This window comes from Bos indicus, chromosome 28 (assembly GCF_029378745.1).
Source record: "Bos indicus isolate NIAB-ARS_2022 breed Sahiwal x Tharparkar chromosome 28, NIAB-ARS_B.indTharparkar_mat_pri_1.0, whole genome shotgun sequence".
Lineage (NCBI taxonomy): Eukaryota > Metazoa > Chordata > Mammalia > Artiodactyla > Bovidae > Bos > Bos indicus.
Window position 1 is genome coordinate 35564314 of NC_091787.1, and position 71658 is coordinate 35635971.

Consider the following 71658-nt stretch of genomic DNA (forward strand, 5'->3'; position numbering starts at 1 on the left):
TTTATGTGGGTGCAGATGAAATCTTTAAGTCCCTTATTCCTAATCCCTACAGGGCTGCAAACCCAAAACACCTGGGACATCCATACCAGTTTCAGTCCCAGAGCCACTTACAGTATGTTCCCTTGGGTAATCCTGTAGCAAGGGCAAAAGTTATTCTCCTGATTGTTAGCTGGTAATGATATTTGGCTGATCAGCAGTTGAACTCCGATGATGTTGAATAGTTTGCTCTGGTTTAATACAAGGTAGGTACGCCCTGTGCTGACTGCTCTTGGAATATTTAATGAAAAGCTCTGTGACTTAAGCTAGCCTCTTGGTTCACAGGTCAAGACAGTGGGTCCCTGTATCTGCTGTTGCTTACTCAGTCCACTCGTCCATTAGGCTGGCAGCAGTAGGGCTGTAGGACAGGCAGAAATGCCTGAGTATGGCATTCTTATCAGCCCATTCCTGAACTTCATGGCCACTAAAGCGGTGTTTTTTGCATTGCTCAGCAAGTTGAGTAGGCCCACTGTAGCAGCTTCCACCTGTTGTAAAGCATGTAGGCCGCATAGAGCCTTGTTCCTTGGCACTATATCCCTGCTCTACCCCCTCCCACACCTGGGACCAGAAGCCCAAGGGCACTCTTTTTCTTTCGCCATTGCCACAGGTCCTAACCAAACCCTTCATGGTAACCGACCATGGCCAATTCACAAGCTGTCCCACTTAGTGTCTCTAAAGCCTGTAATTGTTTAGGGGTGGTGGGTCAGGGGTATGTTTGTATTTTGTAGAAAACAATAAAACCAGAAAGGCTCTTGTGTTTTGCCAGTATCACAAGCCCTCCCCAGGCAGTCAGGTGAAGCACAAGCCCAGGCTGCTACTTTTAAACTGGAAAGAAACTGAGGTTAATAGGATGCCATCAGTTTAATGGAAGAGAAAGATATCTCTCACAGGAGCCCACTTGCTAGGGGAATGACACCCTGGTATTATCCCCACAACTTTCCCTTCCTGTCCTCATTCTCCAACATCTCTGCACTCACGGGATTTTCTGTAGCTTTCTGGCTGACTCACCAATTGTTGAGCTTCACCCTGCAGCTGTGCACGCGTGTTGATGCCCAGCCTTGAGACCGAAGCAAGAGTTGGGAGACAGGGACAAAGATGTCCATGGCTTATTAGATAGGAAATCTTACGTGTCCAGAAAAGAAGGGTCCTAGCTCAACAGCATACCATGTTCAGCAGAGAGCAGGAAGGACGTGGAGGCACTCTTCACCGCTTGAGGGAGGAGCCTACCAGTCTAACAGAGAGTTGATGTCAGTTTGTTCATCAGTTACCAGGGAAACCAGTGTCTGGGGCAGCAAGCATGTAGGCAGTTGCCATTACACCCTATAATTAAGAGAACTGGATAGTCATGTGCGTCTATGGGGTTACACAGACTCGGACATACTGAAGTGACTTAGCAGCAGCAGTGAGTGAAAAAGGGTTGGGTAGGAGATGAACAGAGAGCGTAGAAAGCCATCTTGAGGCAAGTGGAGAGTAGTCCTAGATCTACAGCATAAAGCAAAAGAGTGACCCCTGCCAGATGGCAACTCGCCGAGATGCTGTCTCCCACAGGCTGTTGCCTCAGCAGCCCTTCACCTGCCCCACTTCTGCTCAGATTGGCCAAGCAGCTCCCAGCTCTTTCTTAGCGTCTGAGCAGTAATGTTGAGATGAAGGTGGAAGAGAAGTGGCCGCAGGGTGCTAGCTCTTGGACTCTGCAGAGGAAGGCTGCTTTTGCAAGAGTTGTAGATCGCTGTACAACTTACTGTTCTTCTCTGGACCTTGGATCCCTGGACATCATGAAATACAGACACCGATGCTGCCATTTTACTTACAAGGCTGAAGTGGGGAATCCATGAGATCCTGGGCTGAGGGTGCTCTTTGGACTCTAATGTGTGTTTAGTCCTGTCAACGTTAGTGGCAGGTGTCCAGAACCCAGGTGGACACCTGAGCTCAGGTGGGGGTGTGACTGAGTGAGTCAATAATAAGGAAATTACCCTACTTCCCGAAGAGAATTCTCAGGAAACTGGGGCTTAGGGTCAAGTTACAGGGCAGATATAAAGAGCCAGTGCTTACCCAGGAACTCTAACTTGCCTGGACATTCTGGACCCTTACAGGAAGCAATTGTGAGTGTCTCTGTCCTTGCCTCTTAATTTGTTTTCCATATGCAGTGAATATCTCCTTGCCTATGTAGGTGGTTGAAGGCGGCAGGGTGTGTGTAGATCTTCCACTCTAGGAGGTTCAGTGCTGGTGGTGGGAGCAAATGAGGCAATAAGGGGTGCTCTTCTCTCTGCTCCCTTTGTTTGGTGGGAGATGTCTTTCCAGGACAGGGAGAGGGGGAGAGTTGAATGTGACATACAACCAGATGTCTGATGCCATTGTCTGGAAGTCCCCAGGGTAAATGCAATTCATCATCCTCTTGGAAGGAGGCACTTCTCTGCTTAGGAAACCCCTTCCCTCCCACTGCATCAGCCTGCTTGGCAATTCTCGGTCCTTTGCACAGGTCCCTCGGGCTTTCTTCCAGGTCTCTGCAACTCCCATGATTATTTTCCATGCTCTAAACATTACAGTTTCTCTCTGAGAGAAGAAAGAAGCCCAACACTGGGAGTGACCCACATCCTGCACCCTGATCTCACTTAGCTCCTGAGTCCCTTTCCGATGGTAACCAGAAGCTCTATTGGACACCGGCTTTCCTCCTTTGAAGCCAGCTTCCCCCTGATGGCACCCATCTCACACGTCCTCTCTACCAAGAGGCCCCCGTCCCAGGTCCTCTTAAGAGGTCTGAGCAGGACTCTAGGTATACGAGGAACTTTCCTGGTGGAGCACATGAATGACAAATCCTGGGAAAAAAAGCAGTCATGCACCTTTCTGTGCTCAGGACAGACCTTACCAAGCATTAGGACTCTGGCTTTCTTTTCAGATAGCACTGCAGACTCCAGTAGTAGCCTGTCTAGAGCAGCAAGTGAGAGGAAACAAGCCAGCATTGTAAGAGGTAAAGCAACCGACTTACTGGTATAAAAAGGGATAAAGAGGCCAGAGAGGGAAGGGTCCCACCCGAGGGCCCTCAGTGAGTCCCTCTTTGTGTGACAATGGCCTCAATGAGGATTTCTGCATCCTGGCCACAGTGCCCTTGGCAGGGATGACAAGCCCAAAAAGGGATGACACAGAGCATCTGGGAGTAGATTCATGCTGCTGGCAGAGCAGGTCATTTGCCCAGCTGGTCCACTCATGACCTCCCTGGCCAGACCTCATCCTAACTTTGCTTAAACTGCTTTTGAAGCCCTGCTACTCTTGGCCCCAGAGGGTGGGAGAAGAGATGGGGAAAGGGCTTCTCCTGACCTCCAGGAGCTGGGCCAGCCCTAATCCTCGTCCTTGGACCAAGAGCACCCCCCCTCCTCTCTTTTCCTCTGCCTAGGACATGCTTCTCCTCCCACTCTCCGTGCTGCTCCTGCTCACACAGCCCTGGAGATCCCTGGGAGCAGAAATGACGATCTATTCCCAGAAAACACTGGCCAACGCCTGTACCCTGGTTATGTGTAGCCCCGTGGAGGGTAGCTTGCCTGGTCGTGATGGACAAGATGGGAGAGAAGGCCCCCGGGGGGAGAAGGGAGATCCAGGTAGAGTTGGGACCATGGGCTTGCCCTGATAGGAAGGGGTGGGCAATGGAATTGTAACCAACCTCAACTCTGAATCTTCTTTAGTGGAAACCTTGAAGATGGTCTTCCCAAGAGGGGAGGTTTCCCCCAAATTTTCAGTCCACCTAAATCATGGCTTTACTGGTTGGCAAAGAATGACTTGCCCAAGTCCCCAGCTCCATAACCACCTGTCCTGGTTCCTCCCCTAGGATCTTCTGACCCTAACACCCCAAGAAGGTACAAAGAATGAGCGAGTGACTGGTATTTGGAGTCCCCTGCTCCAGAACTCATTGGGCGTCCCAGGTGGTACTAGTGGTAAAAAAAAAAAACCTGACTCCCAGTGAAGGAGATGTAAGAGATGTAGTTTCGATCCCTGGGTCAGAAAGATCCCCTGGAGGAGGGCATAGCAACCCTCTCCTGTATTCTTGCTTGGAGAATCCCATGGACACAGGAGCCTGGCGGGCTTTGGGCCACTGGGTTGCACACAACTGAAGTGACTTAGTACACTCATGTAGGAGACATAGGAGATGTGGGTTTCATCCCACGGTTGGGACAATCCCCTGGATAAAAATGGCAACTCACTCTGTTATTGCCTGGAGAATATCATAGACAGAGGAATCTGTCAGGAATCCACAAAGAGTCAGATGTGACTGAGTACACACCCTACAAAGCTTAACTGTTGATCATTCATATTAAATGTTGCCTCTGCAGAATGTCAAATATTTTTGAACTGATGACAGTGTTGTAAGTTTCAGTTTAATCATCTGTAGATGAGAATAATATCAACCAACTAGTGACAAAGAATTGAGCAAAGGCTTCATTTCTTTTTTGGGTCTTCAAGATAAAGTTTTATCCTTCTGCTGTCCCAACCAGCTGAATTAGCCTGAAGTTTCCAAATGTACTGATTATTAAGGCAATTTTCTGGAAACACTGTCCCACAGGAGAAGATCTGGTTTTTACTGGCAAGAAGTGAGAATTTGATGAACCAGCGACAAGGACAAGGGGACCACCATGGCCCTGGGCCAGGGAGATTGGGGATCAACTGAGGTCTTTTAACTTTCTGGAGTTTGTGTTTTGATTGGAGAGGAAAGAAATGAACAACATTAAAGCTGAAAAGAACACATAATATCCCCAGGATTTGTAGGGTAAGAGACAAGTATCTGTCTTTTAGAAAGAAAGTAGCTTCCAACATGAATGGGCTGGGGCTAGAGCAGGCCTCCTAGAAGTGATCTCAGAGGAGGGGTGGTATTCAAGATGCCAGCTCTCTCTAGCTCCCCGAGGGGCCTTGAATTGAAAAGTATCCCTTCCTCTACCTCCCTGCTCTCATGGCCACCATGGTTGTGCAAAGGATGGGCAACCTCTAATGCTCCCTTCTAAGGAGTGACTTGCTTCCCAGGTACCTGCTGCCCTCCCCAGCCAGGGGGGAGCCAAGGAGAGGCTCAACCAGGGACCAGGTGTCTCTGCCTGAGCACAGTGCACCAGAGGTCTGGGATGCGGGGCCCATCCTCCGGGCTCCCATTGATTGCCTAGCGAGATCTGGAGCTAAGAGCAGGACCCAATGTCCAGCACAGAGGCTCTCACCACCCACCAAATACCCCAGTCTCCCTCCACCTGCACATTCTTGGCCCAGGCAAGCCTGGCCCTTCTTACCCTGGGGGAGTGGTTTCCAGATCTGAAATGTCACCTCTCCTCTCCAGGGCTCTGAATCCTCTTCAGCCTTGAAGTCCTGTTCCCTATGAGTACGTGTGTGTCCATGGGTTGGGGGTGCTGGGACGGGATGAGGGATATCTCATAAGCTGTTTTCTTCACTCATTACCTGTGCCTCACAGTTTAAACTTCAGTGACAAGTTCCTTGTAGAGCAGGACCTGGTGCTGACATTTACTTCCTGCTCAGTGCTAGGCAGAGAGCCATGTTCCACAGAGAGATTCTCAGTGAACAGAGAAATGAAATAATGAGGAAATGAACAAATAAGTGAATGAATAAGTTAGTAGTAACTGACAGATTTCTTTTGTTGTCTTTTTGCACATGAATGCTTACTCACAACAGTCAAAAGGTAGAAACAACCCAAGTGTCTATCAACATTTATCCAGGGTGAATGAATAAAAAAAATGTATTGTGTTCATACTATAGAACATTACTCAGCCATAGACTGGAACGAAGTACTGAGATGTGCTACAAATTGTATGAGCCTCAAGAATGTCACTCCTGGTTTAAAGAGGCAGAGACGAAGGGTCATATACTGTATATATTTATATAAAATATCCAGAATAGGTAACAGAGACAGGCAGGTGCATAAAGGTAGCCAGGGCTTAGGAGGAGGCAGGGAGGGAGTATGGGTATGAGGTTTTCTTTGGGATTAATGAAATAGTCTTGAACTAAAGAGTAGTGGTAGTTGTACAACTATGTCAATGTTCTAAATGCCACTGATTTGTATACTTTAAATGATTAATTACAGGTAATTCCTGGAGGTCCAGTGGTTAGGATTCAGTGCTCTCACTGCCAGGCCTCAGGTTTAATCCCTGGTTGGGTAACTGAGAGCCTGCAAGCTACACAACACAGTAAAAGAAAATAAAGTTATTTTTATATTATGTGAATTTAATCTCAATGAAAAAAGAATAACCAAACTCACAGAATTGAGTGTATAATTCTTGAATCAATAGGCATTTCTCCCTTTAGTCTTTGAAGGCAAATCTCATAATTTCAGACTTAGGCAGCCTTCTTAAGGTAATGTGATGTTTTGAAATGTTTGGTCATTTTTCGAAAGCAAATTAGCATGTGGTCACTAAATACAAAAAGATGAAAATTTAAATTGCCTGAATTGTGCCCCTTAGAAAGAACAAATGATAACACTTGTCTATGCTCTTCTTGTGGTTTTTTCAATGTGTGTTACATGTGCACATGCCTGACACATGCATGGACATGGTGAAGAAACCGAATATTAAATAGTGTTTATAACTTACTTTTATCACTTAATAATGAACAATAATGTCATCTATCTTCCATAATGTTAAAAGCATGTTACATAGTTTGTTTTTTTGGGATTAAATACAATTGATCTATAATATATTAGAATCAGATGTACATCATAATGAATTCATATTTGCATATATTGTGAAATGATGTCACAATAAGTCATCAACACACATAGTTACGATTTGTGTGTGATGAGAGCTTTTAAGATCTGCTTGCTCTGCAATGTTCAAGCATGCAACCCAGGATTACTAACTATAGTAACTTCACTGTACATTATATTCCTGGGACTCAATTGTTTAACTGAACTCTTGTACCTTTTGAAGATTTCTATCCATTGTGCCGACTTCTCAACCCCACCTCTAGCAACCACAAATCTGTTCTCTGTATTGTGAGTAAGTTGTTTTTGTTCATCTGTTTTCTTAGATTTCACATGTAAGTGAGATCGTATGGTACCGCCCTTCCCTGTGACTTATTCCACTAAGCATAGTGCCTTCAAGGTTCACCGGTGTTGCTGCAAATAGCAAGATTTCATTCCCTTTTATGGCTGAATAATGTTCCTTTGTATACGCACCCTGCATTTTCTACATCCATTCATCCATCCACAGATACTTGGGCTCTAGGCTACATCCATGTCTGGGCTACCATGAATGACGCTGCAATTAACTTGGGGGTACATATATCTTTTCAGGTTAGTATTTTCATTTTGTTTAGTTATATGCTGAGAAGCGGAATTGATGGATTCTACGGTAGCTCTAGTTTTAACTTTCTGAGAAACCTCCATGCTGTCTCCATAGTGGCTGTTCCATTTGCATCCCTACTGCACAAAGCTTTCCTTTTCTCTACTTCTCCAGCACTTCCTATTTGCTGTCTGATAATAGCCATTCTGAGAGGTGTGAGGTGACAGCTCTTTGTGCTTTTGATTTCTATTTCTCTGGTGGTAAGTGTCAGGTGTCATTTCTGCCATAAACTTTGGTTCTGGGAAGGGGGGAGGGCAGGGAGTCCATGGTCCAGGGTAAAAGCTGACAGACTTAACTGCCATAAATACCATGGCCTTGGGGCAGGGGCAGGTGCATTGTATGCAAAGCCAGGTGAGTCTTGGTTTGGATCTGCCATCAATTCAGCAAGCCTGTTTCTTCACTTGTAAAATGGAGATGTGGACACGCATTTCTTGATAGCCACTGGACCAGTCACCTGGAAGGGCAGTGTCTACACCCTACAGAACCCTGAAAGAATGCCAAGGCCCTGACCCTGCAGGCAGCTGGCTCCTCCTGGGCCGGGATCAGCTTTATGTCCATCTCTTCTGCGGCCACAGGTTCACCAGGACCTGCAGGACGAGCAGGGAGGCCTGGACCAGCTGGCCCCATTGGGCTGAAAGGGGACAATGGCTCTGCTGGAGAACCCGGACCAAAGGGAGACCCTGGACCACCTGGTAAGCAGCTGGGCATGGAATGCAGGTGTCTGCAGATGGTGTGCTGCTGCTAGGCCATGGCAGTAGGCGTGCAGAGATTCTACCACAGGAAGAGGAAGGTCATTCTCAAGTTGGCACAGGGTTATCTCAGGGAAGACTGGAGCTCATGGGGAGGGTGGAGAGTGAGGGCAACATCTTTAGGAGGAGGCTGCCTGTCTGACTTCTATTACAGCCCCATCTTTTATGCACTCCGTTCCGAGGACATTCAGTGTCACTGACGGGGCTGGTTTTTTTTTCCCAGGGCCTCCAGGTATGCCTGGTCCAGCTGGAAGAGAGGGCCCCTCATGGAGGCAGGGAAGCATGGGACCTCCAGGCACACCAGGCCCCAAAGGAGAGACTGGGCCCAAAGGTAGGAGGGTGGTATGAGGTGGGTGAGGGAGGGAGAAGGGAGGGGTGACATTGGCAGCCCTGGTAGGGAGCAGGGTATGTGCACAGTGCCTGGAAAAGCCTGGAACGTCCGTGCCTGGTAGGCCTGGCCTGGGCCTCACCTCCCACATTCCCACACTGACTGAATCTCCTAGAGGAGACCTAGCAGTCAGGAGCAGTCTCCCAGGTCACTCTCTCACCTGGAGCTATGGGTGACAAGCTGCACTGATGAAGAAATGGTACCTGCTGAGCACCCTCTCAGCCATGTTTCTCCAATGTGTTTCTGCCTCAGGAGGAGTGGGTGCCCCAGGCATGCAGGGCTCCCCAGGCCCCGCAGGTCTCAAAGGAGAGAGAGGTGCCCCCGGGGAGACTGGAGCCCCTGGACGTGCTGGGGAAGCAGGTGAGCAATGGATATGGGGCTGGGCTCATATTCCCTTGTGCCCACCACCACCAGCCATCATGTCAGAGCCGGCATTCCAGGGAGAGAGCCAGTGTTGGGTTTTGGGAACTGCCCGTCTCCAGGGAGAGGGTGGTGTGAGCAGCAGGGACTGTCTGTATTCAGGGAAGGCTAGTTGTTAGGTTATGGGACAGTCAGTGTATAGAGAGGATGCAAGCAGAGGTTCCAGGCACAGAGGGACATTTGTGTGTGGGAGGGTGTACTCCTGGGCATATGACAGTCCATGTGTGGAGGCTGTGGGGGGGGGGGGGCACAAAAATGCTAAAATATATGTTCAGCACTCACCCATTTCTACTTCTCTTATCCAGGGCCTGCTGGAGCCATAGGTCCGCAGGGCCCTTCAGGTGCCAGGGGCCCCCCAGGACTGAAGGGGGACAGAGGTGATCCTGGAGAAAGAGGAGCAAAGGGGGAGAGTGGGCTTACAGGTAAGGAAGCCTTGGGGGCCCCATTAGGGTGTGGGGCAGGGAGGCGGCCTTATTCAGCTCAGCTCTCCTCTCAGGTAACCCATTTAGTTACAGGTTGGGATCAAAGCAGGAAAGGTTGACAGGGTGTATGGTGAGGGGGACTCTGGTCTTAGCCTCTATGACTCACTGGAAGACAACCTGAGCAGATTTTCTATCTGATCTTTATGACAAGCTAACCTCCCTCTCCAGTTCATCACATAACTTTGAACATCAATAACTCAGTGGATGGGAAATACTCAAGCTATGTGTATTCCTCTCCTACAACCATACCACCCCCTGCAATGCAAAAGGAAGTGCTATCAGATTCCTAGAATTTGGAATTAAAATGACATCTGGTTCACTGTCAGTGAGGCAAGGGACCTGTCAGGGATACTGTTCACAAGAGAACCCCAGGAAATCCCGTGGACACAGAGGCCAGCTAGGTCAGCAGAGGTGGACTTCCTAGGCCTCTGTTCCACCTCCTTACCCCACCCCCAACTTGCATCTTCACCTGGTCACTCTTCCCTTGAGGCCTGGGCTCTGAGTGACCCCAGGCTGTTCTGGATCTGTCTTCACTTGGCCTCTCTCTCCTGCAGAGGTCAATGCTCTCAGGCAGTGGGTGACAATCTTAGACGGACAGCTGCAACACTTCCAAAATGCCTTCTCTCAGTATAAGAAAGGTGAGTTCCTGGACCTGATTCTTGCCAGGCCCTGAGCGTGGGCCTCAGACTTAGTCTAGGCTTGGCTTGTAGTTCTCTTTGCTGGGTCTAAATTGGACTTGCTGGGACCATGACTGGGACTGGACCTAGACCTGGGGCAGGAGGTGGGGTTAGGACAGGGCTGGGACAGAGCTGTACCCCACATGCTCCAGAAGCTCAAGTAGATGCACAGGACAAGGAGGAGGATGCGGTCCATGTCACCAGTTCAGCAGACCTTCACCACAGCCTACCCTGGGCAGGTTCCTAGGACAGACAAGGGGTCACCCAACCCAGAATGCATTTCTTCCCTCTGTGGTGCCTGGTGTGAAAATATCCAGAGAAGAAGCTGCACAGTCCAGAGTAGCAGAGAATCCAGACATGATCCTGAGATCCAGGGTGGGATGATGCCTGTGGGGTTCAAGGCTGCTCAGACCTATCCTTGGTGTGTGGCCACTAAGTATCTTACCCTAAAGATGTCCCTGGGTCTGGAAGGAATAGGCTGCCTCCAGTCTCTGGCCAGTCCTGGACTCCCCTGCACCTCTTGGGGAGTTAAAGCAGAGATTCTTCCCTAAGCCTGGATCCTAAGCAGGCAGAGGCCTCTTGGAGCACACACCTGAGTGCCCTGCGTCTTTGGGATGCTCCATCAACTGCCCTTCCTCCTTCTCTGCTCTCCCTGATGACAGCTTTGAATGCACATCACTTATCAAACCTCACTGATCCAAAAAAAGTAGAGTTTTCTGAAGAAGCAGAGCATTAAGGGGCCTGATTGGGTGAGACATAGGGTTGGCCACTAAGAACTCAAGCCAACTAAGTACTGAAGTAGTGGGATGAGAATTCTCAGCAGTTTATGTCTTCCTTCTTGCACAATCATATTTACATACCAATGTACTACCTCATTCCCTGGTAGCTCAGCTGGTAAAGAATCTTCCTGCATTGCAGGAGACCTGGGTTTGATCTCTGGGTCGGGAATATCCCCTGGAATGGAAATGGCAAACCACTCCAATATCCTAGCCTGGAAAAATCTCATGGACAGAAGTCCCTGGTGGGCTTCAGTACATGGGGTCAAAAAGAGTTGGGCACAACTTAAAACCTAAGCCTTCATGCAGACTTATATAAACAAAGGTGAACTTGGGCATATGTGCTGGCCACCTGTGTGTACCTAAACACCATCACTCAGTCCACACCACCTACATACATGAACACACATGCAGACATATGCACACCCATCCTGAGGACCTTGAGTCAGCCCATGTACCTTCAGATGGACACACGGATGTATTCAAGCATGCACACACACACACACCCAGATGCATGGGACATAAACCAATCACGGCACACAAGCTTGCACTGACCTTGTCTGGGGCTGTCTGGGCGCCATCCTGATTACGTGGAAAATCTGGTCTCCGATTGCTTGTTGAAGCTACTCAGAGGAAAAGGGCAGTGGGTTAGGGTGCAGCCTGGGTTCAGAACCAGTCCAGTGAGCCCTCTTAGGAGCCCAGAAGATTTCCATGCAGACCCTGGAAGTCAGAGTGGTGTGGATGGGATGGAAGAAAAAGAGATACTTAACACGTCACATCGGGGATGCTGTTTTGCAGTGTACCTTTTCCTTGGAAATAAGGGATTAGACTCTGAAAAGAGAAGTGACTTTCCCTTGTCACCTGGGCTGTCATTGCCAGGGTAGGGCTGAACACATGACTTTCTGAAGCCCAGACAGGAGTCTCTCCAAAGCTGATCCCACCCTGCCCTCCCGCCCCCACATAGAGCTCTCAGATGCCGTCATCCTCTGCTCAGTGGTCCAGGGAGGCTGACTGGCCATAGGTTCACCTGCGAGCATATGGAAGCCAAAACTGGACAGCCCCCAGTGCAGAGGTCAGCACTTGGCTGCTCTCAGATGCACCTCTGTCCTCCCCTTTCTCCTCACCCCTTCACACAGCACAGAATGGCTCAGACAACTCCACATGCCCAGTCATCATGCAAGGGTGAGAGTGAGCCACCTGGTTGGTGTTTTCCACACTCTCAGGAACTGCCCAGGACTCTACAGTGTCATTTCCTTGCCAAAGTCTTTCCTATTTACACAGTAATTAAAATGCCTTGCTTTTGTTCTATCTGGTGCCCTGGTACCCTCGTGGGAGCTGGGGACTCCAGTTGAAGCACAAGATCTAGGTGCTGCCGCATCCCCAACCTGAATCTCCTCTTCCCCTAGCGGTGCTCTTCCCTGATGGCCAGGCTGTCGGGGAGAAGATCTTCAAGACGGCAGGTGCTGTAAAATCATATTCGGATGCCCAGCAGATCTGCAGAGAGGCTAAGGGACAGCTGGCCTCCCCACGCTCTGCAGCTGAGAACGAGGCCGTGGCACAGCTGGTCAGAGCCAAGAACAATGATGCTTTCCTGAGCATGAATGACATCTCCACGGAGGGCAAGTTCACCTACCCCACGGGGGAGTCACTGGTCTATTCCAACTGGGCCAGTGGGGAGCCCAACAACAACAATGCTGGACAACCAGAGAACTGTGTGCAGATCTATCGGGAGGGCAAGTGGAATGACATACCCTGCAGTGAGCCACTCCTTGTGATCTGCGAGTTTTGAGCTCCCCCACCCACCCCAGGGAAGGGGCAGTGCCCAGAGCTGTGAGCTGCCAACATCCCAATAAAAAGTTGACCCTCTGCTGCTCACAGCTTCCCCACTGAGCCACGGGATGAGGCCACAAGCCAGGCCTCCTATGGAACTCCTCCCTCAGAATAAAGTTTGAAACTGGCTTCACATCTGGAAGATTTATCACAAAAAAGGGCGGGGGTGGGGGGCAGCTTGCTGACTCAGGGGAAAGGCTAAAAGGAGGTCTCCAAGATGCCCTTGTTGAAAACTTCAGAGTCTCCTCCTCAACAAGACAGGTGTCTAGCCCTGCACGTCTGCCAAATATGGACTGCATTTGACCCCACTAGTCACTGCTACATCCTTCCCTTTCCTCTCCTGCCTTCAATCTTTTTATCCTTCAGCCTCTTTCACTCTTCTCTCCTCCTCTCCTGGACATCCACAGAGAGGAGCAGGCATCTCAGCTCTGGCTAACACTCTACACAATGGTGAAAAAGAAAAAGATTTTTCTCCAAGATCATTGTCAAGACAAGGAAAGTGAAAGTGAAAGTCTTTCAGTAGTGTCCAACTCTTTGTCAGCCCATAGGCTAATCAGTCCATGGAATTCTCCAGGCCAGAATACTGGATTGGGTAGCCTTTGCCTTCTCCAGGGGATCTTCCCAACCCAGGAATCAAACCCAGGTCTCCTACTTTGCATGCAGATTCTTTACCAGCTGAGTCAGAAAGATACCCTCTCTTTTTTTTAATTTATTTTAATTTGAGGTTAATTATTTTACAATATTGTATTGGTTTTGCCACACATCAACATGAATCCACCACAGGTATACACGTGTTCCCCATCCTGAACCCCACTCCCTCCTCCCTCCCCATACCATCCTTCTGGGTTGTCTCAGTGCACCAGCCCCAAGCATCCAGTATCATGCATCGAACCTGGACTGGCAATTCGTTTCATATATGATATTATACATGTTTCAGTGCCATTCTTCCAAATCATCCCACCCTCTCCCTCTCCCACAGAGTCCAAAAGACTGCTCTATACATTTGTGTCTCTTTTGCTGTCTCACATACAGGGTTATTGTTACCATCTTTCTAAATTCCATATGTATGCCTTAGTATACTGTATTGGTGTTTTTCTTTCTGGCTTACTTCACTCTGTATAATAGGCTCCAGTTTCATCCACCTCATTAGAACTGATTCAAATGTATTGTTTTTAATGGCTGGGTAATACCCCATTGTGTATATGTACCACAGCTTTCTTATCCATTCATCTGCTGATAGACATCTAGGTTACTTCTATGTCCTGGCTATTATAAACAGTGTTGTGATGAACACTGGGGTACACATGTCTCTTTCAATTCTGGTTTCCTCAGTGTGTATGCCCAGAAGTGGGATTGCTGGGTCATAAGGCAGTTCTAGTTCCAGTTTTTTTAAGGAATCTCCCCACTGTTCTCCATAGTGGCTGTACTCGTTTGCATTCCCACTAACAGTGGAGGAGGGTTCACTTTTCTCCCCACTCTCCCCAGCATTTATGGCTTGAAGACTTTTGGATAGCAGCCATTCTGACTGGCATGAAATAGTACCTCATTGTGGTTTTGATTTGCATTTCTCTGACAATGAGTGATGTTGAGCATCCTTTCACGTGTTTCTTAGCCATCTGTATGTCTTCTTAAAATTTAGAGAAGAGCTAAGGAGATCAGCCCTGGGATTTCTTTGGAAGGAATGATGCTAAAGCTGAAACTCCAGTACTTTGGCCACCTCATGCGAAGAGTTCACTCTTTGGAAAAGATTCTGATGCTTGGAGGGATTGGGGGCAGGAGGAGAAGGGGACGACAGAGGATGAGATGGCTGGATGGCATCACTGACTTGATGGACGTGAGTCTGGGTGAACTCCGGGAGTTGGTAGTAGACAGCCAGGCCTGGCGTGCTGTGATTCATGGGTTTGCAAAGAGTCGGACACGACTGAGTGACTGAACTGAACTGAACACCTACCCTACTCAAACTATTCCAGAAAATTGCAGATGAAGATAAACTTCCAAACTTATTCTATGAGGCCACCATCACCCTAATACCAAAACCTGACCAAGATCCCACAAAAAAAGAAAACTACAGGCCAATATCACTGATGAACATAGATGCAAAAATCCTTAACGAAATTCTAGCAATGAGAATCCAATAACACATTAAAAAGATCATACATCATGACCAAGTGGGCTTTATCCCAGGGATGCAAGGATTCTTCAATATCCACAAATCAGTCAATGTAACACACCACATTAACAAATTGAAAAATAAAAGGCATATGATTATATTAATAGATGCAGAGACAGCCTTTGACAAAATTCAACATACATTTATAATAAAAATTGTCCAGAAACCAGGAATAGAAGGAACATACCTCAACATAATAAAAGCTATATATGACAAGTCCACAGCAAACATTATCCTCAATGGTGAAAAATTGAAAGCATTTCCCCTAAAGTCAGGAACAAGACAAGGGTGCCCACTCTCACCACTACTATTCAACATAGTATTGGAAGTTTTGACCACAGCAATCAGAGCAGAAAAAGAAATAAAAGGAATCCAGATTGGAAAAGAAGAAGTAAAACTCTCACTGTTTGCAGATGACATGATTCTCTACATAGAAAACCCTAAAGACTCCACCAGAAAATTACTAGAGCTAATCAATGAATATAGTAAAGTGGCAGGATATAAAATCAACACACAGAAATCCCTTGCATTCCTATACACTAATAATGAGAAAACTGAGAAATTAAGGAAACAATTACATCCACCATTGCAACAAAAAGAATAAAATACTTAGGAATATATCTACCTAAAGAAACTAAAGACCTATATATAGAAAACTATAAAACACTGGTGAAAGAAATCAAAGAGGACACTGATAGATGGAGAAATATACCATGTTCATGGATCAGAAGAATCAATATAGTGAAAATGAGTATACTTCCCAAAGCGAGCTATAGATTCAATGCAATCCCTATCAAGCTACCAACAATATTTTTCACAGAGCTAGAACAAATAATTTCACAATTTGCATGGAAATACAAAAAATCTCGAATAGCCAAAGCAATCTTGAGAAAGAAGAATGTAACTGGAGGAATCAACCTGCCTGACTTCAGGCTCTACTACAAAGCCACAGTCATCAAGACAGCATGGTACTGGCACAAAGACAGAAATATAGATCAATGGAACCAAATAGAAGCCCAGAGATTAATCTACACACCTATGGACACCTTATCTTTGACAAAGGCGGCAAGAATATACAATGGATTAAAGACAATCTCTTTAACAAGTGGTGCTGGGAAAACTGGTCAACCACTTGTAAACGAATGAAACTAGAACACTTTCTAACACCATACACAAAAATAAACTCAAAATTGATTACAGATCTAAACGTAAGACCAGAAACTATAAAACTCCTAGAGGACATCATAGGCAAAACACTCTCTGACATACATCACAGCAGGATCCTCTATGACCCACCTCCCAGAATATTGGAAATAAAAGCAAAAATAAACAAATGGGACTAATTAAACTTTAAGCTTCTGCACCACAAAGAAAACTATAAGCAAGGTGAAAAGAAAGCCTTCAGAATGGGAGAAAATAATAGCAAATGAAGCAACTGACAAACAACTAATCTCAAAAATATACAAGCAACTCCTGCAGCTCAACTCCAGAAAAATAAATGATCCAATCAAAAAATGGGCCAAAGAACTAAATAGACATTTCTCCAAAGGAGACATACAGATGGCTAAGATACCCTCTCTTATCACTCTTATTCAACATAGAACTGGAAGTCCCAGCCAGAATATTTAGGCAACACAAAGGAATGAAATGCATCTAAATAAAAAAGAAGTAAATTGTCATCCCTTGCATATAACTTTACATATAGAAAATCCCAAAGACAAACCAAAATTGTTGGAAACAAAGTCAGTAAAACGGGGAAAAAAAATCAACATACAGAAATCAGTATTTGTATATAACGAAAAATGAGATATCTGGAAAGGAAATAAATTAGACCTTTTCAATAGCTTAAAACAATAAAATGCCTAGAAAAAATTTAATCACTTAAGTGAAATATGTGTTCAATGAAAAGTACACAGGTTTGTTGAAAGAAGTCAGAGGCAAAAACAAATGGAAAGACATTCGATGTTCATTGATTGAAATAATGAATATTGTGAAATGGTCACAGATTTATATATAGAAAATAAATTTATAGATATAGGTCAACACTTAAGAGTTTTAATTCCATCCCTTTCAAATTCTAATGGAAATTTTCACAGAAATAGAAACAAAAGAGCCAAATCTGTATGGATCACAAAAGACCCTGGGTAGCCAAAGTAATTCTGAGGAAGAACAAAGTTGGAGATTCACACCATCTGATTTAAAAATACACCACAAATCAAGAGTAATAATATGGTTCTAGAATAAAAATAAACACACAGACCAGTAGAACAGAACAAAGAATCCAGAATGAAACCATATAAATATGGTAAAAATGTTTGAGACTGGAGCCAAGAACACCTAATGGGGAAAGGACAGTCTCTTCAGTCAGTGGTATTGAGAAAACTGGATCAAGCTGCAGAACAATCAAACTGGACCACTATCATAAAACAGTCACAAATATTAACTCAAAATCAATCATAAATATAGGGCATGATATCATACTACTCCAGGAAGAAAACAGGGTAGAAGTTCTTCAACATCAGTCTTGGTAATGAGCTTTTAGATATGACACCAAAGGCACACACAACAAAAATGAAAACCAACGTGACTACATCAAATTTAGAAGCCTCTGCACAGCAAAAGGAACAATTAAATGAAATGGCAAGCAACAAGAGAATATTTTTGCAAACCAAGTACAGTGGTTAATATCCAAAACATGTGAAGAACTCATAGAACTCAACAGCAATGTGATTTTAAAATGGGCAAAGGGATGAAACAAACATTTCCCAAAGAAAACACATAAATGGTTAACAGGTACATGAAAAGATTTTCGAAGGAACTAATCAGAGAAATACGCATCAAAACCACAATAAACTATCACCTCACACCTTTAAGATGGCTATCACCAAGAGGACAAGGGATGGCAAGTTTCGACAAGAAGGAAAAGAAAAGTGAACTTGTTGTGTACGCTCTTTGTGGAAATGCAAGTCGGTTCAGCTACTATGGAAAACAACACAGAGATTCTTCAAAAAATTAAACACATCTACCCAATGATCTAGCAGTTCCATTTCTGGGTATACAGCAAAAGGAAATGAAAACAGGTTTTTAAAGAGATAGATGCACTCCTATGTTTTTTATAGCATTATTCTTAATAGCTCAGATGTAAAAACAACTAGGTGCCCATCAACAAATGAATGGATAAGAACATGAGATATACACATTCACACAATGGAATATTATTCAGACATAAGAAGTATATCCTGACATTTGCAACAACATGGATGGATCTTGAGGACATTCGACTAAGTGACATAAGTCAGGCAGAGAAAGACAAATACATAAGATATGACTTACACTTGGAAATGAAAAACAGCCAAATTCATAAAAACAGAGTATACAGTTACTAGGGGAATCAGCGGGGCGTGGGGGGACTTAGAACATATTTTGTAGTGTACAAACTTGCAACAAGTAATAAATATGTCCTAGACATCAAATACATCACATAGTGAATATAGACAACAATATTCTATTGTATGTTAAGATACTAGAATGTAATATTTCATTCACTAAAAAGAAATTAAGTTTTATGATAGAGGTGCTAATTATCACTACAATGGAAATCATATTACATACACATATGAATCAAATTAATATGTTGTACATTTAGGTTTGTTGGGAGATGGAGACAACAGAAGATGAGATGGTTGGATGGCATCACTGAAACAATAGACATGAGTTTGAGCAGGCTCCGGGAGATGGTGAAGGACAGGGAAGCCTGGCATGCTGCAGTCCATGGGGTCGCAAAGAGTCGGCCATGACTGAGCAACTGAACAACAACACTTTAAATTTATACAGTGCTGTGTGTCAAGTGTATTTCAATCAAAAAAGAAATTGGCATTCCAGAAACTAGAATCCAGGTACGCTTGAATTTCTCTTTCATTATCTCTCAGCGTCAAGGTAGAGACAACCTGGGCTAGCACGATTGAATCAATAGTGTATATAGAGTATTTAGCTAAGAAATTTTTGCATGTTATATCATAGAATATGAAGGATTACATAATGAAATTTTCTATATCTTCTACCAATGGAGGAAAACTTGGTTTGGCGCATTCACTGATGGGGAAGGGAACTGTCCTGGTTATTCGCCTCATAGTAGAAAATGAAGTCACATGTGAACACTGTCGAGAATGCAAGCAACAGGGTCAACTTGATGGTACATTGTCCTTGATCACTGCAACCAATGCTACAGAACAATGAACAACAAATAGCATGAGATCTCTGGATTAAAATAACATTTTAACATTTCCCAGTTTTTTGACCAGGATTTCTTTTTTGTAATGTTTCAGATGGGGTTGACATAGGACAGTTAAAGATCGGACCTGTAGAATAATTTTGAATGGAATAGTCCGCACAAAAAGGAAATAAAACTTGATGTATCTAGTGATCAAAGAGAGCTAGAAAGAAAACTATTCTAGGAGAAGCCATATTTGGACTACCAACAAATAAAGCAACTTATTAGAGATAAGATTTTTCACAAATGTTATAGTTCCCAATAGGCTATGGGGGAATTCCCTGGAGATCCAGGGGTTAAAACTCTGTGCTTCCAACACAGGAGGCATGGGTTCCATACCTAGTTGGGGAACTAGGATCTCTCATGCTGTAGCCAAAAACAAAACCAATAAGATATGGGTTACAGGGACTTCAGTCTGAGAGCACGTGGGGAAGAAGACTTTTTTCTTTTTCTGGTTTTTGTTTTTGCCAGTGTTATTTATGGGATTTCAGTTCCCTGACCAGGCACTGCACCCGTGTCACAGAAGTGACAGCTGGCAATCCTAACCACTAGGATACCAGGGAACTCCCAGGAAGACATATTTATCTTGATACCTGTTGGGTGCCCAAGTCAGCATTAACTCAAATCCTAGTAGTTAATGTGCATCCCTTGGAAACACAAGTGGCCACAGGTGGCTGAGTGGTTCCAGGCCCATTTGAATGGATGGTCAAGAAAGAAAGTATATGAAACAATGAAGGATTAGGCTGGTTGGGCATGTTCCTTATTACTTTATCCCTTATCTGGAAAGTACACCTGTGCTGAGGACTGCCTGACTGGTGAGTCCTGAAGTAAATATGGAAACAAAGGCAATATTGGTTCATCAGAATCTTGGGCCAGAGAACCCTGGGAGCCCATACAGACACTGCCCCAAACCCACCCTCCTCTACCCCTCAGAATAACCTCATCATTTGGGTCAGTGCCCTTATCCTTGGTTGGGGTGGAAACACAATTGCCTCTGGTTGAGAAATGTTCTCTAAGTTACGAAGATAGTGGTTTGGGGTATATCAGTCTCTGAAACACTCATTTGTATCCAAGAACTTATGATCCTCCTTCAACTGGCTTGCCAGACCTTGTGTTCTTCTGTTCCCCATGGAAGGAGAGGAAATTCAGCCTCATCAGGAGAGTGCCTCTCCTGATACAGCCTTGTAAGAAGTGTGTTGATTAAAGTCTCAGGTGTTTTGAATCTGGACTTGGTGGGAGCCTGTGTCTGACCATATGTCCACTTATAGTCATATCAAGTGGGCACAGGCACCGAAGGCATGAATTTCAGTCCATGTCTGTATCATGGAAGGCATCTGAGCCACAGAAGGTGGTTTTTCATTTGGATCACAGCTCTTAGCAGAGAGGGGAAAGGCTATAAGGGATGCCTATATACCTGAGGACTTAGACTCTGATATAGCCCAAACCACTATCTTCATAACTTAGAGAGATAACATTTCTCAACCAGAGGCAATTGTGTTTCCACTTAACCAAGGATAATCCTTCACTGTTTCATGAACTTTCTTTCTTGACCATCCATTCAAATGGGCCTTTGGGAGGCAGATCACTATTTACCCTAGGACTCGAAAAATGGGAAATATTAAGACATTAACTTTCAGGAAACAGAAGAGAAAGAGGAGTAATAGTGTATGAGGAGTCCACCATTTTAACCAACCAATGGAGCAGCCAGTGCTAGCCAGCTTAGACGCTTGCCCTGAATTTGTACGTAGTTTGCAAGGACCAGATGAAGGGTATAAATACAACCCCCAAGATTAGGCCCAAGAGATATTGCCCTCTGCCTGACAGATTGGTGGGAAACTGAACTGGATTCCTACTTTTTCTGATGTCCATGTCACTGCTTTTTTCTGACTTAGACATGGCTTTAGAATCAAAGAATTCAGCACACAGAACAGAGCAGAAGAAGGTCTGTGAATGCCCTGGCAGAAGGCCCCAATGCCACCTCCCTGACTGTTCCCTGGGACCCAAGCACCCTGTTCACTGCTGTTGAACTGTACCTCACAGGCCTGCAAGCCTTGTAGATGCCCTGCTTTGAGACTGAAGACAGAGTGACACAGTGAAAAAGATATCAGTGATTACTAGACAGGGGATCCGACATGTCTGAAGTGGAGGGTCCTAGAGCAACATGCCACCATGTATGGCAGGCAGGACAGGGCAGCAATCTGTGACACTGGAGGAAGAGAGGCTGCCATTTACAGGGGGAATTGACATCAGGTTGGCTTATCAGTTACCACGGAAACCAGAAGCTAAGGTAGAAGCAAGTGTGTAGCCAGTTTCTAGTTAATCCCTATAATTAAGAGGATTGGATAGTCATATGAAGCAGGGACTGGTCGAGCAGGGGATATAGAGAGAACAAGGGAACAGCTATCTTGAATGGACTGCTAATCCCCTACATAACCTGCCTGACCCCCACAATATCTGATCCCCCCCTTCCTTGATATCCCTGGGGTCAGGTATATCAAGGTGCACTGCAAACAGATTCCATACATACAATACACACCACAGCACTAGAGAGTGCTGAGAGTCAAAAGATGGGCTAACTTTTGAGCCAGGCATTAATTGGGTTAATTTTTGATAGAATTCCAGAGGAAGACAACAAAGGCATCTCGCTGTGGACCCAACAGACTCATTTAGTAGTGAGGTTACTGTTGTTGCCCTGTCTGCAAAAAGATTCCCTCTGCTCGGACTAGAGATAAAATATAAGATGTTTATCAGGCTCAATGCAGGGAAAATCATGACCATTAAGAAAGTCCAAGCAGCAGCACCATTCTGACATAATGCCACCTCTGTCTACGGTTTTTGTCTGGGCTGCAGTATCATTACGCAACCTCAGTCCCCATAGCCAGTATCAAATACTGGAGAGGGTGTGACAGACCACAGTGTTAATATAATGGTGCCTTTCTCCATAAGGAGGCCTGGCGTAATTATCTTAGATGGGGCCAGATGAAATCTGTAAGTTCCCTTCTTTCACTAATACTAACCCCCACGGGGCTGCAAACGTAAAACATGGGGGACTTCCCTACCAGTCCCAGGGCCACTAACAATATCTTCCCTCTGGGGTAGATCCTGTGGCAAGGAAAAAGTGAGTTATTCTCCTGACCATTCGCTGGCAATGACCTTGGGTGGTTAATCATTGAACTCAAATGGTGCTGACTTTGGTTAACCCGATGTAGGTCCTGGAGTGATTGCTCCTGGAATATTTAGTTACAAGTTTGTGGGACTGAAGTTAGCCTACTGGTTCACAGGTTGAGACAGTGGGTTTCCTATATAAGTTGTTCTTTGAGTAGTCCGCTCATCCTTCAACTAGCCTGGCAGTGGTAGGGCTGTAGGGCAGGTGGAATCTCCAGGGTATGGCATTTTTATCAGTCCATTTCTGAACATCATGGCTGCTAAAGAGGGGGTGTTTTGTGTGTGTGTGTGTGTGTAGCCCAAGGCTACTCTTATTATTTCAGCATTTCCACAGGTTCCAAACGAACGGTTCAGGGTGACTGGCCCCATCCAATTCCCAATCCTGCCCCTAATTTTATGTCCCTAAAGCCTGTGTCTGTAATTTTTTAGAGGTGGTGGGTCAGGGGTATGTTTGTACTTTGTAAAAAGCAATAAAGTCAGAAAGACTCTTGTGTTTTGCCTGTATCACAAGCCCTCCCCATGCAGTCAGGTGAACCAAAAGCACCAGGCTGCTACTTTTAAACTGGAAAGAGACTGAGGTTAGCAGGATGTCATCAGTATAATGGAAGAGAGAAATATCTCTTACAGTAGTCAGATTCCACAGGAACCCACATGCTAGTGGACAGCCACCCCAGGATTAACCCCATAATTTTTCCTTCCCCATCTGTATTCATCAACATTTTGGCCCTCACGGGGCTTTCAGCAGCCTTCTGGCTGACTCACCAATTGTTGGGCTGCAACACACAGGCCTGCACACTTGTAGATGCCCAGCCTGAGACCGAAGAAAGAGCTGAGAGACAGCAGGAGAGATGGCCACCACTTATCGGACAAACACCCAAAGAGGAAGGGCCCTGGAGCAACAACATGCCATGTTCAGCAGGCAGCAGGAGGCACACTGTGGCAATCTCCACTCTTTGAGGGAGGAGCCTACCATTTATAGGGGTATTGACATCAGGTTGGCTCATCAGTACCAGGAAAACCAGCAGCTGGGCAGCAAGCATGCAGGCAGTTACTATTAAGCCCTGTAATTAAGAGGTTTGGATGGTCATGTTAGTGAAGCAGGGACTGGTCTAGCAGGGGGATGAACAGAGAACAAGAGGAAGCCACCTTGAGTGGCCTGACCCTGCATGGGCCCACTGATCTGGGAGCTTCAACAGTAATGTACACAAGCATCTGGAAAAATACCAGGGGCTACACAGCTTAGCTCTGAGGCAAGTGCAGCGAATGAAGTCCACCAGGGACTGTGGATGTAGCTGGGACTGCAGTATGGCACCAGTGATTAGCCCCTAGAGAAACTGTGCAGTCATTAAGGATTCTGTCTGGGAAGAGAGAGTGGCCCAGTGATCCTCTGTGTGAAAGCCATTGTGATGACCATTTAAAATCTGATTCTTCTCACCTGTGTCGGTGGAATTGAGACAAGTAAAAGGTATTACTGAAACAGAAGTGTCTGGGTTTGATCATAAATAGAACTGGCCTCTCTTGGAATGTGAAGTAACACAAAGGAAATACCACATTCTGTGCTATAATGGGGTCCAAGGCATGAAGGATGTATTTGACAGTCTAGGAGGCAGGAGTTAATAGAGCCAACTTGCAGGAAGAGATGAAGTATGCTGCTGCTGCTAAGTCGCTTCAGTCGTGTCCAACTCTGTGCGACCCCATAGACAGCAGCCCACCAGGCTCCTCCATCCATGGGATTTTCCAGGCAAGAGTACTGGAGTGGGGTGCCATTGCCTTCTCCCGAGATGAAGTATAGGACTCCTGAAATGAAAGTCACCATATATAAGGAGAGTTTGTCTAGTCACCAGGATAAGACCTGACAATTAGTCTTTGTGGGGCGAGGAGAGCAAGGGTTCAGTTCAACTTCCATGCTGATTAGATCTCTCAGTGGTGTGTGAACATCCTGGAATAGAGGGGGCTGGGTGTTATTTATAGAATAGAGAAGAGCTCAAGCTTTAGGGGTCCAGGTCCTGAGCTACAGGATCTTGCTTCAAAAAATTGCAATATAGAAAAGAGAAGACCTTTCCGTACCTTTGAGGAAAGCTGACATCATAGATTCCATAACATACAAGGAGGATCAAAGCCCAGAAGCAGGTCAGCACATCCAATGAGGTGGCCAAAAGGGAGGCTGGAGACCTGGGGTTGCTGATGTGCAGACCTGGGAAGAGACCATAGAACCCTTCCCCACTCTATGAGCAGGAGTGGGGCAGGTAGAGGGGCTGCTGAGGCAACAGCCTGTGGGGGGCAGTGTTTGGGGGAGCTGCCACCCAACAGGGGTCACTCTTTTGCTTTCTGCTGTATCTAGGGCAGCCCTCCACTTGCCTTTTGGGGACCCCCTATAATGGGGTCCAGTCCATGCCCTTGGACCCCATTATAGCACAGATGTGGTGTTTCCTTTGTGTGACTTCACATTCCAAGAGAGGCCAGTTCTCTCTAAGGGAAGGGTTGATGGAAGAAATAAGTCACAGGGAACTACAGGCAAGCAGAGATGCCAACAACTAGCCCACAGTCACCAGGAATGAGAGTTGCCCTGCGATGGTTACAACAATGTATCAGCAGCTTGGGGATCTGAACTGGCCACTAGGGCCACATCATGGAGAAACACTGGCTAAAACAGTGGAGAGATTAGGGCAATCAAGTTAAGGGAGGATGGCTCCAATACTTTGGCCACCTGATGCAAAAAACTAACTCATTTGAAAAGATCCTGATTCTGGAAAAGATTGAAGGCAGGAGGAAAATGGGACAACAGAGGATGAGATGGTTGAATGCATCCCCCATTCGATGGAAATGAGTTGAGTAAGCTCCGGGAATTGGTGATGGACAAGGAAGCCTGGCTCGCTGCAGTCCATGGGGTCCAAGAGTTGGACACGACTTGAGCAACTGAACTGAACTGAGGGAAGCCTGGCATGCTGAAGTCCACGGGGTCACAAAGAGTCAGACACAACTTAACCACTGAACAACAACAATTCTATAAAAGGCACGTGGAGGGCTGCCCTAAATACAGGAGAAAGCAAAAGAGTGACCCCTGTTGGGTGGCAGCTCCCCCAGACACTGCCCCCCACAGGCTGTTGCCTCAGCAGCCCCTCTACCTGCCCCACTCCTGCTCAGACCTGCCAGGCAGCTCCCAGCTCTTTGCTAGTGTCTGAGCACTCATGTTGAGATGAGAAGGAAGAGAAATGGGCACAGCAGGTGCTGTTTCTTGGACTCTGCAGAGGCAGGCTGCTTTTGCAAGAACTCTAGATGATTGTGCAACTTGCTGGTCTTCTCTGGACCTTGGATTCCTGGACATCCGTGAAACACAGACACTGGTGCTGCCACTAAACTCTCAGGGCTGCAGTGAGGAACCCATGAGATCCTGGGCTGAAGGTGCTCTTTGAACTCTAATGTGTGTTTTGAGTCATGAACATCAGCGGCAAATGTCCAGAATCCAGGTGGGGGCGAATTGACTGAGTCAACAAGCCAAAATTTGTCAATCTTTTCTCTGGAAACTGGCACTGGAACCTCAGGTTACAGCACAGGTATAAATACTCAATATTGGCTGAGGAACTTCAATTTGTGTGGAGGTTCTGAAACCCTAGAGGACGCAACTGTGAGTGTCTCTGTCCTAGCCTCTCAACTTGCTTTCCTGTGTCCTGTGAGTATCTTCCTGCCTGAATGGGCGCTTTATCCTACTGGTGCTGAGGAAGGCAGGGTCTGTACAGCTGTTCCAGTCCAGGAGGGTGAGTGTTGGAGGTGGGGTACAAGGTAGTAATGGATGCTCTGCACTGTGTTCCTTTTGTCTGGTGGGAGATGTGTTTCCTGGGCTGGGAGAAGGGGAGAGTTGGATGTGACATCCAACCAGATCTCTGATGCCATTGTCCCCATGGTAAATGCAATTCATCGTTCTCTTGGAAGGAGGCACTTCTCTGTTCAGAAAGCCCCTTTCCTCCCACTACCTCAGCCAGCCAGTGGCCCTCTGTCTTTTTTTGCACAGGTCACTCAGGCTTTCTTTCAAGTCTTTCCAATGCCCATGAGCCCTTTCCATGGTCAAAGCTTTACAGTTTCTGCCTCAGAGAAGAAAGAAGCCCAACAGTGGGACTGAGCCATGTCCTGTACCCACCCCTGATCTCACTTAGCTCCTCAGTCCCTTTCTGATGGTAATTGGAAGCTCTATTGGACATCTGCTCTTTCAGCCCCTGAAGCCAGCCTTCCGCTAACTGTGCGTCTCACATGTCCCTTCCTCCATAAGGCCGCTGGCCCAACTCCTCTTGGAAGTCTGGACAGACTCTAGGTATGCCAGGGACTTTTCTCGTGGAGCTCAGGGATGACAAACCCTGGTAAACACACAGTCATGCACCCATCCTGTCCTCAGGACAGACCTCACCCAGTTTAGGACGCTGGCTTTTCTTCAGACAGCACTGCAGACCTCCAATACTAGTCTATCCAGAATAGCAAGTGAGAGGAAACAAGTCTGCCTTGTCACAGCTAAGTCAACCACCTTACTGATACAGAAAAGGATAAGCAGGTCCAGAGAGGGGACAGGTCCCACCCGAGGGCCCTCAGTGAGTCCCCCCTGGTGTGACAATGACCTCAGTGAGGAATTCTACATCCTGGTCACAGTGCCCCTGGCAAGGATGACAAGCCCAAAAAGGGATGACACAGAGCATCTGAGAGTAGGTTCATGCTGCTGGCAGACCAGGTCAGAGGCCCAGCTGGTCCACTCATGTCCTCCCTGGCCAGACCTTATCCTAACTTTCCGTAAACTGCTTTCGGAGCCCTGCTGCTCTTGTCTCCAGAGGATGGGAGAGGAGATGAGGGAAGGGCTTCTCCTGATCTCAAGGAGCTGGGCCAGCCCTAATCCTCATCTTTGGACCAAGAGCAGCCCCTCTTTGTATTCCTCTGCCTAGGACATGCTTCCCCTCCCTCTCTCCATATTGCTCCTGCTCACACAGTCCCAGAGTTTCCTGGGCGAAGAAATGGATGTCTATTCTGAGAAAACCCTCACTGATCCCTGCACCCTGGTTGTGTGTGCTCCACCAGCAGATAGCCTTCGTGGTCATGATGGACGAGATGGGAAAGAAGGCCCCCAGGGAGAGAAGGGGGATCCAGGTAGATCTGGGACCATGGGCCTGTCTTGGTGGGAAGGGGTGGGCACTTGTAACCAAGCCAGAAACTGAGTCCTCTGCGGGTGAAGCCTTATAGATAATCTTCTTCCTCAATGGGTGGGTTTCACCCAGATTTTGAGCCCACCTAAAACACGGCTTTACTGGTTCACTAAGACTGGCTGCCCTGAGCCTCCAGCTTCATCATCAGCTGTCCTTATTCCTCCCCTTGAATCTTCTGACTCCCACCAGCCCCAAATGCACAAAGAGTAAATGACTGGTATTTGGAGTCGTCTGCTCTAGAACTTAACTACAGTCCATTTGGAATAGTGCCTCTGCATGATGTTAAAGATTTTTAATATTTAATTAAGCTCTACTCCATGATGGGTGGGAAAGGCTGAGACACTGTAGCCCCATAAGCAAGCCTGAATAAAAGGATTTTCCCTAAATATATTACAGAGGGAAAGAAAGGAAGCTTATATTTCACAGTCCAGCCCTGTGCTTAGGAGTTCCCTTGAGTAGTTTATTTAATCCCACCAAAACTCTAACAAGTGATGCATTAATCACATTTGACAGGGAAGACAACTGTGACACAAAGATGCTAAGTGAAACCCAACCTGGAAGGCGAAAAGGACATGAGTTTCTTTTTCAGACACATCTGTGCTTGTCTACTAGCTCTGTTTCAACAACAGTCCCCTAGGGAAAAGTCACTCAGTGTTTCTGAGTCTCAATTTGCTCATCTTTGGATGGAAATAATATGACCATACAGTGACAAATAGTTGAGCCAAGCCTTCCCCCACCACCACATTTATTATTATTATTATTATTATTTTTTTTGGTGAGGCTTTAGGATAATGTTGCATCCTCTTGCTGTAATCAGCAATCAGGTGGATTCTCCTGAGGTTTCCCAAGATACTGCTTATTAAGGGAAGTGTCTGAGAAACACTGCCCCACAGGAGAAGATCTGGGTGTTACTGGCAAGAAGAGAGAATTCAATGAACCAGCAACAAGGATAAGGGCACCACCGTGGCACTGAACCAGGGCTGTGGGGGGGATCAACTGAGATCTTTGAACTTTCTCTAGTTTGTATTTTGGTTGGGGAAGAAGGAAATGAGCAACATTTGCAGGATCTTTGTTGCTGGTTCCTACACACCCCAGTCTTTGTAAGTATCTGTCTGTCCTTTACAGACAGAAAGTAGCTTCCAACATGAATGAACTGGGCCTTAATAAGGCTGCCTAGAAGTGAACTCAATAGTGGGGTGGTATTCAAGGTACTAGCATTCTCTAGCTCCCAGAGTGTCCTGAATTGAATCACAGGGCAGGGGGTGGGGTAGAGACTTTTCCTACAGTGGCTCTCAGCTGCATGATGTACCCCAGACCTCCCTTTTTGTGCGTTCCAAGCCTGGCTTTGGGTTGGTGCTTGGAGAGAGAACAGTGCACAGTCGGGCCAAGACCAGGCTCCACACTGGCTCCCCAGATCCAGGCACTGTCATCCTTCAACGGTGACAGGTCTGAGAATTTCCTGGAGATCCGAGCATCCTCAGATCCTGACCAGTAGGGCTGGGTGGGGCCAGAGTCTGCACTGGGGACAACCTGCCCCACAGATTCTGACACACATGTTCCCAAGAACCTGATGGAAAGGACAAGATGGGCCTGAGAGGACAGACCCCTGAGCAGAGATAGAGGGTGGGGCTGGGTCACTTGGTGATGCCCCAGACGTGTCGTGCAGGGCCAATAACACCTGGGCCCTGCTTGGGGGGCTGTATTTCCAGGGACAATTCCTTCTTTCCTCAGTGCCTCTGAGATTCCTGCCCAGAAGGATTCAGTGAGAGAGTCTGTCCAGGGGGACAATTCTCCCCTGGGAGTAAAACCTCACACCCCATAGCATTCCCACCACCCAGCTCTGCTGATCTCTCTGAGCTCATTTCCTTCCCCTCCTCCCACACTCCCTGGACTCTGACCACACTGGCTCCTTCTTGGTCCCTGAGCACGCACATCCCCCTGCCTCCCCAGGGCCCTGTCCTTGCTCAGTCCATACACATCCCCATGGCTCACTCCTCACCCCCATCACAGCTTCACTCATAGACTCCCTCTCTGGCCATCCTATTTGGAAGACACCCCCACCAATTCTCTAGGCTTCAATTTACCTCTGTAGCACTTATTCTGATCTGATTATCATGTTAAACAGTTTCCTTTTGGTTAAGTATTTCTACATAGTTGTTTAAGCTCCATGAGGAAGGGATTTTATCTGTTTTTTTGTTTGTTTGTTTGTTTTTCCCACAAAGAATCCCATGACAGCACCTGGTATGTAGTAGAATCTCAGTGAGTACTTGTGGAATAAATGAATGTAAATGGCCAGGAGATAAGGCATTTAAGTACACTTCTTGTATTTCAGTCACTCAGTCCCCGTCTGACTCTTTGTAACCCCATGGACTGCAACATGCCAGGATTCCCTGTTCTACATTATTTCCTGGAGTTTGCTCAAACTCATGTCCCTTGAGGTGGTGATGCCATCAAACCATCCCCTTCTCTGTCATCACGTTCTGCTCCTGCCTTCAATCTCCATGGGGTTATTTCAGGGAAGACTGGAGCTTCTCAGGGGACAATATCTTTAGGAGGAGGCTAAAGATCTTTTAGCCTCATCTTTTATGCACTCCACTTCCAAGGAGATTCAGTGTCACTGACTAGGCTGGTCCTTTTTCCCAGGGCCTCCAGGTATGCCTGGACCAGCTGGAAGAGAGGGCCCCTCAGGGAGGCAGGGGAGCATGGGACCTCCAGGCACACCAGGCCCCAAAGGAGAACCTGGGCCCGAAGGTAGGAGGGTGGTATGTGGCCGGTGAAGGAGGGAGAAGGGAGGGGTGATGTTGGCAGCCGTGGTGGGGACCAAGGTATGTGCACAGAGCCTGAAGAAGCCTGGAACCTCCGCGCCTGGTAGGCCTGGCCTGGGCCTCTCCCCCCACAGTCCTACACTGACTGGATTTCCCCAATACTGTTCCTGGAGGAGACCAGGTGGTCAGGAGCAGTCTCCCAGGTCGCTCTCTCACCTGGAGCTGTGGGTGTCAACCTGAACTGCTGAGGAAATGGTATCTGCCGAGCGCACTCTCAGCCATGTTTCTCCAATGTGTTCCTTCCTCAGGAGGAGTGGGTGCCCCAGGCATGCCCGGCTCCCCAGGCCCCACAGGTCTCAAAGGAGAGAGAGGTACCCCTGGTGAGCCCGGAGTCCCTGGAAGTGCTGGGGCGGCAGTTGAGCAATGGACATGGGGATGGGCTCATGTTCCCCTGTGCCTACCACCACCACCCTCCAGGTCAGAGCTGGCATTCCAGGGAGAGAGCCAGCTTTGGGCTCTGGGAACTGTCTGTCTCCAGGGAGAGGGTGATGTGAGCAGCAGGGACTATTTGTGTTCAGGGAAGGCTGGTTGTTGGGTTAAGGGACAGTCAGTGTACAGAGAGGATGCACGCAGAGGATCCAGGCACTGAGGGCCATTTGTAAAGAGGGAGGGCATACTGCTGAGGATATGACAGTCCATGTACTGGGGGAGGTGAAAATTGCAGGAAAGTGTGCCCAGAACTCACACAACAATTCTTTTCTGATCCCAGGGCCTGGTGGAGCCATCGGTCCACAGGGACCTTCAGGTGCCATGGGTCCCCCAGGACTGAAGGGAGACAGAGGTGATCCTGGAGAAAAAGGAGCAAAGGGGGAGACTTCAGTCCTAGGTAAGAAAGGTCTGGGGGCTCTAGTGGGTGTGGAGGGGCCAGCAGGCCCTCTTCAGTTCAGCATCTCCTCTCATGCATCCCACGTCCTTATCCCACCCCCAAGATGCGTCACCCTTTCCTGAGCTCTGGGCTCTGAGTGACCCCAGGCAGCGCTGGATCTGTCTTCACTTGGCCTCTCTCTCCTGCAGAGGTTGATACTCTAAGGCAGCGGATGAGAAACTTAGAGGGAGAAGTTCAACGCCTCCAGAACATAGTCACTCAGTACAGGAAAGGTGAGCTCCTGAACCCGACCCTGAGCTGCCACTGAAGGCAGGCCTCAGACTGAGTCTGGGCTTGGCTTGGAGTTCACTGGGCTTGGGTCTAAATTGGACTTCCTGGGACCATGACTGGGACTGGACCTAGATCTGGGGCAGGAGCGGGGCTAAGGACAAGTTTGGGACAGAGCTGTTCCCCACGTGCTCCAGAAGCTCAAGCAGACACACGGGACAAGGAGGAGGACATGGTCCATGTCACCAGTCAGCAGACCTTTACTACAGCCCACCCTGGGCAGGTTCCTAGGACATATAAAGGGACACCCAACCCAGGATGCATTTCTTCCCTCTGTGGGGCCAGGTATGCAAATGCCCAGAGAAGAAGCTGCACAGTCCATAGCAGCAGAGAATCCAGCATGATCCTGAGAGTGGGGGTGGGATGCTGCCCGTGGGGTTCAAGGCTGCTGGGGACCTATCCTTGGTGTGTGGCCCCCAAGTATCTTACCCTAAAGATGTCCCTGGGTCTGGAAGGAATAGGCTGCCTCCAGTCTCTGGCCAGTGCTGGACTCTCCTGCACCTCTTGTGGAGTTTAAAGCAGAGGATCTTCCCTAAGCCTGGATCCTAATCAGGCTGAGGCCTCCTAGAGCACAGACCTGAGTGCCCTGCGTCTTTGGGACACTCCATCAACTACCCCTCCTCCTTCTCTCCTCTCCCTGATGACAGCGTTGAATGCACATCACTTATCAAACCTGACTGATCCAAGAAAAGGAAGAGTTTTCTGAAGAAGCAGAGCATTAAGGGGCCTGATTGGGTGAGACATAGGGTTGGCTCCTAAGAACTCAAGCCAACTAAGTACTGAAGTAGTGGGATGAGAATTCTCAGCAGTTTATGTCTTCCTTCTTGCACAATCATATTTACATATCTATTTACTACCTCATTCCCTGGTAGCTCAGCTGGTAAAGAATCTGCCTGCATTGCAAGAGACCTGGGTTTGATCTCTGGGTCGGGAAGATCTCCTGGAATGGAAATGGCAAACCACTCCAATATCCTAGCCTGGAAAATCTCATGGACAGAAGTCCCTGGTGGGCTTCAGTACATGGGGTCAAAAAGAGTTGAGTATGACTAAAAAACTAACCCTTCATGCAGACTGATATAAACAAAGGTGAACTTGGGCATATGTGCTGGCCACCTGTGTGTACCTAAACACCATCACTCAGTCCACACCATCTACATACATGAGCGCACATGCACACATATGCACACCCATCCAGATGGACCTTGAGTCAGCCCATGTACCTTCAGATGGACACATGGATGTATTCATGCATGCACACACATACCCACCCAGATGCATGGGACATAAACCAATCATGGCACACAAGCTTGCACTGACCTTGTCTGGGGCTGTCTCGGCGCCATCCTGAATACGTGGAAAATCTGGTCTCCGATTGCTTGTTGAAGCTACTCAGAGGAACAGGGCAGTGGATCAGGGTGCAGCCTGGATTCAGAACCAGCCCAGTGAGCCCTCTTAGGAGCCCTGAAGATATCCATGCAGACCCTGGAAGTCAGAGGGGTGTGGATGGGATGGAAGAAAAAGAGATACTTAACACGTCACATCGGGGATGCTGTTTTGCAGTGTACCTTTTCCTTAGAAATATGAGATTAGACTCTGAAAAGAGAAGTGACTTTCCCTTGTCACCTGGCCTGTCATTGCCAGGGTAGGGCTGAACACATGACTTTCTGAAGCCCAGACAGGGCTCTCTCCAAAGCTGATCCCACTCTGCCCTCCCGCCCCCGCATAGAGCTCTCAGATGCCATCATCCCCTGCTCAGTGATCCAGGGAGGCTGACTGGCCATAGGTTCACCTGCGAGCATATGGAAGCCAACACTGGACTGCCCCCAGTGCAGAGGTCAGCACTTGGCTGCTCTCAGATGCACCTCTGTCCTCCCCTTTCTCCTCACCCCTTCACACAGCACAGAATGGCTCAGACAACTCCTCATGCCCAGTCATCATGCAAGGGTGAGAGTGAGCCACCTGTTTGGTGTTTTCCACACTCTCAGGAACTGCCCTGGACTCTACAGTGTCATTTCCCTGCCAACGTCCTTCCTATTTACACAGTAATTAAAATGCTGGATTCTCGTGAACAGCACGGGGAAGAACAGAAAGTGCATGTGGGAGCTTTAGTATCACCTCCAACAAGGTCTGATTCTCATCTACATTTGACAGTTGGGTGACTTTGGTCCTTTGCATAAGCCCCTGATTTCCAGGGTCCTCACCTCTTGCATGATGGATGCTTGGGAGCTAAGTGCCTTGCTTTTGTTCTATCTGGTGCCCTGGTACCCTCGTGGGAGCCTGGGACTCCAGTTGAAGCACAAGGTCTAGCTGCTGCACATCCCCAGCCTGACTCTCCTCTTCCCCTAGCGGTGCTCTTCCCTGATGGCCAGGCTGTCGGGGAGAAGATCTTCAAGACGGCAGGTGCTGTAAAGTCATATTCGGATGCAGAGCAGCTCTGCAGAGAGGCTAAGGGACAGCTGGCCTCCCCACGCTCTTCAGCCGAGAACGAGGCCGTGACACAGCTGGTCAGAGCCAAGAACAAGCATGCTTACCTGAGCATGAATGACATCTCCAAAGAGGGCAAGTTCACCTACCCAACGGGGGGGTCACTGGACTATTCCAACTGGGCCCCCGGGGAGCCCAACAATAGGGCAAAAGACGAAGGCCCAGAGAACTGTCTTGAGATCTATTCCGATGGCAATTGGAATGACATAGAATGCAGGGAGGAGCGCCTCGTGATCTGTGAGTTCTGAGCCCCCCGGGGAGGAAGGGGGCTCAGAATGCCAGGGTTGTGAGCTGCCAACATCCCTATAAAAAGGTGACCCTCTGGTGCTCACAGCTTCCTCACTGAGCCACAGGATGAGGCCAGAAGGCAGGCCTCCTATGGAACTCCTTCCTCAGAATAAAGTTCTAAACTGTCTTCACACTTGGAAGTCTTGTCACAGAAAAAAAAAGGGGGGGGGGGGGCGGCGCAGCCTGCTTTTCCTGGGGCAAGGGCTAAAAGGAGGTCTCCAAGTCTCCCCTGTTGAAAAATTCAGTGCCCCTGCCTCACCAAGATAGATGTCTAGCCATCCATCTCCACCAACCATCGGCCACATATGACCCCAATGGTCACTGCCTCCTCCTTCCCCTTCCTCTCCTGCCTTCAATCTTCTTATCCTTCAGTCTCTTTCACTTGTCTCTCCTCCTTCCTGGACACTCCACAGAGGGGGAGCAGGATCCTCAGCTCTGGCTCCCTTCTCTCCTTGCACTCACTCTAGGCTTGGGCTCATTCTCTCCCATGGTTTCAAATTCCTTCTATTGATGCCTCCCCCAGGTAGAGCCCGGTTTGGACCTCCCTCCAAACCCCAGACTCCTCTCACCAAGGCAACCTTGGAGGTCACAGTGGAGGGAAGCTCCAGCTTCTCTGGCCAGATTGAGTGGATTTAAACCCAGTAGTCTACCCTCACCCTTGACCTTGACAGCCCAGGATCTCTTTCTTCCCATGACAATGTGACTGTGGATGGCTCATCAGAGAATGTACCATGCACAATCCTAATCCCTTCTGACGTTTCAGGCAGAGTGGGTGTCCAACCATGTTTGACTCATTCCCCAACCTCTTCCTGCCTTGAAGTACAAGGGATGTTCATCTTCACTCTGCCTCCGGGATAATCTAGTCAAACCCTTCTCATTTTACAGACATGGAAACCAAGACACAGAGCGGAAGGGAAACTGCACTTAGTAAGCCAGGACACAGGGTGCCTCTGGGACTGACACCTGGTGTTTGTCAAGTCGAGTAAAATTCAAGCTTTATTCTCACCTAGACATCCAAGGACAAAGCTAGTGGCCAAAGCTGAGCTCTGCTAAAGCAAAGAGATAAGGTGCCCACTCCTGAGTTCAACAAAGACTTCCGTGTCTACACATGCTCAGGAAGGCTTCTTGGGGATCAAAAAGAGAGGGGCCCCACCCCATAATAAGTGTGGACATGCACCCATAAGCCCCTGAGAAGGGATGTATCTTAGAAAACAGTTTCACATGCACCTGGGGGAGGGTCCATGGACCAGTCAGTTGTGAAGAAATTAACAGGATAATTATCCAAAGGTAAGCAAAGACACTGAAGGACCATCCTATATAAGTTAATTTATGTCACATCTTTACTGCTCTCCCTCTCATTCAGGACTCCCGCACTCCACCATGGGTGTGTGTCTCCACTTAGCTCTGACTACTGCACTGCCCCTTATTAGAGAGGATGACCATACCCTTTTTCTCTGGGGGCATATTTCTGCCTTCTTCTGTCTTAAATAAACAACCTGTTTCTCTGTGTGCTCTGCCATATATTGTGCTATATCTCTAATAATAAACTTTTAATCTAATTTACAGTTTTTTCCTCCTTGAAACATTTTTGCTTTCAAATGGGGGAAAGAGCCGGAGTCACTTTGCTTCTAGCCTTTAGTCCCTGGTGGTGTGTTGGCTAGGATTCCTGGGGTTTCATCCAGGGTACCCAGGTTCCATCCCTGGGCAGGGAACTAAGATATCCCTTTAGGAGCACTCACTGCTCTCCCTCTGAGATCAGGAGCACTGGTGCTGCAACTCACTCATGAAAAAGGTCATCTGACCCCAGAACTTACACTTTTGGCTTGTAATTTTTATATCAATGCATCTGTATACTTAGTTGATTACACTGACAATGTACTGCAGAGAAAAATGTAAAACGACATCTGCACTTCAGAAATTGGAATGAGGTCTGAATGAACCACAGGCTCATGGGAGAGGGTGATGAATACCCCTCCTCCAGACAGGGAACCAGCCACTCTTTCCTTTGATCCCAGGGATCAGAGGCACTGCCCTCTCTGGCCTTTTCTGAATAGGACCCCCAAGCCCCACCCCTCTTCCCAACACCATCAAGATACTGAAATAAGCATTTCTAAAATAATGAAATATCTGAAAAAATAAAAGAAATTAACCCATTTTAATAGTTTAAAACAACAAAATGCCTAGAAAAAAATTCAACCACTTAAGTGAAATATCTGTACAATGAAAAGTATACAACTTTGTTGAAAGAAATCAAAAGCACAAACAAAAGGAAAGATCATGATGTTCATGGATTGAAAGAATTAATATTGTTAAAACGGTCATAGATTTAGAGATAGATAATAAATTTAAAGTTATATTTCTGCTTTATTGACCATGCCAAAGCCTTTGACTGTGTGAATCACAATAAACTGTGGAAAATTCTGAAAGAGATGGGAATACCAGACCACCTGATCTGCCTCTTGAGAAATTTGTACGCAGGTCAGGAAGCAACAGTTAGAACTGGACATGGAACAACAGACTGGTTCCAAATAGGAAAAGGAGTTCGTCAAGGCTGCATATTGTCACCCTGTTTATTTAACTTCTATGCAGAGTACATCATGAGAAACGCTGGACTGGAAGAAACACAAGCTGGAATCAAGACTGCTGGGAGAAATCACAAAAACCTCAGATATGCAGATGACACCACCCTTATGGCAGTAAGTGAAGAGGAACTAAAAAGCCTCTTGATGAAAGTGAAAGTGGAGAGTGAAAAAGTTGGCTTAAAGCTCAACATGCAGAAAACGAAGATCATGGCATCCGGTCCCATCACTTCATGGGAAATAGATGGGGAAACAGTGGAAACAGTGTCAGACTATATTTTTCTGGGCTCCAAAATCACTACAGATGGTGACTGCAGCCATGAAATTAAAAGATGCTTACCCCTTGGAAGGAAAGTTATGACCAACCTAGATAGCATATTCAAAAGCAGAGACGTTGCTTTGCCAACAAAGCTTCGTCTAGTCAAGGCGATAGTTTTTCCTGTGGTCATGTATGGATGTGAGAGTTGGACTGTGAAGAAAGCTGAGTGCCAAAGAATTGATGCTTTTGAACTGTGGTGTTGGAGAAGACTCTTGAGAGTCCCTTGGACTGCAAGGAGATCCAACCAGTCCATTCTGAAGGAGATCAGCCCTGGGATTTCTTTGGAAGGAATGATGCTAAAGCTGAAACTCCAGTACTTTGGCCACCTCATGCAAAGAGTTAATTCATTGGAAAAGACTCTGATGCTGAGAGGGATTGGGGGCAAGAGGAGAAGGGGACGACAGAGGATGAGATGGCTGGATGGCATCACTGACTCAATGGACGTGAGTCTGTGTGAACTTCGGGAGTTGGTGATGGACAGGGAGGCCTGGAGTGCTGCGATTCATGAAGTCACAAAGAGTCGGACACGACTGAGTGACTGATCTGATCGGTCACCATCTATAGATTCAATTCTATCCCTATCAAAATTCTAATGGAATTCTTCACAGATATAGAGAAAAGTCCCAAAATTTGTATGGAACCATAAAGGACCTTGAGTAGCCAAAGCAATCCTGATAAAGAAGAACAAAGTTGGAGGTATCACACCTCCTCATTACAAAATACACTCCCCAAAGCCATAGAAATAAAAACAGTATAGTTCTAGACTAAAAATAGACACAGACCAATAGAGCAGAAAAGAGAGCCTAGAAAGAAATTGTCCGATTATGGTCAAAATATTTGACAAGGAAGCCAAGAACACCCAGTGCGAAAACGGTGGTCTCTTCAATTAGTGGTGTTGAGAAAACTGGATCAGCACAAGCAGGACAATGAAATTGGACCACTATCTTATAACACACACATAACACATTAACTGACATCAATCATAGACACTAGACCTGATACCATAAAACTTCTGGAAGAAAACATAGGGTAGCAGTTCCTCAACATCAAATCTTGGTCATGATATTTTAGATATGACTTCAAAGCACAAACAACAAAGGCAAAAAAAAAAAAAAACCGAGGTGACTATATCAAATTTAAAAGTCTCTGCACAGCGAAGGAAACAATTAAATGAAAAGACAGCCTACACATTGGGAGAAAATTTGCAAACCATGAATAGCAGTTACAATACATATGAAGAGCTCATACAAGTCATTAATAATCTGATTTTAAAATAGGCAAAGGGCTTTGTAGTAGAGCCTGAAGTCAGGTAGGTTGATTCCTCCAGTTCCATTCTTCTTTCTCAAGATCGCTTTGGCTATTCGAGGTTTTTTGTATTTCCATACAAATTGTGAAATTATTTGTTCTAGCTCTGTGAAGAATACTGTTGGTAGCTTGATAGGGATTGCGTTGAATCTATAAATTGCTTTGGGTAGTATACTCATTTTCACTATATTGATTCTTCCAATCCATGAACATGGTATATTTCTCCATCTATTAGTGTCCTCTTTGATTTCTTTCACCAGTGTTTTATAGTTTTCTATATATAGGTCTTTAGTTTCTTTAGGTAGATATATTCCTAAGTATTTTATTCTTTCTGTTGCAATGGTGAATGGAATTGTTTCATGGTACTGGCACAAAGACAGAAATATTGATCAATGGAATAAAATAGAAAGCCCAGAGATAAATCCACGCACATATGGACACCTTATCTTCGACAAAGGAGGCAAGAATATACAATGGATTAAAGACAATCTCTTTAACAAGTGGTGCTGGGAAATCTGGTCAACCACTTGTAAAAGAATGAAACTGGACCACTTTCTAACACCATACACAAAAATAAACTCAAAATGGATTAAAGATCTAAACATAAGACCAGAAACTATAAAACTCCTAGAGGAGAACATAGGCAAAACACTCTCTGACATACATCACAGCAGGATCCTCTATGACCCACCTCCCAGAATATTGGAAATAAAAGCAAAAATAAACAAATGGGACCTAATTAACCTTAAAAGCTTCTGCACATCAAAGGAAACTATTAGCAAGGTGAAAAGACAGCCTTCAGAATGGGAGAAAATAATAGCAAATGAAACAACCGACAAACAACTAATCTCAAAAATATACAAGCAACTACTACAGCTCAACTCCAGAAAAATAAACGACCCAATCAAAAAATGGGCCAAAGAACTAAATAGACATTTCTCCAAAAAAGACATACAGATGGCTAACAAACACATGAAAAGATGCTCAACATCACTCATTATCAGAGAAATGCAAATCAAAACCACTATGAGGTACCATTTCACACCAGTCAGAATGGCTGCGATCCAAAAGTCTACAAATAATAAATGCTGGAGAGGGTGTGGAGAAAAGGGAACCCTCTTACACTGTTGGTGGGAATGCAAACTAGTACAGCCACTATGGAGAGCAGTGTGGAGATTCCTTAAAAAACTGGAAATAGAACTGCCTTATGATCCAGCAACCCCACTGCTGGGCATACACACTGAGGAAACCAGAAGGGAAAGAGACACGTGTACCCCAATGTTCATCGCAGCACTGTTTATAATAGCCAAGACATGGAAGCAACCTAGATGTCCATCAGCAGATGAATGGATAAGAAAGCTGTGGTACATATACACAATGGAGTATTACTCAGCCATTAAAAAGAATACATTTGAATCAGTTCTAATGAGGTGGATGAAACTGGAGCCTATTATACAGAGTGAAGTAAGCCAGAAGGAAAAACATAAATACAGTATTCTAACACATATATATGGAATTTAGAAAGATGGTAACAATAACCCTGTGTACGAGACAGCAAAAGAGACACTGATGTATAGAACAGTCTTATGGACTCTGTGGGAGAGGGAGAGGGTGGGAAGATTTGGGAGAATGACATTGTAACATGTAAAATATCATGTAAGAAACGAGTTGCCAGTCCAGGTTCGATGCACGATACTGGATGCTTGGGGCTAGTGCACTGGGACGACCCAGAGGGATGGTATGGGGAGGGAGGAGGGAGGAGGGTTCAGGATGGGGAACACATGTATACCTGTGGTGGATTCATTTCGATGTTTGGCAAAACTAATACAATTATGTAAAGTTTAAAAATAAAATTTAAAAAAAAAATAAAATAAAATAGGCAAAGGGAAAAAAAACAGACATTTTCCCAAAGAAAAGACAGAAAAGGATATAGATATATGAAAAGATGTTCAAGACACTTAACCAGAGAAATATAGATCAAAACCACAATAAGCTATCACCTCACACCTTTAAGAATGGCTATCGCCAAGAAGACAAGGTATGATAAGTTTTGGCAAGGATGAAAAGAAAAGTGAACTTGTCATGTACACTATTTGTGGGAATGCAAGTCGGTTCACCTACTATGGAAATCGAAATGAAAGATCCTCAAAAATAAATAAATAAATAAAAAGATCCACCCTATGATCTAGCGATCCCATTTCTGGGTATACACCAAAAGGAAATAAAAACAGATTTTCAAAGAGATATATGCAATCTCATGTGTTTTACCGCATTTTTCTTAATAGCTCAGATATAGAAACAAATAGGAGCCCATCAACAAATGAATTGATAAAAAGATGAGGTATACCATATGCACAATGGAATATTATTCAGCCATGAGAAAGAAATATATACTGCCATTTGCAATAACATGGATGGATCTTGAGGACATTAGGCTACCTGAAATAAGTCAGACCGAGAAAGACAAATACTCTAAGATATCACTTATACATGGAATCTAGACAAGAACAAACTCAAAAATAGAGTTAATGGTTACTAGGGGATGACAAGGAGAAGGGTTAGAATATGTTTTTTAAGTGTATAAACTTGCAACAGGTAGTAAATATGTCCTAGAGATCAAATACCTAGTGAATAGAGACAATATCCTATTGTAATGAAACTAAGAGACTAGAACCTAATATTCCATCCACTAAAAAGAAATTATAACTGTTTTATGACAGAGGTGCTAATTATCACTACAATGGCAATCATATTACAATATATAAATATATCAAACTAATATGTTGTACATTTGAAATATACACAATGCTATATGTCAAGTATATTTCAATGTAGAAAACAAAAAAAGAAATTTTTGCATTCCAGAAACTAGAATCCAAGTATGCTTGAATTTCTCTTTCATTATCTCTCAGAATCAAGGTGAAGAGATAATCTGGGCTAGCAATTTTGAATCAATATTTTATATCAAATATTTTGCTAAACAATTTTTGCATGTTATATCATACAATGTGAAGGGTTAAATAAAAATAAATATGTCTCTATCTTCTACCAATGGAGGAAAACTTGGTTTGGTGCATTCACTCATGGGGAAGGGACCCGTATTGTATATTCATCTCAAAGTAGAAAATGAAGTCACATGAGGACATTGTAGAGAATGTAAGCAACAGGGTCAATTTGATTATAGGATGTTGTCCTTGATGACTATAGTCAACACTAGAGAATAATGAACAGTATATACTATGTGGACTGTGGATAAAATAATACCCATATTTCGAGTTTCAGACCAGGATTCCTTTTTTGCACTACTGTTTCAGATGGCTTTGACACAGGACAGCTTACGGACTAGAAGAATAATTTTGAATGGAATGCTTCATGTAAAAGAGGAAAACAAATAATGTATCTAGTGATCAAAGAGACAGCTAGAAAGAAAATAGTTAATCTAGAGGGAGCCATATTCAGGCTACCAGCAAATAAAGTAAAGCAACATATTAGAGATCAGGTTTTTAACAAACGTTGTAGTACCCAATTCTTAAAGAGATGGGAATCCCAGACCACTTGACCTGCCTCCTGAGAAATCTGTATGTAGGTCAAGAAACAACACTTAGAACAGGACATAGAACAACAGACTGGTTCCAGATTGGGAAAGGATTTTGTCAAGGCTGTATATTGTCACCCTGCTTATTTAACTTACATGCAGAGTACATCATGAGAAATGCTGGACTGGATGAAGCACAAGCTGGATCAAGACTGCCAGGAGAAATATCAATAACCTGAGATATGCAGATGAAACCACACTTATGGCCAAAAAGCAAAGAACTAAAGAGCCTCTTGATGAAAGTGAAAGAAGAAAGTGAAAAAGTTGGCTTAAAACTCAACATTCAGAAAACTAAGATATGGCCCCATCACTTCATGGCAAATGGATGGGGAAACAGTGGAAACAGTGGCTGACTTTATATTTATGGGCTCAAAAATCACTGCAGATGGTAACTGCAGCCATGAAATTAAAAGATGCTTGCTGCTTGGAAGAAAAGTTATGACCAACCTAGACAGCATATTAAAAAGAAGAGACATTGCTTTGCCAACAAAGGTCAATCTAGTCAAAGCTATGGTTTTTCCAGTAGTCATGTATGGTTGTGAGAGTTGGATTATAAAGAAAGATGAGCACTGAAGAATTGATGCTTTTGAACTGCGGTGTTGGAGAAGAGTCTTGAGAGTCCCTTGGACTGAAAGGGGATCCAACCAGTCCATCCTAAAGAAAACTCGTCTTGATTATTCATCAGAAGGACTGATGGTGAAGGTGAAACTCCAAACTTAGGCCATCTAAGGTGAAGAACTGACTCATTAGAAAAGACCCTAAAAAGATCATACACCATGACCAATTGGCTTTATCCCAGGGATGCAAGGATTCTTCAATATCCACAAATCAATCAATGTAATGCACCACATTAACAAATTGAAAAATAAAAACCATACGATTATCTCAATAGATGCAGAGAAAGCCTTTGACAAAATTCAACATCCATTTATGATAAATACTCTCCAGAAAGCAGGAATATAAGGAACATACTTCAACATAATAAAAGCTATATATGATAAACCCACAGCAAACATTATCCTAAATGGTGAAAAATTAAAAACATTTCCTCTAAAGTCAGGAACAAGATAAGTGTGCCCACTTTCACCACTACTATTCAGCATAGTTTTGGAAGTTTTGGCCACAGCAATCAGAGCAGAAAAAGAAATAAAAGGAATACAAATTAGAAAAGAAGAAGTAAAACTCTCACTCTTTGCAGATGACATGATCCTCTACATAGAAAACCCTAAAGACTCCACCAGAAAATTACTAGAGCTAATCAATGATTATAGTAAAGTTGCAGGATATAAAATCAACACACAGAAATCCCTTGCATTCCTATACACTAATAATGAGAAAATAAATTAAGGAAAAAATTCCATTCACCATTGCAACAAAAAGAATAAAATACTTAGGAATATATCTACCTAAAGAAACTAAAGACCTATAAATAGCAAACTGTAAAACACTGGTGAAAGGAATCAAAGAGGACACTGATAGATGGAGAAATATACCATGTTCATGGATTGGAAGAATAAATATAGTGAAAATGAGTATACTACCCAAAGCAATCTATATATCCAATGCAATCCCTATCAAGCTACCAATGGTATTTTTCACAGAGCTAGAACAAATAATTTCACAATTTGTATGGAGATACAAAAAACCTCGAATAGCCAAAGCAATCTTGAGAAAGAAGAATGGAACTGGAGGAATCAAAATGCCTGACTTCAGGCTCTACTACAAAGCCACAGTCATCAAGACAGTATGGTACTGGCACAAAGACAGAAATATAGATCAATGGAACAAAATAGAAAGCCCAGAGATAAATCCACGCACCTATGGACACCTTATCTTTGACAAAGGAGGCAAGAATATACAATGGATTAAAAACAATCTCTATAACAAGTGGTGCAGGGAAAACTGGTCAACCACTTGTAAAAGAATGAAAGTAGAACACTTTCTAACACCATGTACAGAAATAAACTCAAAATGGATTAAAGATCTAAACGTAACACCAGAAACTATAAAACTCCTAGAGGAGAACATAGGGAAAACACTCTCTGACATAAATCACAGCAGGATCCTCTTTGACCCACCTCCCAAAATATTGGAAATAAAAGCAAAAATAAACAAATGGGATGTAATTAAACTTAAAAGCTTCTTCACCACAAAGGAAACTATAAGCAAAGTGAAAAAAGACAGCCTTCATAATGGGAGAAAATAATAGTAAATGAAGCAACTGACAAACAACTAATCTCAAAAATATACAAGCAACTTCTACAGCTCAATTCCAGAAAAATAAAGGACCCAATAAAAAAATGGGCCAAAGAACTAAATAGACATTTCTCCAAAGAAGACATACAAATGGCTAACAAACACATTCAAAGATGCTCAACAACACTCATTATCAAAGAAATGCAAATCAAAACTACAATGAGGTACCATTTCATGCCAGTTAGAATGGCTGCTATCCAAAAGTCTACAAGCAATAAATGCTGGAGAGGGTGTGAAGAAAAGGGAACCCTCTTACACTGTTGGTGGTAATTCAAACTAGTACAACCACTATGGAGAACAGTGCGGAGATTCCTTAAAATACTGGAAATATAACTGCCTTATGACCCAGCAATCCCACTGCTGGGCATACACACCGAGGAAACCAGAATTGAGATACATGTACCCCAGGGTTCATTGCAGCACTGTTTATAATAACCAGGACATGAAAGCAACCTAGATGTCCATCAGCAGATGAATGGATAAGAAAGCAGTGGTACATATACACAATGGAGTATTACTCAGCCATTAAAAATAATTTATTTGAATCAGTTCTAATGAGGTGGATGAAACTGGAGCCTATTATATAGAGTGAAGAAAGCCAGAAAGAAAATCACCAATACAGTATACTAACGGATATACATGGAATTTAGAAAGATGGTAACGATAACCCTGTATGCGAGACAGCAAAAGAGACACTGATGTATAGAACAGTCTTTTCGACTCTGTGGGAGAGGGAGAGGGGGGGATGATTTGGGGGAATAGCATTGAAACATGTATAATATCATATGTGAAATGAATCACCAGTCCAGGTTTGATGCATGATATTGGATGCTTGAGGCTGGTGCACTGAGATGACCCAGAGAGATGGTATGGGGAAGGAGGAGGGAGGGGTGTTCAGGATGGGGAACACATGTATACCTGTGGCGGATTCATGTTGATGTATGGCAAAACCAATACAATATTGTAAAGTAATTGACCTCCAATTAAAATAAATTTATATTAAAAAAATTTTTTAAATAAAAAAAAATCAGCTGAAACATAAAAAAAAAAAAAAGAAAAGACCCTGATGTTGGGAAAGATTGAAGATGGGAGGAGAAGGGGACGACAGAGATGAGATAGTTGGATGGCACCACGAACTCAACAGGCATGAGTCTGAGTAGAGTCTGGGAGTTGGTGATGGACAGGGTGGTCTGGCGTGCTGGAGTCCAAGAGGTCACAAAGAGTCAGACACAACTGAGAAACAACTGAACAAACAGATAGTACCCAATATTCTTTGGGGGAGCTTCCCTGGTGGTACAGTGGTTAAGACTTCCTGCTTGCAATGCAGGAAATATGGATTCCATTGTTGGTCAGGAACTAGGATCCCCCATACCTTGCTCCATGGCCAAAAACAAAAGAAAGAAACCAATAAGCTATGGGTCACAGGGACTTCAAACTGAGGGTACACTGGGGAGAAAACTTGTTTTTCTTTTTTGGCTTTACCATGTTGCTTATGGGCTCTCAGCTCCCTGACCAGGAACTGAACCCAGGCCACAGCTGTGAAACCCAGGAATCCTAACCACTGGGCCACCAGTTGTTGGGGGTTCTTTGTACCTTTATACCAACCCATTCTTAAACTCTCAAGAAGACATGATTCTCCTGATTCCCTTTGGGATGTACGAGAGAGCATTTACTCAAATCCTAGTAGTTAATTATCATCGCTTGGGAATACATGTGGCCTTAAGTGGTTGAGGGGTACAGGCTCATTTGAATGGATGGTTAAGAAGGAAAGTCCATAAAATAATTAGGGGTTGGGCTGGGTGGGCATGTGATTTATTCCTTTATTCCTTATCTCCAAGACACACCTATGCTGAACCACCTCTCTCGTAAGTTCTGAAGTAAGTGATTATGAAACAGAAGTAACCAGGATCTTGTGCTTGAGGGCCGTAGGGCCCCAAATCCACCCTCTCCTACCCCTTGGGATAACCTAATCATCTCAGGTGTTTGACTTTATCCTTGGTGGGGATTGAGACACAATTATACCTAGATGAGAACTGTTCTCCAAAAGGTAGGAAGATAGTGATTTGGGGTATATCTTACTCTCTTTTGGAGAAGGCAATGGCAACCCACTCCAGTACTCTTGCCCGGAAAATTCCATGGATGGAGGAGCCTGGTAGGCTGCAGTCCATGAGGTCACTAAGAGTCGGACATGACGGAGCAACTTCACTTTCACTTTTCTCTTTCATGCTTTGGAGAAGGAAATGGCAACCCACTCCAGTTTTCTGGCCTGGAGAATCCCAGAGACCAGGGAGCCTGGTGGGCTGCCATCTATGGGGTCACACAGAATCGGGCATGACTGAAGTGACTTAGCAGACTTAGCAGTTAGTCTCTTTGGATACAAATGAAAGAGTCATTTGTATCCAAAAACTTTGATCCTGCTTCAACTGGCTTGCAAGTCAGACATGCCTGAAGCAACTTAGCAGACTTAGCAGTTAGTCTCTTTGGATACAATGAAAGAGTCATTTGTACCCAAAACCCTATGATCCTGCTTCAACTGGCTTGCAACACCCTTCTGTTCTGCATGGAGAGAAAGGAAATTCAGTCTCATCAGAAAAGTACTTCTCTGATACAGCCTGCAGGAAGAGTGTTGATTCAAACTCAGGTGCTTTTCATCTGGACTTGGTGGCTGCTTATGTCTGAACATCTGTCCATAAGAGATGAACTTATAGTCATATAAGTGGGCACATGAACTGAAGGCATGGATTTCAATCCATGCCTAAAACCAAGAAAGGCATCTGAGCCACAGAAAGTGATTTTTCATTTGGATCCCAGCTCTTAGCAGAGGGAGAAATGTTTTAAGGAATGCCTGTATACCTGAGGACTTGAGTACTCTGGGTAGTGAAGGGAAGGAGGATTACTATTTGAGCTAAGAATCAACAAATGGGAGCTACTAAGACATCAACTTCAAGGAAATGAAAGGACAATAAAGGCAATAGTATATGAAGAGCCCTCCATTCTAGCCAACCAATGGACAAGCCACTCCTAGCCAGGTGTGGACAGTTGCTCTGAATTTGTACCTAGTATACAATGATCAGATGAAAGGTATAAATCAAACCCCCAAGATTTGACCTCAGAGACATTGCCCTCTGCCTGACAGGTTAGGAGGGAAACAGCTGGAATCTTACTTCTTCTGATGTCCATGTTTCCTTTTTCCTGCCTGTGTTATGGTTTCAGAAGCAAAGAGCTCAGCACCCAGAACAGAGCAGAATGGGTCTATAAATGCTCTGGTGAAGCAGGTCTGGGAGACCTCCCCTGACAGTTCCCAGAGACCAAAACAAAAGCAACCTGCCCACTGCTGTTGGGCTGGACCTCACAGGCCTTCATGCCTTGTAGATGCCCTGCCCTAAGACTGAAGCAAGGGGGAGAGACCGCAACAAAGACATCAATGGTTATTGGAGAGGGCATCTTACATGTTTGAAACACATTATCCTAGAGTGATGTGCCAATGTTTATAGCAGCTAGGAATGGCAGCAATTTTTGGCACTGGGGAGAAGTGTCAATGTGTCCCCCTACCCTTTACAGGGGGAGTTGATGTCAGCTGGGCTTATCTGTTACCAGGGAAACCTGCAGGAAGAGCAGCAGCCAGCATGTAGGTGGTTATTAATTAAGCAATGTATAAACTAGGATTGAGCAGTCCTGTGAGTGGAGCAGGGACTGGTCGAGCAGGGAGATGTAGTAAAAGCAAGGGAACAGCATCTCAAATGGGCTGACCATACACTCCATCCCCACATAACCTGCATGACCTATGACCCTTACTATCTAGGTCCACCCCTCTTCCACAGTATTCCCGGCCTCAGGTATATAAAGGTGCACCGCAGTCAGATACCACAAATGCAATACAGACAACCACAGCTGCGAGTACTGAGAGTCCAAAGAGTAGGAAGTCTTTGGAGACAGCCATTTATCAGGTCAATTTTCATGGAATTCCTGAGGATAACAACAGCATATCACTGTTAGACCCACCATCAGATTCATTATGGAGTGAGGTCACTATTGCCATGTCTGCAAATAGATTCCTTACCACTCAGACTAGACATGAAATGTAAGATGTCTAACAGACTCAGTGCAGGGAAGATCATGACCAGTAAGCAAAATACAAGCAGTCACAGCATTCTGACATAATAACGCCCGTGACTACGTTTTTTGTCCTGGCTAGAGTACCATTACTCTGTGCAAACTCAGTCCACTCCAGCCAGTGTCAAAAAACACTGGAGGGGTATAACAGAACACAAGGTTAATATAATGGTGCCTTTCTCTAGTGGAGGCCCTAGATTAATTTCTTAGTTATTTTATGTGGGCACAGATGAAATCTTTAAGTCCCTTATTCCTAATCCTTACAGGGCTGCAAACCCGAAACACCTGGGACATCCATACCAGTTTCAGTCCCAGAGCCACTTACAGAATGTTCCCCTGGGCGTAGATCCTGTGGCAAGGACAAAAGTGAGTTATTCTCCTGATCGTTAGCTGTCAATGATATTTGGGTGATCAACAGTTGAACTCCGATGATGTTGAAGAGTTTGCTCTGGGTTAACACGATGTAGGTACGCCCTGTGCTGACTGCTCTTGGAATATTTAATGAAAAGCTCTGTGACTTAAGCTAGCCTCTTGGTTCACAGGTTGAGACAGTGGGTTTCCTGCATCTGTTGTTGCTTACTCAGTCCACTCGTCCTTCTATTAGCCTGGCAGCAGTAGGGCTGTAGGACAGGTGGAAAAGTCTGGGTATGGCATTTTTACCAGCCCATTCCTGAACTTCATGGCCACTAAAGCGGTGTTTTTTTGCATTGCTCAGCAACTTGAGTAGGCCCACTGTAGCAGCTTCCACCTGTTTGTTGTAAAGCATGTAGGCTGCATAGAGCTTTGTTCCTTGACACTATATCACTGCTCTGCCCCCTCCCACACCTGGGACCAGAAGCCCAGAGGGTACTCTTTTTATTTCGCCATTGCCACCGGTCCTAACCAAACCCTTCATGGTAACCAACCATGGCCAATTCACAAGCTGTCCCAGTTAGTGTCTCTAAAGCCTGTAATTATTTAGGGGTGGTGGGTCAGGGGTATGTTTGTATTTTGTAGAAAACAATAAAACCAGAAAGGCTCTTGTGTTTTGCCAGTATCACAAGCCCTCCCCAGGCAGTCAGGTGAAGCACAAGCCTAGGCTGCTACTTTTAAACTGTAAAGAAACTGAGGTTAATAGGATGTCATCAGTTTAATGGAAGAGAAAGATATCTCTCACAGGAACCCACATGCTAGGGAAATGAACCCTGGGATTATCCCCACAACTTTCCCTTCCTGTCCTCATTCTCCAACATCTCTGCACTCACGGGATTTTCTGTAGCTTTCTGGCTGACTCACCAATTGTTGGGCTTCACCCTGCAGCTGTGCACGCGTGTTGATGCCCAGCCTTGAGACCAAAGCAAGAGTTGGGAGACAGGGACAAAGATGTCCATGGCTTATTAGATAGGAAATCTTACGTGTCCAGAAAAGAAGGGTCCTAGTGCAACAGCATACCATGTTCAGCAGAGAGCAGGAAGGACGTGGAGGCACTCTTCACCACTTGAGGGAGGAGCCTACCAGTCTAACAGAGAGCTGACGTCAGTTTGTTCATCAGTTACCAGGGAAACCAGTGTCTGGGGCAGCAAGCATGTAGGCAGTTGCCGTTAAACCCTATAATTAAGAGAATTGGATAGTCATGTGCATCTATGGGGTCACACAGAGTCGGACACGACTAAAGTGACTTAGCAGCAGCAGCAGCAGCAGTGAGTGAATAAGGGTTGGGCAGGGGATGAACAGAGAGCGTAGAAAGCCATCCTGAGGCAAGTGGAGAGTTGTCCTAGATTGACAGCAGAAAGCAAAAGAGTGACCCCTGCCAGATGGCAGCTCCCCGAGATGCTGTCTCCCACAGGCTGTTGCCTCAGCAGCCCTTCACCTGCCCCACTTCTGCTCAGATTGGCCAAGCAGCTCCCAGCTCTTTCCTAGTGTCCGAGCAGTAATGTTGAGATGAAGGTGGAAGAGAAGTGGCCGCAGGGTGCTAGCTCTTGGACTCTGCAGAGGAAGGCTGCTTTTGCAAGAGTTGTAGATCGCTGTACAACTTACTGTTCTTCTCTGGACCTTGGACCCCTGGACATCATGAAATACAGACACCGATGCTGCCATTTTACTTACAAGGCTGAAGTGGGGTACCCATGAGATCCTGGGCTGAGGGTGCTCTTTGAACTCTAATGTGTGTTTAGTCCTGTCAACATTAGTGGCAGGTGTCCAGAACCCAGGTGGACACCTGAGCTCAGGTGGGGGTGAAATTGAGTGAGTCAATAATAAGGAAATTACCCTACTTCCTGAAGAGAAGTCTCAGGAAACTGGGGCTGAGGGTCAAGTTATAGGGCAGATATAAAGAGCCAATGCTTACCCAGGAACTCTAACATGCTTGGATATTCTGGACCCTTACAGGAAGCAATTGTGAGTATCTCTGTCCTTGCCTCTTAATTTGTTTTCCAATATCCAGTGAATATCTCCTTGCCTATGTGGGTGGTTGAAGAAGGCAGGGTGTGTGTAGATCTTCCACTCTAGGAGGTTCAGTGCTGGTGGTGGGAGCAAATGAGGCAATAAGGGGTGCTCTTTACTCTTCTCCCTTTGTTTGGTGGGAGATGTCTTTCCAGGACAGGGAGAGGGGGAGAGTTGAATGTGACATACAACCAGATGTCTGATGCCATTGTCTGGAAGTCCCCAGGGTAAATGCAATTCATCATCCTCTTGGAAGGAGGCACTTCTCTGCTTAGGAAACCCCTTCCCTCCCACTACATCAGCCTGCGTGGCAATCCTCGGTCCTTTGCACGGTCCCTCGGGCTTTCTTCCAGGTCTCTGCAACTCCCATGATTCTTTTCCATGCTCTAAACATTACAGTTTCTCTCTGAGAGAGGAAAGAAGCCCAACACTGGGAGTGACCCACGTCCTGCACCCTGATCTCACTTAGCTCCTGAGTCCCTTTCTGATGGTAACCAGAAACTCTACTGGACATCGGCTTTCCTCCTCTGAAGCCAGCTTCCCCCTGATGGCACCCATCTCACACGTCCTCTCTACCAAGAGGCCCCTGTCCCAAGTCCTCTTAGGAGGTCTGGGCAGGACTCTAGGTGTACCAGGAACTTTCCTGGTGGAGCCCTGGTATGACAAATCCTGAAAAATAAGCAGTCATGCACCTTTCTGTGCTCAGGACAGAGCTTACCAAGCATTATCCCTCTGGCTTTCTTTTTTTTTTTTCAGATAGCACTGCAGACTCCAGTACTAGTCTGTCCAGAGCAGCAAGTGACAGCAACTAGGAAACAAGCCAGCATTGTAAGAGGTAAAGCAACCGACTCACTGGTATAAAAAGGGATAAAGAGACCCAGAGAGGGAAGGGTCGCACACAACGGCCCTCAGTGAGTCCCTCCTGGTGTGATAATGGCCTCAGTGAGGCATTCTACATCCTGGCCAAAGTGCCCCTGACAGGGATGACAAGCCCCAAAAGGGATGACACAGACCATCTGACAGTAGATTCACGCTGCTGGCAGACCAGGTCAGAGGCCCAGCTGGTCCACTCATGTCCTCTCTGGCCAGACCTTATCCTAACTTTCCCTGAACTGCTTTTGAAGCCCTGCTACTCTTGGCCCCAGAGGATGAGAGAGGAGATGGGGGAAGGGCTTCTCCTGACCTCCAGGAGCTGGGCCAGCCCTAATCCTTGTCCTTGGACCAAGAGCACCCCCCCCCTCTCTTTTCCTCTGCCTAGGACATGCTTCTCCTCCCTCTTTCCATGCTGCTCCTGCTTACACAGCCCTGGAGATCCCTGGGAGCAGAAATAATGATCTATTCCCAGAAAACACTGGCCAACACCTGTACCCTGGTTATGTGTAGCCCCCTGGAGGGTAGCTTGCCTGGTCGTGATGGACAAGATGGGAGAGAAGGCCCCCGGGGGGAGAAGGGAGATCCAGGTAGAGCTGGGACCATGGGCTTGCCCTGATGGGAAGGGGTGGGCACTGGAATTGTAACCAACCCCAAAACTCTGAATCTTCTGCTCTGGAAACCTTGAAGATGGTCTTCCCAAGATGGGAGGAATCCCCCAGATTTTCAGTGCACCTAAAACATGGCTTTACTGGTTGGCAAAGACTGGCTTGCCCAAATCCCCAGCTCCATAACCACCTGTCCTGATTTCTCCCCTAGGATCTTCTGACCCTAACCACCCCAAGAATGTACAAACAATGAGTGAGCAAGTGGTATTTGGATCCTCTGCTCCAGAACTCTTTGGGATTCCCAGGTGGTGCTAGTGGTAAAAAACCTGACTCCCAAAGAAGGAGATGTAAGAGATGCAGTTTTGATCCCTGGGTCAGAAAGATCCCCTGGAGGAGGGCATAGCAACCCTCTCCTGTATTCTTGCTTGGAGAATCCCGTGGACAGAGGAGCTTGGCAAGTTTTGGGCCACTGGGTTGCACACGACTGAAGTGACTTAGTACACTCATGTGGGAGACGTAGGAGATGTAGGTTTGATCCCATGGTTGGGACAATCCCCTGGATAGAAAATGGCAACTCACTCTGTTATTGCCTGGAGAATATCATGGACAGAGGAATCTGTCAGGCTACAATCCACAAAGAGTCAGATGCGACTGAGTACATACACTCCCAAACTTAACTGTTGTTCATTCGTATTAAATGTTGCCTCTGCAGAATGTCAAATATTTTTGAACTGATGACTGTCGTAAGTTTCAGTTTAATCATCTGTAGATGAGAATAATATCAACCACCAGTGACAGAGAATTGAGCCAAGGCTTCATTTCTTTGTTGGGTCTTCAAGATAAACTTTTATTCTTCTGCTGTCCCAACCAGCTGAATTTGCCTGAGGTTTCCAAATGTACTGATTATTAAGGGAATTTTCTGGAAACACTGCCCCACAGGAGAAGATCTGGTTTTTACTGACAAGAAGTGAGAATTTGATGAACCAGCGACAAGGACGAGGGAATCACCATGGCCCTGGGCCAGGGTTATGGGGGATAAACTGAGTTCTTTTCATCTTTCTGGAGTTTGTGTTTTGATTGGAGAGGAAATACATGAACCAGATTAAAGCTGAAAAGAATACATAACATCCCTAGGATTTGTAGGGTAAGAGACAATATCTGTCTGTCTTTTAGAAAGAAAGTAGCTTCCAACATGAATGGGCTGGGGCTAGAGCAGGCCTCCTAGAAGTGATCTCAGAGGAAGGGTGGTATTCAAGATGCCAACTCTCTCTAGCTCCCCGAGGGGCCCTGTATTGAAAAGTATCCCTTCTTCTACCTCCCTGCTCTCATGGCTGCCATGGTTTGTACACAAGGATGGCAACCTCGAATGCTCCCTTCTAAGGAATGACTTGCTTCCAAGGTACCTGCTGCCCTCCCCAGCCAGGGGGGAGCCCAGGAGAGGCTCAGCCAGGGACCAGGTGTCTCTGCCTGAGCACTGTGCACCAGGGGGTCTGGGATGTGGGGCCTATCCTCCGGGCTCCCATTGATTGCCTAGTGAGAATTGGAGCTAAGAGCAGGACCCAATGTCCAGCACAGACACTCTCATCACCCATCAAATACTCCAGTCTCCCTCCACCTGCACATTCTTGGCCCGGGCAAGACTGGCCCTTCTTACCCTGGGGGAGTGGTTTCCAGATCTGAAATGTCACCTCTCCTCTCCAGGGCTCTGAATCCTCTTCAGCCTTGAAGTCCTGTTCCCTATGAGTACGTGTGTGTCCATGGGTTGAGGGTGCTGGGATGGACAAGGGACATCTCAGAAGCTGTTTTCTTCACTCATTACCTGTGCCTCACAGTTTAAACTTCAGTGACAAATTCCTTGCAGACCAGGACCTGGTGCTGACATTTACTTCCTGCTCAGTGCTAGGCAGAAAGCCATGTTCCACAGAGAGATTCTCCGTGAACAGAGAAATGAAATAATGAGGAAATGAACAAATACGTGAATGAACAAGTTAGTAGTAACTGACAGATTTCTTTTGTTGTCTTTTTGCACATGAATGCTTACTCACAACAGTCAAAAGATGGAAACAACCGAAGTGTCTATCAACATTTATCTGAGGTGAATGAATAAAGAAAATATATTGTATTCATACTATAGAACATTTCTCATCCATAGATTGGAACGAAGTACTGATAATGTGCTACAAATTGGATGAGACTCAAGAATGTCACTCCTAGTTTAAAGAGGCAGACACAAAGGGTCATATATTGTATGTATTTATATAAAATATCCAGAATAGCTAACAGAGACAGGCAGCTGCATAGAGGTAGCCAGGGCTTAGGAGGAGGCAGGGAGGGAGTATGGGTATGAGCTTTTCTCTGGGATTAATCAAATAGTCTTGAACTAAAGAGTAGTGGTAGTTGTACAATTATGTCAATGTTCTAAATGCCACTGAATTGTATACTTTAAATGATTAATTACAGGTAATTCCTGGAATCCAGAGGTTAGGATTCCATGCTCTCACTGCCAGGCCTCAGGTTCAATCCCTGATTGGGAAACTGAGAGCCTGCAAACTACACAGCACAGTAAAAAAAAAAAAAAAGTAATTTTTATATTATATGAATTACATCTCAATGAAAAAAGAATAACCAAATTCACAGAATTGAGTGTATAATTCTTGAATCAATAGGCATTTCTCCCTTTAGTCTTTGAAGGCAAATCTCTTATAATTTCAGACTTAGGTAGCCTTCTTAAGGTAATGTGATTTTTTTAAATGTTTGGTCATTTTTCCAAAGCAAATTAGTATATGATCACTAAATACAAGAAGATGGAAATTAAAATTGCCTCAATTGTGCTCCTTAGAAAGAACAACTAACACTTGTCTATGCTCTTCTTGTGGTTTTTTCAATGTGTGTTACATGTGCACATGCCTGAGACATGCGTGGACATGTTGAAGAAATGGAATCATATTAAATAGTGTTTATAACTTACTTTTATCACTTAATAATACACAATAATATCATCTATCTTCCATAATTTTAAAAGCATGTTACATAGTTTTTTCTCTTCTTTATATTAAATAAAATTGATCTATAATATATTAGAATCAGATGTACATCATAATGAATTCATATTTGCATATATTGTGCAATGATTGTCACAATAAGTCATCAACACACATAGTTAACGATTTATGTGTGATGCGAACTTTTAAGATCTGCTTGCTCAGCAATGTTCAAGCATGCAACCCAGGATTACTAACTATAGAACTTCGCTGTACATTATATCCTGGGACTTAATTGTTTTTAAACTGGACCCTAGTACCTTTTGAAGATTTCTATCCATTCTGCCCACTTCTCAAACCCACCTCTAGCAACCACAAATCTGTTCTCTGTATTGTGAGTATGTTGTTTCTATTTGTTTTCTTAGATTTCACATATAAGTGAGATCGTATGGTACCGCCCTTCCCTGTGACTTATTCCACTAAACATAGTGCCTTTAAGGTTCACCAGGGTTGCTGCAAATAGCAAGATTTCATTCTCTTTTATGGCTGAATAATGTTCCATTGTATATGCACCCTGCATTTTCTACATCCATTCATCCGTCCATAGATACTTGGGCTCTAGGCTGCATCCATGTCTGGGCTACCATGAATGATGCTGCAATTAACTTGGGGGTCATATATCTTTTCAGGTTAGTGTTTTCATTTTCTTTAGTTAAATGCTCAGAAGGGGAATTGATGGATTCTAGGGTAGCTCTAGTTTTAACTTTCTGAGAAACCTCCATGCTGTCTCCATAGTGGCTGTTCCATTTGCATCCCTACTGCACAAAGCTTTCCTTTTCTCTACTTCTGCAGCACTTCCTATTTGCTGTCTGATAATAGCCATTCTGAGAGGTGTGAGGTGACAGCTCTTTGTGCTTTTGATTTCTATTTCTTTGGTAGTAAGTGTCAGGTGTCATTTCTGCCATAAACTTTGGTTCTGGGAAGGGGGGAGGGCAGGGAGTCCATGGTCCAGGGTAAAAGCTGACAGACTGAACTGCCATAAATACCGTGGCCTTGGGGCAGGGGCAGGTGCATCGTATGCAAAGCCAGGTGAGTCTTGGTTTGGATCTGCCTCCAATTCAGCAAGCCTGTTTCTTCACTTGTAAAATGGGGATGTGGATATGCATTTCTTGACAGCCACTGGACCAGTCACCTGGAAGGGCAGTGTCTACACCCTACAGAACCCTGAAAGAACGCCAAGGCCCTGACCCTGCAGGCAGGTGGTTCCTCCTGGGCCAGGATCAGCTTTATGTCCATCTTGTCTGTGCCCACAGGTTCACCCGGACCTGCAGGATGAGTACGGAGGCCTGGACCAGCTGGCCCCATAGGGCCAAAAGGGGACAATGGCTCTGCTGGGGAACCCAGACCAAAGGGAGACCCTGGACCACCTGGTGAGCAGCTTATGGAATGAAGGTGTCTGTAGATGGCATGCTGCCGCTAGGCCATGGCACTAGGCATGCACAGATTCTACCCCAGGAAGAGGAAGGTCATTCTCAAGGTGGCACTGGGTTATCTCAGGGAAGACTGCAGCTCCTGGGGAGGGTGGAGAGTGAGGGCAACATCTTTAGGAGGAGGCTGCCTGTCTGACTTCTACTACAGCCCCATCTTTTATGCACTCCGTTCCGAGGAGATTCAGTGTCACTGACTGGGCTGGTCGTTTTTCCCAGGGCCTCCTGGTATTCCTGGATCAGCTGGAAGACAGGGCCCCTCAGGGAAGCAGGGGAGCATGGGACCTCCAGGCACACCAGGCCCCAAAGGAGAGACTGGGCCCAAAGGTAGGAGGGTGGTATGTGGTGGGTGAGGGAGGGAGAAGGGAGGGGTGACGTTGGCAGCCCTGGTGGGGACCAGGGTACGTGCACAGTGCCTGGAAAGCCTGGAACATCTACACCTGGTAGGCCTGGCTGGGCCTCTCCACATTCCCACACTGACTGAATTTGCTAGAGGAGACCAAGCAGTCAGGAGCAGTCTCCCAGGTCGCTCTCTCACCTGGAGCTATAGGTGACAAGCTGCACTGCTGAAGAAATGGTACCTGCTGAGCGCACTCTCAGCCATGTTTCTCCAATGTGTTCCATCCTCAGGAGGAGTGGGTGCCCCAGGCATGCAGGGCTTCCGAGGCCCCACAGACCCCAAAGGAGAGAGAGGTGCCCCCGGGGAGACTGGAGCCCCTGGACGTGCTGGGGAAGCAGGTGAGCAATGGATATGGGGCTGGGCTCATATTCCCTTGTGCCTACCCCCACCAGCCATCATGTCAGAGCTGGCATTTCAGGGAGAGAGCCAGTGTTGGGTTTTGGGAACTGTTTGTCTCCATGGAGAAGGTGCTGAGAGTAGCAGGGACTGTTTGTATTTGGGAAGGCTGGTTGTTAGTTTATGGGACAGTCAGTGTATAGAGAGGATGCAAGAAGAGGATCCAGGCACAGAGGAACATTTGTATGTGGGAGGGTGTGCTGCTTGGGGAAAGGAAGTCCATGTGTGGAAGTTGGGGGTGGTTGGGGGGGCGGAGCACGAAAATGCTAAAATATATGTTCAGCACTCACCCATTTCTACTTCTCTTATCCAGGGCCTGCTGGAGCTATAGGTCCACAGGGCCCTTCAGGTGCCAGAGGCCCCCCAGGGCTGAAGGGGGACAGAGGTAATCCTGGAGAAAGAGGAGCAAAGGGGGAGAGTGGGCTTGCAGGTAAGGAAGCCTTGGGGGCCCCATTAGGGTTTGGGGCAGGGAGGAGGCCTTATTCAGCTCAGCTCTCCTCTCAGGTAACCCATTTACAGGTGGGAGTCAAGCAGGAAAAGCTGACAGGGTGTATGGTGAGGTGGACTCTGGTCTTAGCCTCTGTGACTCGCTGGAGGAATACCTGAGCAGATTTTCTATCTGATCTTTATGACAAGCCAACCTCCCTCTCCAGTTCATCAGATAACCTTGAACATCAATAATTTAATGGATAGGAAATACTCAAGCTATGTGTATTTCTCTCCTACAACCATACCATCCTCTGCAATGCAAAAGGAAGTGCTATCAGATTCCTAGAATTTGGAATTAAAATGACATCTGGTTCACTGTCAGTGAGGCAAGGGACCTGTCAGGGATACTGTTCACAAGAGAACCCCAGGAAATCCTGTGGACACAGAGGCCAGCTAGGTCAGCAAAGGTGGGCTTCCTAGGCCTCTATTCCACCTCCTTACCCCACCCCCAACTTGAGTCTCCACCTGGACTCTCTTCCCTTGAGGCCTGGGCTCTGAGTGACCCTAGGCTGTTCTGGATCTGTCTTCACTTGGCGTCTCTCTCCTTCAGAGGTCAATGCTCTCAGGCAGCGGGTGACAATCTTAGACAGACAGCTGCAATGCTTCCAAAATGCCTTCTCTCAGTATAAGAAAGGTGAGTTCCTGGACCTGACTCTTGCCAGGCCCTGAGCATGGGCCTCAGACTTAGTCTAGGCTAGGCTCGTAGTTCTCTTGGCTGGGTCTAAATTGGACTTGCTGGGACCATGACTGGGACTGGACCTAGACCTGGGGCAGGAGGTGGGGTTAGGACAGGGCTGGGACAGAGCCATACCCCACATGCTCCAGAAGCTCAAGTAGATGCACAGGACAAGGAGGAGGATGCGGTCCATGTCACCAGTTCAGCAGACCTTCACCACAGCCTACCCTGGGCAGGTTCCTATGACAGACAAGGGGTCACCCAAACCAGGATACTTTTCTTCCATCTGTGGGGCCAAGTGTCCAAATGCCCAGAGAAGAAGCTGCACAGCCCAGGGAAGCAGAGAATCCAGACATGACCCTGAGAGCGGGGGTAGGATGCTGCCCGTGGGGTTCAAGGCTGCTGGCAACCAATCCTTGGTGTGTGGCCACCAAGTATCTTACCCTAAAGATGTCCCTGGGTCTGGAAGGAATAGGCTGCCTCCAGTCTCTGGCCAGTGCTGGACTCTCCTGCACCTCTTGTGGAGTTTAAAGCAGAGGTTCTTCCCTAAGCCTGGATCCTAATCAGGCTAAGGCCTCCTAGAGCACACACCTGAGTGCCCTGCATCTTTGACACACTCCATCAACTACCCCTCCTCCTTCTCTCCTCTCCCTGATGACAGCTTTGAATGCACATCACTTATCAAACCTCACTGATTCAAAAAAAGGAGAGTTTTCTGAAGGAGTAGAGCATAAAGGGGCCTGATTGTGTGAGACATAGGGTTGGCTCCTAAGAACTCAAGCCAACTAAGTACTGAAGTAGTGGGATGAGAATTCTCAGCAGTTTATGTCTTCCTTCTTGCACAATCATATTTACATATCTATTTACTACCCCCATTCCTTGGTAGCTCAGCTGGTAAAGAATCTGCCTGCATTGCAGGAGACCTGGGTTTGATCTCTGGGTTGGGAGTATCTCCTGGAATGGAAATGGAAAACCACTCCAATATCCTAGCCTGGAAAATCTCATGGACAGAAGTCCCTGGTGGACTTCAGTACATGGGATCAAAAAGAGTTGGGCACAACTTAAAAACTAACCCTTTATGCAGACTTATATAAACAAAGGTGAACTTGGGCATATGTGCTGGCCACCTGTGTGTATGTAAACACCATCACTCAGTCCACACCACCTACATACATGAACACACATGCAGACATATGCACACCCATCCTGATGGACCTTGAGTCAGCCCATGTACCTTCAGATGGACACACGGATGTATTCACGCATGCACACACACACCCACACCCAGATGCATGGGACATAAACCAATCATGGCACACAAGCTTGCACTGACCTTGTCCGGGGCTGTCTCGGCGCCATCCGACTACGTGGAAAATCTGGTCTCCGATTGCTTGTTGAAGCTGCTCAGAGGAAAAGGGCAGTGGGTTAGGGTGCAGCCTGGGTTCAGAACCAGTCCAGTGAGCCCTGTTAGGAGCCCAGAAGATTTCCATGCAGACCCTGGAAGTCAGAGGGGTGTGGATGGGATGGAATAAAAAGAGATACTTAACACGTCACATAGGGGCTGCTGTTTTGCAGTGTACCTTTTCCTTAGAAATATGAGATTAGACTCTGAAAAGAGAAATGACTTTCCCTTGTCACCTGGCCTGTCATTGCCAGGGTAGGGCTGAACACATGACTTTCTGAAGCCCAGACAGGAGTCTCTCCAAAGCTGATCCCACTCTGCCCTCCTGCCCCCACATAGAGCTCTCAGATGCCGTCATCCCCTGCTCAGTGGTCCAGGGAGGCTGACTGGCCATAGGTTCACCTGCGAGCATATGGAAGCCAACACTGGACTGCCCCCAGTGCAGAGGTCAGCACTTGGCTGCTATCAGATGCACCCGTCCTCCCCTTTCTCCTCACCCCTTCACACAGCACAGAACCACTCAGACAACTCCTCATGCCCAGTCATCATGCAAGGGTGAGAGTGAGCCACCTGTTTGGTGTTTTCCACACTCTCAGGAACTGCCCTGGACTCTACAGTGTCATTTCCCTGCCAACCTCCTTCCTATTTACACAGTAATTAAAATGCTGGATTCTCGTGAACAGCACGGGGAAGAACAGAAAGTGCATGTGGGAGCTTTAGTGTCAACTCCAAGGTCTGATCCTCATCTACATTTGAGAGTTGGGTGACTTTGGGCTTCTTGCATAAGCACCTGAGTTCCAGGGTCCTCACCTCTTGCATGATGGATGCTTGAGAGCTAAGTGCCTTGCTTTTGTGCTATCTGGTGCCCTGGTACCCTCGTGGGATCTGGGGACTCCAGTTGAAGCACAAGGTCTAGCTGCTGCACATCCCTAGCCTGATTCTCCTCTTCCCCTAGCGGTGCTCTTCCCTGATGCCCGGAGTGTCGTGGTGAAGATCTTCAAGATGGCAGGTGCTGTAATATCATATTTGGGTTCAGAGCATCAGGAACAGCTGGCCTTCCCACGCTCTGCAGCTGAGAATGAGGCCGTGACACAGGTGGTCAGAGCCCAGAAAAAGAATGCTTACCTGAGCATGAATGACATCTCCACAGAGGGGAAGTTCACCTACCCCACTGGGAAAATACTGGTCTATTCCAACTGGGCCAATGGGGAGCCCAACAAGAGTGATGAGGGACAACCAGAGAACTGTGTGGAAATCTCTCCTGACGGCAAGTGGAATGATGTACCCTGCAGTAAGCAACTCCTTGTGATCTGCGAGTTTTGAGCTCCCCCACCCACCCCAGGGAAGGGGCAGTGCCCAGAGCTGTGAGCTGCCAACATCCCAATAAAACGTTGACCCTCTGCTGCTCAGGGCTTCCCAATTGAGCCATGGGATGAATCCACAAGGCAGGCCTCCTATGTAACTCCTCCATCAGAATAAAGTTTGAAACTGGCTTCACATCTGGAAGATTTGTCACAAAAAAGGGGGGCAGCCTGCGACTCAGGGGCAAGGGCTAAACGGAGGTCTCCAAGATGCCCCTTGTCAAAATCCAGTGTCTCCTCAACAAGACAGGTGTCTAGCCCTCCACCTCTGCCAAACGTGGACTGCATTTGACCCCACTGGTCACTGCTACCTCCTTCTCTTTCCTCTCCTGCGTTCAATCTTTTCATCCTTCAGCCTCTTTAACTCGTATCTCCTCTCCTGGAGTCCCACAGAGAGGAACAGGTGCCTCAGCTCTGGCTCCATTCTCTCCTTGCATTCACTCTAGGCTTTGGCTCATTCTCTCCCATGGTTTCAAATTGTTTCTATTGATGCCTCCCCCAGGTAGAGCCCTGTTCAGAACTCTCCCCATACCCCAGACTCCTCTCATCAAGGCAAGCTGTAGCCCTGGGTCTTGGAGGTCATCGTGGCTGCCTCTTGCTGGCAGGGAAGCACCAAATTCTCTGGCCAGGTTGAGTGGGCTTATACCCAGCAGACTCCCCTCACCCACGACCATCCAGGATTTCTTTCTTCCCATGACAATGTGACTGTGGATGCCCATTCGGAGAATGTACCATCTGCACAGTCCTAATCCCTTCTAAAGTTTCAGGCAGAGAGGCTGTCCAGCCATGTTCAGATTCATCCCTCAACCTCTTCCTGCCTTGAAGTTCAAGGAATGTTCATCTTCACTCTGCCTTAGAGACAATCTAGGCAAATCCTCATTTTACAGACATGGAATCCAAGACACTGAGAGGAAGGGAACCTGCATAGGTAGTGACATAGGAGACAGGGTGCCTCTGGGTTGGACCTCTGGTGTTTGTCAAGTCGAGTAAAATCAAGCTTTGTTCACACCGAGAACTCCAAGGACAAAGCTAGTGGCCAAAGCTGAGCTCTGCTAAAGTAAAGAGATAAGGAGCCCACTTCTGAGTTCAACAAGGACTTCCCTGTCCACACATGTGCAGGAACAGTTATTGGGGGTCGAAAAGAGAGAGGCCCCACCCCATAATAAGTGGACTTGTACCCACAGGTTCTGTGCTGGCATCTATCTTATAAAACAGTTTCACATGCACCTTTTGAGGGTCTATGGACCAGTCAGGTGTGAAGAAATTAACAAGGTAATTGGCCAAAGGTAAATAATGATCTGGAAGGACTGTCCTATATAAGTTAATTTATGTCACATCTTTACTGCTCTTCCTCTCATTCGGGACTCCCACACTCCACCTCGGGTGTGTGTCTCTGCTTAGCTCTGACTTGCTGCACTCCTCCTCCTCATTAGAGAGGATGCCCATACCCTTTTTATCTGGGGGCGTATTTCTGCCTTCTTCTGTCTTAAATAAACAACCTGCTTCTCAGTGTGCTCTGCCATGCATTGTGCTGGGTCTCTAATAATAAACGTTGTGGTTTTTGCCTCCATTAAACATTCTTGCTTTCAAATGGGGGATAGAGCCAGAGTCACTTTGCTTCTAGCCTCTAGTTCCTGGTGGTGTGTTGACTAGGATTCCTGGGGTTTCATCCAGTCCACTCAGGTTCCATCCTTGGGCAGAGAACTAAGATATCTCTTCAGGAGCGCTCACTGTTCTCCCTCAGAGATCAGGAGCACTGTTGCTACAACTCAGTCATGTAAAAGGCCATCAGATCCCATAACTTACACTTTTGGCTTGTAAGTTTTTGACCATAGGCCTCTATATATTTACTTGATTTTATTGACACATTACTGCAAAGAATTCCAGCAAAGCTATTCAAAACCCTTAAGGATAATGCCATGAAGGTGCTGCATTCAACATATTAGCAACTCTAGAAGACCCAGCAATAGCCACAGAACTGGAAAAAGTCAATTCTCACCCCAATTCCCAAGAAGAGTAGTAGTAAAGAATGTACTAATGTTGGACAATTGCACTCATCTTCCATGCTAGGAAGATCATGGTTAAAATTTTGCATGCCAGTCTTTAGCATTGTGTGAACCAAGAACTTCCAGATGCCCAAGCAGGGTTTAGAAAAGAAAGAGGAACCAGAGATCATATTGCCAACTTTCGCTGGATCATGCAGAAAGCAAGGGAATTCCAGGAAGACATCTACCTCTATTTCATCAACTACGCTAAAGCCTTTGACTGTGTGGATCATAACAAACTGTGAAAAGCTCTTAAAGAGATGAGCATACCAGACCATCTTACCTGTTTCCTGAGAAACCTGTACACTGGTCAAGAAGCAACAGTCAGAACCCTGTGTGGAACAACTGATTGGTTCAAGATTGAGAAAGGAGTACAACAGGGCGAACTGCTGTTCCCTTGTTTGTTTAACCTACACACTGACCACACCGTGAGAAATACTGGGCTGGATGAGTTACTAGCTGGATTCAAGAAAGGTGGGAGAAACATTGCTACTTCAGATATGCGGATGATACCACTCTATTGGCAGAAAGCAAAGAGGAACTAAAGAGCTTCTTGATGAGAGTGAAGGAAGAGAGTGAAAGAGCCAGCTTAAAAGTAAATATTTAAAAAACCCAAAAACTAACATCATGGCATCCAACTCCATTACTTCATGGCAAATAAGGGGAAAAGGTGGAACTAGTGACAGATTTCCTCTTCTTGGGCTCTAAGATCACTGCAGATGATGACTGCAGCCATGAAATCAGAAGATGATTTATTCTTAGCAGGAAAGCTATGACAAGCAGAGACAGTGTGCTGAAAAGCAGAGACATTACTCTGCCAACAAGGCCCATATAGTCAAGTCTATGGTTGTCCCAGTGGTCATGAACAGTTGTGAAAGCTGGACCATAAAGAAGCAAAATGCCAAAGAATTGATACCTTCAAACTGTGGTGCTAGAAAAGACTCCTGAAAGTCCCTGGGACAGCAAGGAAATCAAACCAGTCAATCTTAAGGGAAATCAACCCTAAATACTCATTGGAGGGACTGATGATGAAGCTCCAGTACTTTGGTCATCTGATGCAAATGGCCAACTCTATGGAAAAGTCCCTGATGCTGGGAAAGATTGAAGGCAGAAGGAGACAAGGGCTTCAGAGGATGAGATGGCATCACCGATGCAATGGACTTGAACTTGGACAAATTTCGGGAGATGGTGAGGGACAGGGAGACCTGGTGTGCTGCAGGCCATGGGGTTGCAAAGAGTCAGACCCAAGTGGGTGACTGAACACACTGCAAAGAAAAATTTAAACGACATCTGTACTTCAGAAATTGGAATGAGGCCTGAAGGAACCACAGGTTCATGGAAAGGGGTGATGAATACCCCTCTTCCAGACAGGAAAGCAGCCACTCTTTCCTTTGTTCCCAGGGACCAGGAGGACTGACCTCTCTGGTCCTTTCAGAATAGGACCCCCAAGCCCCACCCGTCTTTCCAACACACTTGCAGCCACAGTATGTACATGGGACAGCGTGTCTGAAAACAAAGCCACACCTCTCAACAGCATGCATGCAGCTCAGTTTTCGGCTAAGATCTTTCTCCTATTACTGAAAACATCCTCAATTCCTGATGGTATTTGAAATATAAATAGTAGTGAGCAAACAGCTCTTCAATACACAGCTCTTCAGACCAAAGCCATGCCTGGTTATTCTCATCAAGGGAGTTTAGAGCAGCCTGGTTTTATCGCATATTAACTTATATGCAGAGTATATCACGAGAAAAGCTGGGCTGGAGGAAGCACAAGCTGGAATCGAGATTGCCGGGAGAAATATCAATAACCTCAGATATGCACATGACACCACCCTTATGGCAGAAAGTGAAGAAGAACTAAAGAGCCTCTTGATGAAAGTGAAAGAGGAGAGTGAAAAGGTTGGCTTAAAGCTTAACATTCAGAAAACTAAGATCATGGCATCCGGTCCCATCACTTCATGGCAAATAGATGGGGAAACAGTGGAAACAGTGTCAGACTTTATTTTTCTGGGCTCCAAAATCACTGCAGATGGTGATTGCAGCCATGAAATTAAAAGACGCTTACTCCATGGAAGGAAAGTTATGACCAACCTAGATAGCATATTCAAAAGCAGAGACATTACTTTGCCAACAAAGGTTCATCTAGTCAAAGCTAAGGTTTTTTCCAGTGGTTATGTATGGATGTGAGAGTTGGACTATAAAGAAAGCTGAGCGCCGAAGAATTGATGCTTTTGAACTGTGGTGTTGGAGAAGACTCTTGAGAGTCCCTTGAACTGCAAGGAGATCCAACCAGTCCATCCAAAAGGAGATCAGTCCTAAATGTTCATTGGAAGGACTGGTGTTGAAGCTGAAACTCCAATACTTTGGCCACCTGATGTGAGGAGCTGACTCATTTGAAAAGACCCTGATGCTGGGAAAGAATGGGGGCAGGAGGAGAAGGGGACAACAGAGGATGAGATGGCTGGATGGTATTACCAACTCGATGGACATGGGTTTCGGTGAACTCCGGGAGTTGTGATGCACAGGGAGGCCTGGCATGCTGCCGTTCATGGGGTCACAAAGAGTCGGAAACAACTGAGCGACTGAACTGAACTGAACTGAAGACAAACAACTGAATCTAGTTGAGCCCAAGGGAGGCATTTTTTTTTTTTTTTTTCCTGAGAACAGAGAATTCTGAATTGCCTTTAGAAGGACTGGCGGGCAGAGGCAGTCTGTCTTCTGCCTCTCTCTGCCCATCCTCACCTCTTTCCCTTCTTTACACACCAACACACCAACTCTGCCTCCAGGTCTCAAGATCAGAGAGATCAGAAACTATCGCTCTCTTGCAGACATCAATCCCAAACTATGTGGAAATGCATCTTCCTATTTCAGATGCCCACTTCTCATCCAGTCACCTCACTCTGGAACAGCATAGTCCAACATGGCCATGGGATGCATGGGAGGTCATTCTGGTCTGGGAAGGTGCTCTGTGGGTGATCACTACTCATCCCAATATGTAAGCCATGCCTATTTCTTGACAAGGGGAACTGTATTGCTGAAATCTGCAAATGCTGAGACCCCAAAGCCTAGGAAGAAGCTTCAGATAAACCTGCACCAGGGGCCACAGGAGTCTGGTTTGCAGCTCTCCAGCACAGAGAATAAGTAAGGAGAGTCTTCGGGCTCTGCAGACACAGTCCGATTAAAGCAGAGGAAAGAGGCAAGTATTTCAGAAAATGCAGGATTTTAACCATTCTTGAACACAGAGGTCTCTCCCTCCTACACCGTCAGTCATGAGCAAATGTGAACATGGATCTCCAATCACATCAGCGCCACCCTATAGTAGCCAGGACCCTAGTTTAGTAGCCTAGGTGCCAAGTAAAGCCAGAGCTGTGGGCCTCTTTGGTTTCAGTGTATCTGCCCTCTGATGCCCTCTTGCAACACCTACTGCCTTACTTGGGTTTCTTTTACCTTGGGCATGGGGTATCTCTTCACGGCTGCTCCAGCAAAGTGCAGACGCTGCTCCTTACCTTGGATGAGGGGTATCTCCTCACCACCGCCCCTCCTGACCTTGACGTGGAATAGCTCCTCTAGGCCCTCCTGCGCCCACGCAGCCACTGCTCCTTGGACATGGGGTAGTTCTTCCCGGCCTCCGTCCCTGGCCTCAAGCAGGGGGTAGCTCCTCCCTTCCACTGCCCCTAACCTCGGACGTGGGGTAGCTCCTCTCGGCTGCTCCTGTGCTGTCGCAGCCTGGAGCTCTCAGCTGCCGCCCCTGACCTAGGACATGGAGTAGCTCCTCTTGGCTGCTGCCCCTGACCTCAGATGTGGGGTAGCTTGTCTTGGACGTTACTGCGCCGTTGCAGCCTGGCACTCTTGACGTGGGGTAACTCCTCTTGGCCACTGACCCTCGGGCATGGAGTCCTCCCAGCTTCTGCCTCTGATCTCGGATGTGGGTTAGCTCCTCTCGGCCACAGTCTGTGCGCCGTTGCAGCCGCCTGCACTCTGAAACCATAATCACAGAAAACTAGTCAATCTAATCACACTAGGACCACAACCTTGTCTAACTCAATGAAACTAAGCCATGCCCATGGGGCCACCCAAAATGGGCAGGTCATGGTGGAGAGGTCTGACACAATGTGGTCCACTGGAGAAGGGAATGGCAAACCTCTTCAGTATCCTTGCCTTGAGAACCCCATGAACAGTATGAAAAGCAAAATGATAGGATACTGAAAGAGGAACTCCCCAGGTCAGTAGGTGCCCAATATGCTACTGGAGATCAGAAGGAGAAATAACTCCAGAAAGAATGAAGGGATAGAGCCAAAGCAAAAACAATACCCAGTTCTGGATGTGACTGGTGATAGAAGCAAGGTCCGATGCTGTAAAGAGCAATATTGCATAGGAACCTGGAATGTCAGGTCCATGAATCAAGGCAAATTGGAAGTGGTCAAACAGGAGATGGCAGGAGTGAACGTTGACATTCTAGGAATCAGTGAACTAAAATGGACTGGAATGGGTGAATTTAATTGATTTGACCATTATATCTACTACTGCAGGTAGGGATCCCTTAGAAGAAATGGAGTAGACATCATGGTCAACAAGAGAGTCCAAAATGCAGTACTTGGATGCAATCTCAAAAATGACAGAATGATCTCTGTTCGTTTCCAAGGCAAACCATTCAATATTACAGTAATCCAAGTCTATGCCCCAACCAGTAATGCTGAAGAAGCTGAAGTTGAACGGTTCTATGAAGACCTACAAGACCTTTTAGAACTAATGCCCAAAAAACATGTCCTTTTCATTATAGGGGACTGGAATGCAAAAGTAGGAAGTCAAGAAACACCTGGAGTAACAGGCAAATTTGGCCTTGGAATATGGAATAAAGCAGGGCAAAGACTAATAGAGTTTTGCCAAGAAAATTCACTGGTCATAGCAAACACCCTCTTCCAACAACACAAGAGAAGACTCTATACATGGACATCACCAGATGGTCAACACCGAAATCAGAGTGATTATATTCTTTGCAGCCAAAGATGGAGAAGCTCTGTACAGTCAACCAAAACAAGACCAGGAGCTGACTGTGGCTCAGATCATGAATTCCTTATTGCCAATTTCAGACTGAAATTGAAGAAAGCAGGGAAAACCACTAGACCATTCGGGTATGACCTAAATCAAATCCTTTATGACTATACAGTAGAAGTGAGTAATATATTTAAGGGACTAGATCTGATAGAGTGCCTGATGAACTATGGAATGAGATTCATGACATTGTACAGGAGACAGGGATCAAGAACATCCCCATGGAAAAGAAATGCAAAAAAGTAAAATGGCTGCCTGAGGAGGCCTTACAAATAGCTGTGAAACGAAGTAAAAAGCAAAGGAGAAAAGGAAAGATATAAACATCTGAATGCAGAGTTTCAAAGAATAGCAAGAAGAGATAAGAAAGCCTTCCTCAGCAATCAATGCAAAGAAATAGAGGAAAACAACAGAATGGGAAAGATTAGAGATCTCTTCAAGAAAATTAGAGATACCAAGGGAACATTTCATGTGAAGATAGGCTCAATAAAGGACAGAAATGGTATGGACCTAACAGAAGCAGAAGATATTAAGAAGAGGTGGCAGGAATACACAGAAGAACTATATAAAAAAGATCTTCACAACCAAGATAATCACGATGGTGTGATCATTCACCTAGAGCCAGACATCCTGGAATGTGAAGTCAAGAGGGCCTTAGAAAGCATCACTATGAACAAAGCTAGTGGAGGTGATGGAATTCCAGTTGAGCTATTCCAAATCCTGAAAGATGATGCTGTGAAAGTGATGCACTCAATAACCAGCAAATTTGTAAAACTCAGCAGTGGCCACAGGACTGGAAAAGGTCAGTTTTCATTCCAATCCCAAAGAAAGGTACTGCCAAAGAACGCTCAAACTACCGCACAATTGCACTCATCTCACATGCTAGTAAAGTAATGCTCAAAATTCTCCAAGCCAGACTTCAGCAATATGTGAACTGTGAACTTCCAGATGTTCAAGCTGGTTTTAGAAAAGGCAGAGGAACCAGAGATCAAATTGCCTACATCTGCTGGATCATCGAAAAAGCAAGAGAGTTCCAGAAAAACATCTATTTCTGCTCTATTGACTATGCAAAAGCCTTTAACCGTGTGGATCACAATAAACTGTGGAAAATTCTGAAAGAGTTGGGAATACCACACCACCTGACCTGCCTCTTGAGAAACCAGTATGCAGGTCAGGAAGCAACAGTTAGAACTGGACATGGAAAAACAGACTGGTGCCAAATAGGAAAAGGAGTGCGTCAAGGCTGTATACTGTCACCCTGCTTATTCAACTTATATGCAGAGTACATCATGAGAAACGCTGGGCTGGAAGAAGCACAAGCTGGAATCAAGATTGTTGGGAGAAATCTCAATAACCTCAGATATGCAGATGACACCACCGTTATGGCAGAAAGTGAAGAGGAACTAAAAAGCCTCTTGATGAAAGTGAAAGAGGAGAGTGAAAAGGTTGGCTTAAAGCTCGACATTCAGAAAACGAAGATCAGGGTATCTGGTCCCATTACTTCATGGAAGATAGATGGGGAAACAGTGGAAACAGTGTCAGATTTTATTTTGGGGGGCTCCAAAATCACTGCAGATTGTGACTGCAGCCATGAAATTAAAAGACGCTTACTTCTTGGAAGGAAAGTTATGACCAACCTAGATAGCATATTGAAAAGTAGAGACATTACTTTGCCAACAAAGGTCCATCTAGTCAAGGCTATGATTTTTCCAGTGGTCATGTGTGGATGTGAGAGTTGGACTGTGAAGAAAGCTGAGCGCCAAAGAATTGATACTTTAGAACTGTGGTGTTGGAGAAGACTCTCGAGAGTCCCTTGGACTGCAAGGAGATCCACCCAGTCCATTCTGAAGGAGATCAGCCCTGGGATTTCTTTGGAAGGAATGATGCTAAAGCTGAAACTCCAATAATTTGGCCACCTCATGCAAAGAGTTGACTCATTGGAAAAGACTCTGATGCTGGGAGGGATTGGGGGCAGGAGGAGAAGGGGATGACAGAGGATGAGATGGCTGGATGGCATCACCGACTCGATGGACGTGAGTCTGAGTGAACTCTGGGAGTTGGTGATGGACAGGGAGGCCTGGTGTGCTGCGATTATTAGTGTGTGAGATGAGCAATTGTGTAGTAACCTTCCAGATGTCCTTAATTCAAGTTTGATGGTGTACTGGAGCTTTTTGGATTACTTGTGTTTTATATAGTAGAACAAAGAAACCAGGTATCTATCAGAAGAAATAAATCTTTATATGCCAAATATTTATTCAAGGTGAATTAAAAGGATGCCCCATTTGAACAGATCCCCTAACCTGGCATTACCTCCAGAGAATATGTGATCAAAAGCCCATATTGAAATATCTTTAATGAAATGACACTATAGAAGTAAAGAGTTAGTTATCAAAGAGATACTAGAAAGACCACAATTATATATACCAAGTTGTATTTGGACTGCCATTGTATTCAATTACCAGTATACATCTAAAAGCAACTTTCTTGAGGAAAATCTTGAGATCAAGTTTTTTATCAAATGGTGTCATATTCAATAATCATTTTGCCACAGAGATCTCAGTTTGTGGACATGATGGGGATATCCACCACGTGGATTAATATTTATTAATATTTAAAATTATTACTAGTTATTATATATTTTATTATTTTTATTAACTCTGGGGCAAAGAAAGAAAATGTAAAGTGCGACTATATTAAACTAGAACTATTCTGCATAGCAAAAGAAACACTCAAAAAGGAAAAGGCAATCTATGAAACTGGAGAATAGATCAGCAAACAATATATCTTACAAGGAGTTAATATTCAAAATATGTAACAAACTCATACAATTCAACAGAAAAAAGAAATAAAACATTTAACCATGTTTAAAAATGGGCAAAAAATCTGAATAGGTATTTCTCAAAGGAGAAATACAAGTGGATAACTGATATATGAAAAGATACCAAACATCACTACTCAACAGGAATACACACACAGAAAAACAACTCACATATGTTAAAATAGCTATTACCAAAACTACAAAAGATAATGATGATGGGGGACAAGGAAACTTTGTATACTGTTTGTGGAAATGTAAATTACTGAGAGCTTTAGG

The 71658-nt window shown here is 45.7% G+C and overlaps 2 protein-coding genes and 1 long non-coding RNA gene across 7 annotated transcripts; 2 read left to right on the plus strand and 1 right to left on the minus strand.

Annotated features, from left to right (window-relative positions):
• Positions 1–2825: 2825 nt before the first annotated feature.
• Positions 2826–12810, plus strand: LOC139180361 (collectin-46-like). Its single transcript, XM_070781963.1, has 8 exons — positions 2826–3001; positions 3425–3626; positions 7931–8047; positions 8328–8435; positions 8745–8852; positions 9218–9334; positions 9949–10032; positions 12254–12810. The coding sequence occupies exons 2-8, from the start codon at positions 3428–3430 to the stop codon at positions 12634–12636; spliced, it is 1116 nt and encodes a 371-aa protein (XP_070638064.1). The 5' UTR covers positions 2826–3001; positions 3425–3427; the 3' UTR covers positions 12637–12810.
• LOC139180364 (uncharacterized) lies at positions 7928–24047 on the minus strand. Its single transcript, XR_011564635.1, has 2 exons — positions 23045–24047; positions 7928–11567 (listed from the first exon to the last, which is right to left on the minus strand). It is a non-coding gene; the product is annotated as an uncharacterized lncRNA (long non-coding RNA).
• A 1753-nt stretch (positions 24048–25800) lies between these two features.
• Positions 25801–34345, plus strand: LOC109553862 (collectin-43). Of its 5 annotated transcripts, none has more exons than XM_070781965.1 (8): positions 25807–25952; positions 26491–26588; positions 27205–27406; positions 30106–30213; positions 30536–30607; positions 30997–31113; positions 31302–31385; positions 33787–34345. In XM_070781965.1, exons 3-8 carry the CDS (start codon positions 27208–27210, stop codon positions 34170–34172), a joined length of 966 nt encoding a protein of 321 aa, XP_070638066.1. In that variant the 5' UTR covers positions 25807–25952; positions 26491–26588; positions 27205–27207; the 3' UTR covers positions 34173–34345. The 5 variants fall into 5 exon arrangements, with proteins under 5 accessions (XP_070638065.1, XP_070638066.1, XP_070638069.1 ...); XM_070781966.1 differs by lacking the exon at positions 25807–25952 and adding an exon at positions 26019–26037; XM_070781964.1 differs by lacking the exon at positions 26491–26588 and having other exon boundaries at positions 25801–25952.
• Positions 34346–71658: the final 37313 nt, after the last annotated feature.

Coding starts and splice junctions, on each gene's coding strand:
- LOC139180361 (XM_070781963.1), top strand. CDS start 3,428: ATGCTTCTCCTCCCACTCTCCGTGCTGCTCCTGCTCACACAGCCCTGG. Junction 8,048..8,327: donor GGGAGACCCTGGACCACCTG/GTAAGCAGCTGG, acceptor TTTTTTTCCCAG/GGCCTCCAGGTATGCCTGGT. Junction 9,335..9,948: donor GGGGGAGAGTGGGCTTACAG/GTAAGGAAGCCT, acceptor TCTCTCCTGCAG/AGGTCAATGCTCTCAGGCAG.
- LOC109553862 (XM_070781964.1), top strand. CDS start 27,208: ATGCTTCCCCTCCCTCTCTCCATATTGCTCCTGCTCACACAGTCCCAG. Junction 27,407..30,105: donor GGGAGAGAAGGGGGATCCAG/GTAGATCTGGGA, acceptor CCTTTTTCCCAG/GGCCTCCAGGTATGCCTGGA. Junction 30,214..30,535: donor AGGAGAACCTGGGCCCGAAG/GTAGGAGGGTGG, acceptor TTCCTTCCTCAG/GAGGAGTGGGTGCCCCAGGC.